Raw genomic sequence first — 70,742 nt, forward strand, 5'->3', positions numbered from 1 at the left:
AGAACTGGCATCATAATGAACTTCCGCTTCATGCACATCCAAGGAGGAAGGTTATACATACATAGAGTCACGGGCCAGGTGTTGTGATTGCTGCTCTGCTCCCCGAAAGGAGTAATGCCATCCGCGCTTAAACCAAACCATACGTTCCTTGGGTCACCTGCAAACTCAGCCCAGTACTTTCTCTCGATTTTTTTCCACTGCGACCCATCAGCGGGTGCTCTCAACTTCCCGTCTTTCTTATGGTCTTCACTGTGCCATCGCATCAACTTGGCATGCTCTTCGTTTCTGAACAGACGTTTCAACCGTGGTATTATAGGAGCATACCACATCACCTTCGCAGGAACCCTCTTCCTGGGGGGCTCGTCGTCAACATCACCAGGGTCATCTCGTCTGATCTTATACCGCAATGCACCGCATACCGGGCATGCGTTCAGATCCTTGTACGCACCGCGGTAGAGGATGCAGTCATTAGGGCATGCATGTATCTTCTGCACCTCCAATCCTAGAGGGCATATGACCTTCTTTGCTGCGTATGTACTGTCGGGCAATTTGTTATCCTTTGGAAGCTTCTTCTTCAATATTTTCAGTAGCTTCTCAAATCCTTTGTCAGGCACAGCATTCTCTGCCTTCCACTGCAGCAATTCCAGTACGGTACCGAGCTTTGTGTTGCCATCTTCGCAATTGAGGTACAACCCTTTTTTGTGATCCTCTAACATGCGATCGAACTTCAGCTTCTCCTTTTGACTTTCGCATTGCGTCCTTGCATCGACAATGACCCGGCGGAGATCATCATCATCGGGAACATCGTCTGGTTCCTCTTGATCTTCAGCAGCTTCCCCCGTTGCAGCATCACCGTATTCAGGGGGCACATAGTTGTCATCGTCCTCTTCTTCTTCGCCGTCTTCCATCATAACCCCTATTTCTCCGTGCCTCGTCCAAACATTATAGTGTGGCATGAAACCCTTGTGAAGCAGGTGGGTGTGAAGGATTTTTCCGGTCAGAGTAAGACTTCGTATTCCCACATTTAGGGCATGGACAACACATAAAACCATTCTGCTTGTTTGCCTCAGCCACTTCGAGAAAATCATGCACGGCCTTAATGTACTCGGAGGTGTGTCTGTCACCGTACATCCATTGCCGGTTCATCAGAGCTTCGAGAGGAAAAAGCTTAACTAGTGTGGCTCAGGCATTTCATCGAACACCTCATGTGCATAGGAGGTGAGCTAGAGCACCACAAAGCCCTCCCCTCGCCGGCCAGAGAAAAACAGAGCACTGGAGTGCTCTGCTCGCGGGCGAGGGGTATATATAGGCACCTCATTGGTCCCGGTTCGTGGCATGAACCGGGACTAAAGGGCAGCCTGTGGTCCCGGTTCAAGCCACCAACCGGGACCAATGGTGGTGGGCCAGGAGCGAGGCCCATTGGTCCCGGTTCGTCCCACCAACCGGGACCAAAGGGGTCAGACGAACCGGGACCAATGCCCCCACGAGGCCCGGCAGGCCCCTGGCCTCATGAACCGGGACCAGTGCCCCCATGGGTCCCGGTTCTGGACTGAACCGGGACTAATGGGCTGACCCGGCCTGAACCAAAGCCTTCTTTTCTACTAGTGCATTGCCATCCTCGCCTCCCCTACGATACACGATGGCGACTATCACCCTATGTGAGATTTGAAAGAGCAGGAACTCTGTGGTCTTTCACCATGATCACGCCTCCCCCCCCCCCCCCCCCCCCCCTACTGGTTGCTTGCGACATAGTCGATGATCGATCGAGGTGAGTCTACGTTATATATGTCCCTCGTAATAAAAAGAGTATGTGTTATATGTGCTCGGTGGCAACCATTGTGTGCTACACTTTCTTTATCGTGTCAACCACTACTCAATGAAAATGTTCAGATGGACTGGTTTTCAATAAAAGAAGTGTGATTACTTTTATTTGGTTTCTTCGTATGTATGGATGGATATGTGCAAGTCCCAAGCGCAATTATTTTTGTTCGTTTTCGCTAGTCCTAGTACAAAGAGAGTTCACGAGAAATGTTACTATTCCGTTCCGGAGACACGCGCACGTTGACACGTGTCCATTACACACTCTCCCTTATAAATACATGTCTTGATTGACGGGAATTGGCGAGCGAGCGGGAGCGGCCGGGTCTAAGGTCCAACCCAAGCGCTACATAAAAGTCCAACGCCGGCTGCGGCGAGGACCGGACTCGGCTAAACAAACCGGCCACGCAGCAGTCCGTACCTTTCTTCCCTGCCCCTGCTCGCGACACCGGGCGAGCACCGCTAGCTGCACCTGCGTGCACGGACGGCGTCGCAGATCGGCCATCGATCGACATCGACCACGACGCCGCTCTCCGGACGCTGCTGTCGGTCCTGCCCACCGAGCCGTGCTCACGCCTCGCTTTAATTTTCTTGTGCCGCTCCTCCGTCTCCGTTTCCATCTGGGCCCCTGACGCACACGCACGAGAGAGCAGCGAGGTTGGTGGCGTGCGTACGAATGTACGGTACAACCAGAAGTATACCGGTACGAACGAATATTCGTGCGGTGCGGTTGGTGAGCCGGTGTTGTGTTGCCGGTGATGGCCCGGCGGCTCTCAGTCTCGGGGAGGGAGGCGGTCGCGTGTCAAGGTGTCCTGCCAACGGGACAAGCCGCCGCACCGCACGCGATGGCGACAGTCGGTAGACGTGGAGAAACCAACTCGGAGTTTGCGTCGATCCGATCCTTTCACATGTGACGTGCGCGTGATTGGCGTGCAAATGCCGAGGAGAATACTCGACTGTACATCACGTGACGCACAGGATAGTACTACAGTCAGTCAGTCGCGGCGATCACACAATGCCAGTTTTAACTTGCGCGCGGTTTCCACGTGGAATGAGAAGCTGTGAAGAAAACACAAACTCAGCCCCTGTTTAGAGTTAGTTTTAGGGCATGTTCGGCAGCCCTCTGCTCCTCATTTCTCAACTCCCAGCTCCGTGTAGAAGCGGAGCGCGCGGAGCGTCACTTCGGCCGCTCCAAGAAAATGGCCTGCTGGCCGCTCCGCTTCAAGAAAAGCGTGAACCTAACGCGTTCGGTGCCACACTGGCTGCTCCAGGAGCTGAGCCGCGGAGCCGAAGGCTGCCGAACAGGGGCTTAGTTAGTTGGGACTCAAATAACCCAAAAGTATCCAAACATGATGCGTTAGTTTGGGTTAGTTGGATCTAACCCACCCCAAAAAACTAGCCCACACTAGAGGAGCTTATTTGGGTTAGTTCTGCTGAAAAATTAGTAAACAAAAGTTACCCCTCCCATCCAAACAGGGTCAAAAGTAGTCAAATGATTGAGAAAGAATATTTATTTTCAATCTAACCCTACCATCCAAACATCTCTTTGGTTAGAGTTAGTTTAGGATTAGTACAGGGTTAGAATCTAACTCTAACCTCTAACTGAGTTAGAGTATCCAAACAGGGCCTCAGTGCTTCTCCAACCAAACTTGTATCCACCGCCCCCCTCCGTTTGAACTAAAACCACACCACTTATTTATGAAAGGAGGTAATAACTTTTTAAATACTTCCTCATATCACATAACTCATCAAATATGTGGAGTTGAAAAAAGGGTCGGAGCTAACCGAACCCTCAAACTTCACCACTTCTCAGCGAAGGCGGCATGTGCGTGCGAGGAAGGCATCGAGACAGTTGGTGAAATTCATCCGGTTTTCTCCTCTTTGTTATCCTATGGCTTGATGGCGTGGCCAGAGGCGCAACGATCCGTCGAAATCGGCAACCAACCGCCATGGCTCAGAGCCTCGGAGTGATGGGGGTAGGGTAGCTCAGGGAGTGGCTGGGAAAACGAAGGAGAACTTCGTCATAATCTCGTAGCTGCTATGCACTGCACACTGAGCGGCGGGTTCGGCATCTACTACTCCCTCCGTCTCAAAATAAGTGTCTTGAGCTTAGTACAAATTTGTACTAGAGATAGTACAAAGTGGAGACACTTATTTTGGGATGAAGGAAGTACAAAAGAAATAACCCACTTCAGATAACCACGTCTCTGCTAGGAAGCATGTGGAATGGTTGAGAGCGGACCAAATGGATATATAATCAAGCCGGGAGTTGTGGAATGGTTGAGAGCGGACCAAATGGATATATAATCAAGCCGGGAGTTGAGGCGTGAACAACGATCCAAAATTCCTAGCAGATCCTTTCAACTCCTCAAATACAATGGGATTTCACAAGGGGTGGGAAGTGGGAACGACAAGAAAACCAAGAAAAACTTCAAAGGAATCTCACCCGGAGGTCAATGTGGTGCACAGGCATAACCGAGGGGCAAGCAGGCCATCCCGATGGCTAAGGCAGCGGCGGCCGGCTGGGGGACGCCAATGAATCTTTCAAGGAGAAGTGTAGCCGGCTGCTCAAATTTGAGCAAGAGAGGAAACAATTGAGGCTTCCTCCTCGGAAACGAAATCTTTTGAGGAGTTGAGCGTTTTTAGGGTTCGATTAGAGATGCACTTACAGTGGAAAGGATCAGATCTAGACTAGATATAGTTACATAACAGATACACACAAAATGCCTACTGGATCCCTTCTATACTAGACACACTAAAACTGAATCGAAATTGGCAGCAAACCACACAAGACCAAACCAAACAGCAATGAGTCAGTTCATTTCTTTCTTTCATCCCAGCACAGCCCAGCACAGCAGGGCTAATCTAGCCACCGAGTGACTCCGTCTTCTTCGCTCGCAGCTGCGAGTACCTCAATGGACACGTCCAATACAGCCTACAGAAATCCCAACCAACAGAAACAGGGCTGTTACAGACAACTAGACAAGTATTTTGAAATATAGCAGCATTGTTCTCAAAGCGACATCGAGAATCAGTCCATGGCAAGTGCACGTACCGAGGAATTTCGGCAGTTGATAAGCTTGCAACCCTCCAGCCAGGAGCCTTCCACTTCCAGCACCCAGCCCTCCCAGACATCGAAACTATGGCTTGCAAACACAAACTCCATCTTCCTATTGATCTGTTAACATGTTGAAAGACAGCTGCATGTCAAGCGTTGTCAACCGAGGGTATCACTATCAGGAAAGATCGGAAGAGAATTTCTATTTCCCAGCCATTTTGACTAGCTCCAACGGAATCAAGATTGGGAGAAGTATACTTTACGGAAAAAAAATGGAAATGCACTGGTAGGAATGTGTTGCACGTTAACTAAGGGCAATCAAGAATCTTTAGTATAAAATTTCAACAGGGTAATTGTGCAAGTAGAGTATTCCTACCCACAAAACTTGAGGTGAAACAAGTAATAGCGACAAAGTATCAAATCCAAAATTATGAGCATACAACACGTGAATGCTGCCTTTTGTTGTTAAGTTCAGATGAAGGCGCTTTTTAAAGTCAAACAGAACAGAACAGATTGTGTACATCACCTGCAACAATTTGCCACCAGCAACAAAGGATCGCAATCCCATCAGATCCTGAAATGTCAATATGTTTAACCGTTTTAGTACGGAATATGCATCACCCTTGAATAAACTATGAAATTAATAACACTGAACAACCAACAACCAAAAGGATAGGGGAACAACTAAAGTCATACCTTGTTTTTGAAAGTGACAAGGAACTGAGCAGCAGGGTCCCTGTTCGTAGCATTTGACACAACATCAAGGATCCAACCACCACCACCAGCAAGTCTTTGTCTTGCAACATGGAACCCTGAATTATCTTTTGCTCTCAAAGCTACAACATAACCATCTTTTAGTGTATCAGGGCATTTTCTACCAAGCATGACAGGTAACTTCTTCTCCGAAGTTATTTCCATTGGGGATTCAGCAGGAGATTTCTGCTTGTACTTTGAGTCCTCAGGGGAAGCAAACCGTGAACTTGAACTTACCACCTGGTCCCTACCACTCGTTGCATTATCATCATCTCTGCGGAAGGAATAATTACTGTCACTCTCTACAGCAGACAGGTCATCTGTTTTCTGAGATCTGCGGTGAGCGGGTCTTTTTTTCCCTTTCTTTCCAGAGCGACTGCGCCTTCCTTCTGTTCGTGAGACACTATTTTGTGATGATTGCCCTGGAGCTTGATAATCTTTATGCTGGGATGTGACTCTTTTCTTTTCATAGTTGAGAGTTAAATGGCTCTCATCTGTCTGATCTTCGCCGTCAAAAACTTGTGAATGGTTATCTTTTGTTCCTCTGTCTTGATCATCTTCATTTCCAGCTTCACTAATTTCCTCATCTTCATCAGAAATTGAACTGCTTGGAACAACACCATCAAAGAAAAAGGACTGTAGTATCGTGATTGCTTTCTCTCTTATTTCCATCCACACTTCTTCACTATAGTCTGCACTTCGAGGAAGAATTAGAACATTTGGCATCTCCCGCACCTGTAACAAATACAGACTAACCATCAATTTTCTGAGAAACAAGTAATACAGCGATAGCTGTGAAAAGAGGCACCAATTGCTTGTCCTTACTTCACACTCATGGTCTGTCTGTTTGGACAAGAAAGGTCTTTTACCTAGGTGGTAGTTTCACTGGTACACATCTTAATACTATACAAAATGGTCAACTTCTAAATGAAGGAATAAAGGACAGACCCACTGCATAGAAGCTCCCACACAAGGTGGGGTCAACTTCTAAATGAAGGAATTAAAATAAAATAAATATTTTCTCTTTCATTTTGTTTCAGAGATTCCTGTTCATTGGAGCCATATCAGGAATAATATGGCTTTCGAATGATGATGCAGTTCGATCTTAGATATACTTATTCCAACCCTAGTGGCCATTTATGGACAACATCCATATCATAAGTTTAAATTCCATACCCATGCTTCCATCCATTGTGGACCTTCAACACCATCCAACGCACAACCAGCTATGGTACCATCAAGCAAGAGCTGTTTGAGCGCACAGTCATCTATAAGCTGACAACTACCAGTGTTGACGATGAATGCACCTGCGGAATTTAAAAGAAAAGAGACTCACTACTTTAGCTTTCAGAGTACCGAAAGTGTTATAATGCAACAAGCAGAAAAAAAATAAGAAAGGAAGCAAGAAAAAACCGTACCAGGCTTAATGTGCTGCAGGCAGTCCCCATTAAGTATGTGCATTGTGTCATTTGTTAATGTACAATGCAGCGAAACAAGATCACTTGCTGCCAATAGATCATTGAGAGTATCCATTCTCCTAGCAGCAGCAGGAAATACAATGGAAGGCCGCCGCATTTTCCCTTCAGCCTTCAAAAGGCATGATACCCGAGTTAGAAAAAACAAAATACCTATGCATGTCTTCTTCAAAAAGGCAAATTCGACTCCACTTGCAGGAGTGTGATTTGAAAAAACACTACAGTTTGTACCGATTTTGCATACGTTACCACTGCTTTTCATTTGTACTTCCCAAGAAGGAAGAAATTGATAGGAACCTTGATAACTCAGCAACTTAGCCCAAAAAAAGTAGTACTAGTCAAAATCACAAACGAATGAGAGCATTAATCTCACAGCATTCCAGCCTCATATCATAACCTGAATAGTTAGTGAAAGCCTGACTGCGAATCATCAGAAAGAAATTCCAGAAGCGCAGGAAGCAGCAGATCGGGCGCTTACCAGATAGCGCGGGTCGAAGTAGAGGACGCTCATCCGGAATGCGAGGCTGCGGGTGGCGAGGCAGCGCGCGGCGGCGGAGCGGCCGACGATGCCGAGCACGAGGCCGCGGCAGCGGCGCATCCCGCGGCAGAGCGGCTGGACGGCGCCGAGGCAGCCGGCGGCGACGGCGGCGGGTGAGGAGGAGACGTGGCGCGAGAGCAGGTGGGTGCGGCGGAGCAGGCCGAGGAAGAGCGCCATGACGGTGTCGGCGACCTCCTCGGCGCGGTTGGCGTCGACGTGGACGAGGCGGAGGCCGAGGTCGGCGGCGGCGGCGGCGTCGGCGGCGCGGTCGGGGGAGCCGAGGCAGAGCAGGAGCTGCCAGGGCCGGAGGCGGCGCTGCGCGGCGCGCGGCAGGTATGCGAGGGACGGGAGCAGGACGGCGGCGGCGGACTCGACGCGGCCCGAGCCGACGGCGGAGAGGGAGACGTGCTCCACCCCCGCCACGCCCGCCAGTAGCTCCCGCTCCGGCGACGGGTCGTCGAGGCAGTTGAGCGACACCACCAGCGGCAGCCCGGCGGCGGCGCCGGCCGGCGAGTGGGCCATCGTGGGCCCGCGGGCGCCGGAGCGCCGGTCAGATCGGGGGTCGGGGAGGCGCTCCGGCGGGGGCTTTTGCTTTGGTTTGGGGGAACGGATTGCTGCGCGACGCGCGACCTGTCAGAGAGGGAGGGGGGGAGAGAGGTGGGCCCACCGGTTCACGAGGCGAGAGTGGCAACCGCCGGATTCAATTCAATTGTGTGCAGATCTCACTGCCGTTCCGTTGCATCCGTCGCTGTCTGTTTTGGTGTACCAAATCTGCGCCAGCACCTTTGCTGCCAGGTTATCACGAAAACCATACCAAAAACCTATAGGGAGCGCTACACGTGGGTCCACGGCCTCGCGAATCAATTTGTGGTTAGATGGTTAGAACAGGACAGCAGTATCCCCGGTCCATCAAAGTTCAAGGCATACACTTACATTGGTGCTGGCATTTTCCTGAATTTATTTCAGGCCTTCCGGCGATGTGCATTCAGTGGGAGAATGCGCTCCCGTTGACTAGGAAGGCGTATGTGGCAACTTCGCCGATCTCAAGATGATGTGCCGACTCCGTCTATCGAAGGTGCTTGTAGGGATACGGTGTGCGTGATTGCTTCATAAGGATGAGTGTGAAGGAAATATGCCCTAGAGGCAATAATAAAGTTATTATTTATTTCCTTATTTCATGATAAATGTTTATTATTCATGCTAGAATTGTATTAATCAGAAACTTGGTACATGTGTGAATACATAGACAAAACATAAGTGTCCCTAGTATGCCTCTACTTGACTAGCTCGTTTATCAAAGATGGTTATGTTTCCTAACCATAGACATGTGTTGTCATTTGATGATCGGGGTCACATCATTAGGAGAATGATGTGATGGACAAGACCCATCCCTTAGCTTAGCAGTATGATCGTTAAGTTTTATTGCTATTGCTTTCTTCATGACTTATACATGTTCCTCTGACTATGAGATTATGCAACTCCCGAATACCGGAGGAACACCTTGTGTGCTATCAAACGTCACAACATAACTGGGTGATTATAAAGATGCTCTACAGGTGTCTCCAAAGGTGTTTCTTGGGTTGGCATAGATCGAGATTAGGATTTGTCACTCCGTGTATCGGAGAGGTATCTCTGGGCCCTCTCGGTAATGCACATCACTATAAGCCTTGCAAGCAATGTGACTAATGAGTTAGTTGCGGGATGATGCATTACAGAACGAGTAAAGAGACTTGCCAGTAACGAGATTGAACTAGGTATTGAGATACCGACGATCGAATCTCGGGCAAGTAACATACTGATGACAAAGGGAATAACGTATGTTGTTATGCGGTTTGGCTGATAAAGATCTTCGTAGAATATGTGGGAGCCAATACGAGCATCCAGGTTCCGCTATTGGTTATTGACCGGAGATGAGTCTCGGTCATGTCTACATAGTTCTCGAACCCGTAGTGTCCGCACGCTTAACGTTCGATGACGATCGGTATTATGAGTTTATGTGTTTTGATGTACCGAAGGTTGTTCGAAGTCCCGGATGAGATCACGGACATGACGAGGAGTGTCGGAATGGCCGAGACATAAAGATTCATATATAGGACAATAGTATTTGGACACCGGAAGTGTTCTGGGGGTACCGGGTACGTATCGGGTCAACGGAAAGGGGTTCTGGGCACCCCCGGCCAAGATATGGGCCTTATTGGGCCTAGGGCGGGACAGACCAGCCCTTAGTGGGCTGATGCGCCCCATATATGGCTGAATAGGGTGGGGGAAAGGAAAGGGCGAGGAGAAAAAGGAAGGGGGGCAATTCGGCCTCCCCTTTCCTTCTCCCCCCCTCCTCTTTCCTTCTCCCTTCGGAAAACATGGCAAGGGGGGAGGCCGAATAGGATTAGGCCCCAAGTAGGATTGCTCCTACTTGGGGCGCGCCTCCTGCTGCTCCCTCCCCCTCCCACCTATATATATGTGGGGAGGGCACCGCTAGAACACACAAGTTGATGATTGGTCTCTTAGCCGTGTGCGGTGCCCCCTCCACCATAATCCACCTCGGTCATATTGTTGTAGTGCTTAGGCGAAGCCCAGTGCCGATAGCTTCATCATCACCGTCATCATGCTGTCCTGCTGACGAAGCTCTCCCTCGACACTCAGCTGGATCGAGAGTTCGTGGGACGTCACCGAGCCGAACGTGTGCAGATCGCGGAGGTGCCGTACTTTCGGTACTAGGATCGGTCGGATCGTGAAGACGTATGACTACATCAACCACGTTGCCATAACGCTTCCGCTAACGGTCTACGAGGGTACGTGGACTACACTCTCCCCTCTCGTTGCTATGCATCACCATGATCTTGCGTGTGCGTAGGAAATATTTTGAAATTACTGCGTTCCCCAACAGAGTGTATATGCGTATGTATGTATGATCGTCTGCGTGTACCGTGTTCAAAAGAAAGAAAGACCCGCCGCCTAGCGAGCCATTAGATTTAACGCGGGATGGTCGTCATATCAGCTTTGCAACAAGGATGATGTTGCACTCGGACATTTGCAATAGAGTTCATGTTACAAAACTTTTGCAACATAGGTATTGTTGCAGAATATTTTTGCAACAGAGCTGAATTTTTTGTCTTTTACCTTTTATGTGGCGCTACAGAAGAAAATTAGGCAACATCACTAGTGTTGCAGAAATCTGTCTTGCAATAGGGAGGATGTTGCAAGAAAAAATCCGCCGTTGTTCGCCTTGATCTCCCATCGTACAATGGTGAGGGATGAGCAACGCCGCCCGTCCTTGCCATCGTGCCGCTGCTGATGAGCGTCGGACCTCTGACCAGGTCACCTCGCCGCCATCCTCCTCTCCAGTGACGAGCATGTTGGAGCACCGCGATCACCGACCACCGACCTGTTGAAGAAACTCTGACGACCCACCCTGCAACACCCACCCATGGTGCAGCGGTGCCTCCCACGAAATCCAGTGGCGACCTACTGTTGGAAATATGCCCTAGAGGCAATAATAAATGGTTATTATTATATTTCTTTGTTCATGGTAATTGTCTATTGTTCATGCTATAATTGTATTGTCCGGAAATCGTAATACATGTGTGAATACATAGACCACAACGTGTCCCTAGTAAGCCTCTAGTTGACTAGCTCGTTGATCAACAGATAGTCATGGTTTCCTGACTATGGACATTGGATGTCGTTGATAACGGGATCACATCATTAGGAGAATGATGTGATGGACAAGACCCAATCCTAAGCATAGCATAAAAGATCGCGTAGTTTCGTTTGCTAGAGCTTTTCCAATGTCAAGTATCCTTTCCTTAGACCATGAGTTCATGCAACTCCCGGATACCGTAGGAGTGCTTTGGGTGTGCCAAACGCCACAACGTAACTGGGTGACTATAAAGGTGCACTACGGGTATCTCCGAAAGTGTCTGTTGGGTTGGCACGGATCGAGAATGGGATTTGTCACTCCGTGTGACGGAGAGGTATCTCTGGGCCCACTCGGTAATGCATCATCATAATGAGCTCAATGTGACTAAGGCGTTAGTCACGGGATCATGCATTGCGGTACGAGTAAAGAGACTTGCCGGTGACGAGATTGAACAAGGTATTGGGATACCGACGATCGAATCTCGGGCAAGTAACATACCGATTGACAAAGGGAATTGCATACGGGATTGATTGAATCCTCGACACCGTGGTTCATCCGATGAGATCATCGTGGAACATGTGGGAGCCAACATGGGTATCCAGATCCCGCTGTTGGTTATTGACCGGAGAGGCATCTCGGTCATGTCTGCATGTCTCCCGAACCCGTAGGGTCTACACACTTAAGGTTCGGTGACGCTAGGGTTGTAGAGATATGTGTATGCGGAAACCCGAAAGTTGTTCGGAGTCCCGGATGAGATCCCGGACGTCACGAGAGGTTCCGGAATGGCCCGGAGGTGAAGAATTATATATAGGAAGTCAAGTTTCGGCCACCGGGAAAGTTTCGGCGGTTACCGGTATTGTACCGGGACCACCGGAAGGGTCCCGGGGGTCCACCGGGTGGGGCCACCTATCCCGGAGGGCCCTGTGGGCTGAAGTGGGAAGGGAACCAGCCCCTAGTGGGCTGGGCGCCCCCCCATGGGCTTCCCCCCATGCGCCTAGGGTTGCAAACCCTAGGGTGGGGGGGCTTCCCACTTGCCTTGGGGGGCAAGGCACCCCCTTGGCCGCCGCCCCCCACCCTAGATGGGTTTGGCCGGCGCCCCCCCTCCCAGGGGGCCTATATAAAGGGGGGAGGGAGGGCAGCAACATCTCAGCCTTGGGCGCCTCCCTCCTTCCCTGCTACACCCCTCTCTCGTAGAAGCTCGGCGAAGCCCTGCCGGCATCCCGCTACATCCACCACCACACCGTCGTGCTGCTGGATCTCCATCAACCTCTCCTTTCCCCTTGCTGGATCAAGAAGGAGGAGACGTCGCTGCACCGTACGTGTGTTGAACGCGGAGGTGCCGTCCGTTCGGCACTCGGTCATCGGTGATTTGGATCACGGTGAGTACGACTCCGTCATCCACGTTCATTGGAACGCTTCCGCTCGCGATCTACAAGGGTATGTAGATGCACTCCTTTCCCCTCGTTGCTAGTATACTCCATAGATGCATCTTGGTGAGCGTAGGAAATTTTTAAAATTATGCTACGATTCCCAACAGTGGTATCAGAGCCAGGTTTGAATTATATATAGGAAGTCAAGTTTCGGCCACCGGGAAAGTTTCGGGGGTTACCAGTATTGTACCGGGACCACCGGAAGGGTCCCGGGGGTCCACCGGGTGGGGCCACCTATCCCGGAGGGCCCCGTGGGCTGAAGTGGGAAGGGAACCAGCCCCTAGTGGGCTGGGCGCCCCCCATGGGCTTCCCCCCATGCGCCTAGGGTTGCAAACCCTAGGGTGGGGGGGCTTCCCACTTGCCTTGGGGGGCAAGGCACCCCCTTGGCCGCCGCCCCCCACCCTAGATGGGTTTGGCCGGCGCCCCCCTCCCAGGGGGCCTATATAAAGGGGGGAGGGAGGGCAGCAACATCTCAGCCTTGGGAGCCTCCCTCCTCCCCTGCTACACCCCTCTCTCTCGTAGAAGCTCGGCGAAGCCCTGCCGGCATCCCGCTACATCCACCACCACGCCGTCGTGCTGCTGGATCTCCATCAACCTCTCCTTTCCCCTTGCTGGATCAAGAAGGAGGAGACGTCGCTGCACCGTACGTGTGTTGAACGCGGAGGTGCCGTCCGTTCGGCACTCGGTCATCGGTGATTTGGATCACCGCGAGTACGACTCCGTCATCCACGTTCATTGGAACGCTTCCGCTCGCGATCTACAAGGGTATGTAGATGCACTCCTTTCCCCTCGTTGCTAGTATACTCCATAGATGCATCTTGGTGAGTGAAGGAAAATTTTAAAATTATGCTACGATTCCCAACAGTGGCATCATGAGCCAGGCCTATGCGTAGTTACTATGCACGAGTAGAACACAAAGCAGTTGTGGGCGTTGATGTTGCCAATTCTTCTTGCCGCTACTAGTCGTATCTTGTTTCGGCGGTATTGTAGGATGAAGCGGCCTGGACCGACCTTACACGTACGCTTACGTGAGACAGGTTCCACCGACTGACATGCACTAGTTGCATAAGGTGGCTAGCGGGTGTCTATCTCTCCTACTTTAGTCGGAACGGATTCGATGAAAAGGGTCCTTATGAAGGGTAAATAGAAATTGGCAAATCACATTGTGGTCATACGTAGGTAAGAAACGTTCTTGCTAGAAACCTACAAACCACGTAAAAACTTGCAACAACAATTAGAGGACGTCTAACTTGTTTTTGCAGCAAGTGATATATGTGATATGATATGGCCAGAAGATGTGATGAATGATATATGTGATGTATGAGATTGATCATATTCTTGTAATAGGAATCACGACTTGCATGTCGATGAGTATGACAACCGGCAGGAGCCATAGGAGTTGTCTTTATTATTTTGTATGACCTGCGTGTCATTGAATAAAGGCCATGTAAATTACTTTACTTTATTGCTAAACGCGTTAGCCATGTAAGTAGAAGTAATCGTTGGCGTGACGACTCCATGAAGACACAATGATGGAGATCATGATGATGGAGATCATGGTGTCATGCCGGTGACGAAGATGATCATGGTGCCCCGAAGATGGAGATCAAAGGAGCATAATGATATTGGCCATATCATGTCACTATTTGATTGCATGTGATGTTTATCATGTTTTTGCATCTTATTTGCTTAGAACGACGGTAGTAAGTAAGATGATCCCTTATGATAATTTCAAGAAAAGTGTTCCCCCTAACTGTGCACCGTTGCGAAGGTTCGTTGTTTCGAAGCACCACGTGATGATCGGGTGTGATAGATTCTAACGTTCGAATACAACGGGTGTTGACGAGCCTAGCATGTACAGACATGGCCTCGGAACACACGCAATACACTTAGGTTGACTTGACGAGCCTAGCATGTACAGACATGGCCTCGGAACACGGAGGACCGAAAGGTCGAGCATGAGTCGTATAGAAGATACGATCAACATGGAGATGTTCACCGATCTTGACTAGTCCGTCTCATGTGATGATCGGACACGGCCTAGTTAACTCGGATCATGTTTCACTTAGATGACTAGAGGGATGTCTATCTGAGTGGGAGTTCATTAAATAATTTGATTAGATGAACTTAATTATCATGAACTTAGTCTAAAATCTTTACACCATGTCTTGTAGATCAAATGGCCAACGTTGTCCTTAATTTCAACGCGTTCCTAGAGAAAACCAAGCTGAAAGATGATGGCAGCAACTATACGGACTGGGTCCGGAACCTGAGGATCATCCTCATAGTAGCCAAGAAAGATTATGTCCTAGAAGCACCGCTAGGTGATGCACCAATCCCACAGAACCAAGACGTTATGAACGCTTGGCAGCAGCGTGCTGATGATTACTCCCTCGTTCAGTGCGGCATGCTTTACAGCCTAGAACCGGGTCTCCAAAAGCGTTTTGAGAAACATGGAGCATATGAGATGTTCGAGGAGCTGAAGTTGGTTTTCCAAGCTCATGCCCGGGTCGAGAGATATGAAGTCTCCGACAAGTTCTTCAGCTGTAAAATGGAGGAAAACAGTTCTGTAAGTGAGCACATACTCAGAATGTCTGGGTTGCACAACCGCTTGACTCAGTTGGGAGTTAATCTCCCAGATGACGCGGTCATTGACAGAATCCTTCAGTCGCTTCCACCAAGCTTCAAGAGCTTTGTGATGAACTACAATATGCAGGTGATGGAAAAGACCATTCCTGAGGTATATTCGATGCTGAAATCAGCGGAGGTGGAAATCAGAAAAGAACATCAAGTGTTGATGGTGAATAAAACCACTAAGTTCAAGAAGGGCAAGGGTAAGAAGAACTTCAAGAAGGACGGCAAGGGAGTTGCCGCGCCTGGTAAACCAGTTACTGGAAAGAAGTCAAAGAATGGACCCAAGCCTGAAACCGAGTGCTTTTATTGCAAGGGAAGTGGTCACTGGAAGCGGAACTGCCCCAAATACTTAGCGGACAAGAAGGCCGGCAACACCAAAGGTATATGTGATATACATGTAATTGATGTGTACCTTACCAGTACTCGTAGTAGCTCCTGGGTATTTGATACCGGTGCGGTTGCTCATATTTGTAACTCAAAACAGGAACTACGGAATAAACGGAGACTGGCGAAGGACGAGGTGACGATGCGCGTCGGGAATGGTTCCAAGGTCGATGTGATCGCCGTCGGCACGCTACCTCTGCATCTACCTACGGGATTAGTTTTAAACCTCAATAATTGTTATTTAGTGCCAGCTTTGAGCATGAACATTGTATCTGGATCTCGTTTAATTCGAGATGGCTACTCATTTAAATCCGAGAATAATGGTTGTTCTATTTATTTGAGAGATATGTTTTATGGTCATGCCCCGCTGGTCAATGGTTTATTCTTGATGAATCTCGAATGTGATGCTACACATATTCATAGTGTGAATACCAAAAGATGTAAAGTTGATAACGATAGTCCCACATACTTGTGGCACTGCCGCCTTGGTCACATTGGTGTCAAGCGCATGAAGAAGCTCCATGCAGATGGACTTTTGGAGTCTCTTGATTACGAATCATTTGACACATGCGAACCATGCCTCATGGGTAAGATGACCAAGACTCCGTTCTCCGGAACAATGGAGCGAGCAACCAACTTATTGGAAATCATACATACCGACGTGTGCGGTCCAATGAGTGTTGAGGCTCGCGGAGGATATCATTATGTTCTCACTCTCACTGATGATTTAAGTAGATATGGGTATGTCTACCTAATGAAACACAAGTCTGAAACCTTTGAAAAGTTCAAGGAATTTCAGAGTGAAGTTGAGAATCGACGTGACAGAAAAATAAAATTCTTACGATCAGATCGTGGTGGAGAATATTTAAGTCACGAATTTGGTACGCACTTAAGGAAATGTGGAATTGGTTCACAACTCACGCCGCCTGGAACACCTCAGAGAAACGGTGTGTCCGAACGTCGTAATCGCACTCTATTGGATATGGTGCGATCTATGATGTCTCTTACCGATTTACCGCTCTCATTTTGGGGCTATGCTTTAGAGACTGCCGCATTCACTTTAAATAGGGCTCCGTCGAAATCCGTTGAGACGACACCGTATGAATTATGGTTTGGAAGAAGCCTAAGCTGTCGTTTCTAAAAGTTTGGGGATGCGATGCTTATGTCAAGAAACTTCAACCTGAAAAGCTCGAACCCAAGTCGGAGAAATGCGTCTTCATAGGATACCCTAAGGAAACTATCGGGTATACCTTCTACCTCAGATCCGAAGGCAAGATCTTCGTTGCCAAGAACGGGTCCTTTCTGGAGAAGGAGTTTCTCTCGAAAGAATTGAGTGGGAGGAAAGTGGAACTTGATGAGGTGATAGTCACCCCTTCCGAACCGGAAAGTAGCGCAGCGCGGGAAGATGTTCCTGTGGTGCCTACACCGACTGGGGAGGAAGTTAATGATGATGATCATGAAGCTTGGGATCAAGTTACTACTGAACTTCGTAGGTCCACAAGGACACGTTCCGCACCAGAGTGGTACGGCAACCCTGTCCTAGAAATCATGTTGTTAGACAACGGTGAACCTTCGAACTATGAAGAAGCGATGGCGGGCCCGGATTCCGACAAATGGCTAGAAGCCATGAAATCCGAGATAGGATCCATGTATGAAAACGAAGTATGGACTTTGACTGACTTGCCCGATGATCGGCGAGCCATAGAAAATAAATGGATCTTTAAGAAGAAGACGGACGCGGATGGTAATGTGACCATCTACAAAGCTCGACTTGTCGCTAAGGGTTATCGACAAGTTCAAGGGGTTGACTATGATGAGACTTTCTCACCCGTAGCGAAGCTGAAGTCCGTCCGAATCATGTTAGCAATTGCCGCATACTATGATTATGAGATATGGCAGATGGACGTCAAAACGGCATTCCTTAACGGCTTCCTTAAGGAAGAGTTGTATATGATGCAGCCGGAAGGTTTTGTCGATCCTAAGAATGCTAACAAAGTATGCAAGCTCCAGCGCTCAATCTATGGGCTGGTGCAAGCATCTCGGAGTTGGAACATTCGATTTGATGAGATGATCAAAGCGTTTGGGTTTACACAGACTTATGGAGAAGCCTGTGTTTACAAGAAAGTGAGTGGGAGCTCTGTAGCATTTCTCTTATTATATGTGGATGACATACTATTGATGGGAAATGATATAGAATTCTTGGAAAGTATAAAGGCCTATTTGAATAAGTGTTTTTCAATGAAGGACCTTGGAGAAGCTGCTTATATATTAGGCATCAAGATCTATAGAGATAGATCGAGACGCCACATTGGTCTTTCACGGAGTACATACCTTGACAAGATATTGAAGAATTTCAATATGGATCAGTCCAAGAAGGGGTTCTTGCCTGTATTGCAAGGTGTGCAGTTGAGCACGGCTCAATGCCCGACCACGGCAGAAGATAGAGAAAAGATGAGTGTCATCCCCTATGCCTCGGCCATAGGGTCTATTATGTATGCCATGCTGTGTACCAGACCTGATGTAAACCTTGCCGTAAGTTTGGTAGGAAGGTACCAAAGTAATCCCGGCATGGAACACTGGACAGCGGTCAAGAATATCCTGAAGTACCTGAAGAGGACTAAGGATATGTTTCTCGTTTATGGAGGTGACGAAGAGCTCGTCGTAAAGGGTTACGTCGACGCTAGCTTCGACACAGATCTAGATGACTCGAAGTCACAAACCGGATACGTGTATATTTTGAATGGAGGAGCAGTAAGCTGGTGCCGTTGCAAGCAAAGCGTCGTGGCGGGATCTACATGTGAAGCGGAGTACATGGCAGCCTCGGAGGCAGCACAGGAAGCAGTCTGGATGAAGGAGTTCATTACCGACCTAGGGGTGATTCCCAATGCGTCGGGCCCGATGACTCTCTTCTGTGACAACACTGGAGCTATTGCCCTTGCGAAGGAGCCTAGGTTTCACAGGAAGACCAGGCATATCAAGCGTCGCTTCAACTCCATTCGTGAAAGTGTTCAAAATGGAGACATAGATATTTGTGAAGTACATACGGACCTGAATGTAGCAGATCCGTTGACTAAACCTCTCCCTAGAGCAAAACATGATCAACACCAGGATGCAATGGGTGTTCGATTCATCACAATGTAACTAGATTATTGACTCTAGTGCAAGTGGGAGACTGTTGGAAATATGCCCTAGACGCAATAATAAATGGTTATTATAATATTTCTTTGTTCATGGTAATTGTCTATTGTTCATGCTATAATTGTATTGTCCGGAAATCGTAATACATGTGTGAATACATAGACCACAACGTGTCCCTAGTAAGCCTCTAGTTGACTAGCTCGTTGATCAACAGATAGTCATGGTTTCCTGACTATGGACATTGGATGTCGTTGATAACGGGATCACATCATTAGGAGAATGATGTGATGGACAAGACCCAATCCTAAGCATAGCATAAAAGATCGCGTAGTTTCGTTTGCTAGAGCTTTTCCAATGTCAAGTATCTTTTCCTTAGACCATGAGTTCATGCAACTCCCGGATACCGTAGGAGTGCTTTGGGTGTGCCAAACGCCACAACGTAACTGGGTGACTATAAAGGTGCACTACGGGTATCTCCGAAAGTGTCTGTTGGGTTGGCACGGATCGAGAATGGGATTTGTCACTCCGTGTGACGGAGAGGTATCTCTGGGCCCACTCGGTAATGCATCATCATAATGAGCTCAATGTGACTAAGGCGTTAGTCACGGGATCATGCATTGCGGTACGAGTAAAGAGACTTGCCGGTGACGAGATTGAACAAGGTATTGGGATACCGACGATCGAATCTCGGGCAAGTAACATACCGATTGACAAAGGGAATTGCATACGGGATTGATTGAATCCTCGACACCGTGGTTCATCCGATGAGATCATCGTGGAACATGTGGGAGCCAACATGGGTATCCAGATCCCGCTGTTGGTTATTGACCGGAGAGGCATCTCGGTCATGTCTGCATGTCTCCCGAACCCGTAGGGTCTACACACTTAAGGTTCGGTGACGCTAGGGTTGTAGAGATATGTGTATGCGGAAACCTGAAAGTTGTTCGGAGTCCCGGATGAGATCCCGGACGTCACGAGAGGTTCCGGAATGGCCCGGAGGTGAAGAATTATATATAGGAAGTCAAGTTTCGGCCACCGGGAAAGTTTCGGCGGTTACCGGTATTGTACCGGGACCACCGGAAGGGTCCCGGGGGTCCACCGGGTGGGGCCACCTATCCCGGAGGGCCCTGTGGGCTGAAGTGGGAAGGGAACCAGCCCCTAGTGGGCTGGGCGCCCCCCCATGGGCTTCCCCCCATGCGCCTAGGGTTGCAAACCCTAGGGTGGGGGGGCTTCCCACTTGCCTTGGGGGGCAAGGCACCCCCTTGGCCGCCGCCCCCCACCCTAGATGGGTTTGGCCGGCGCCCCCCCTCCCAGGGGGCCTATATAAAGGGGGGGGAGGGAGGGCAGCAACATCTCAGCCTTGGGCGCCTCCCTCCTCCCCTGCTACACCCCTCTCTCTCGTAGAAGCTCGGCGAAGCCCTGCCGGCATCCCGCTACATCCACCACCACGCCGTCGTGCTGCTGGATCTCCATCAACCTCTCCTTTCCCCTTGCTGGATCAAGAAGGAGGAGACGTCGCTGCACCATACGTGTGTTGAACGCGGAGGTGCCGTCCGTTCGGCACTCGGTCATCGGTGATTTGGATCACAGCGAGTACGACTCCGTCATCCACGTTCATTGGAACGCTTCCGCTCGCGATCTACAAGGGTATGTAGATGCACTCCTTTCCCCTCATTGCTAGTATACTCCATAGATGCATCTTGGTGAGCGTAGGAAAATTTTAAAATTATGCTACGATTCCCAACACCTACACCACACGAGCAGCCTTGCAGCGTCTCCTTCAAAAAATCCAGGCGAAGACGCGGTTTGCAAACAAAGGCCGAGTGTAGAAACGCTTCTAAAACATGGGTCAAGTTGTAGGAAAGTGAAGTGGCGGAGGTTGTCTCCCGACCGTCTGACCAATGAAGATTTGACGGGCGCGGAGGAAGTTGACCCGAGCGGGTAGATCCACTGGGTGAACACAAGCGTTTCCCAAAACTATATTACGATTAATCAAAAATTTCTAAAATAAGGAGTAAATTTGGGGAGGTGATGTTCTACAAGCACGCAAAAAATCAAACTTCGCGAACAAAGTCATCAAAGATGTATGGAAGATCCCAATTCAAGGATGATTAGTGACAAACAGTACAACACTAGGTGTGGATTAACGAGCTGCTCGACACGTTAAGACTAGGCTCGTTAAACTTAACGAGCAGAAAAACTCTACGTGGCCCTGTTCGTTGGAAGCTCGTTAAGCTCGCAAGATCTCATGAGCACTTGTTAACAGATAAGATTATGTTATGGCGTACCAGATGACTGAGATGAGTGTGCGGGTGTGTTTTCTAAAGTAAGATGGTGACTACAGGAACTAGTTTGCTGCCTCATATGGGCTAGGTTGTGTCGATTTGATTGAATAGATGGTCCGAGGTGCTATAAAATGTCATCACATAAGGTAAAAATGCGGTGTGTGTTGTATTAACGAGATGCGCGTGAAACTCTTTAGTTCGTTTCGTTAAGCTTAACAAGCTGAAATCAGTGATTGACTCTGTTCGTTAAGAATCGCTGAAAGTGCAATCATGCCCTTACATCAAGTTTTGATGTTGATGACAATATACATGTAGGGGACTAGCTATGCTCGTCAAGTATATCTCAGGTGTTAGTCCCCGGATGACAAAGGTGTGTGGATCATGAACATATGGAGTTGATATTATCAAGGAAGAAATACTAGATCAAAAAGTTTGCATGTTTGCTTATTCTTGAGTATAGGGATCCCGCACTATTAAGAGGGGATCAGTAGTGGTAGTGAAGGACTTACTCATGTCACAGAAACCTAGCTTCTCCATCTTAGGCACATACACTAAAAACTGGAGTTAAAATATTGCCTCTGCTCCCACGCCGGATGTCCGTCACCCTGCTGACCAAAGAGCATTTGTGATGCTGATATTTCTGGATGTCCTGCCACACTGCCGGATGTCCGGGCTCTTCGTGTCCCCGGATGTCCTGGCTGGCCAGTCGGATATCCGGCCACAGCTATCCAGAGAGCGTCTGTGTTGTGTGAAATCGCCGGATGTCCGGCCACCACGCCGGATGTCCGGGCTTTGCCCCGGATGTCCGGCCTCTCTGTTTTATTCACTCCTCTTTGTTTTATTACACAGACGTTACACTATGCCAGATGTCCGGTCTACCCCTGTCACTTACACTACAACGGCCATATTTGCTCCAATAATATATATAGCCTTCTTCCTCCATGGGAGAGGGTTGACCATTCACTTTGAGCAACCCCTAGAACACATTTCACTCTCTCTCTCTCACACACACACACTCATACACCAAATTTTAGATCCCGAAGGGATTTGAGAACATTTGTGAGAAGTTGTCCAATCAAGTGATAGATCCACTCCTCCCCCTTCTTTGCACCAAAAGAATTCGTGATTTGAGCAAGTCTTGAGCTTTTCCCCATCGTTCTTGTTACTCTTGGAGGTTGGAGACTCCTAGGCGGTAGGAGTACTTCGGAGATGGATCGACCATTGTGATTACCCTCGGAAAAGTGTGTGAGGATTTGGAGACCACCCCAAGGTCTACCACTAGTGGTTGGGAATCGCCTTCGTGGTGATATATCAAAGAGAGAATATGGTGAGCCTTCATGGTAACACCCACCTCTCGAAACGGTGACGTAGCTTCCCTCCAAGGAAGTGAACATCGGCATACATCCTCGTCTCTCGGAGTTGTGGTTATTCCTAACTCTAACTCCCTACTTGTGGTTACTTGTCTCTTAGTCTTTACTCGTACCATATTGTGCTTGCTTACTCATATACTTGTGGTACTTGTTTACCTTGCTTAGCTCTTAGTATCATACTTGCAATTGTTAGGTTCACTTTCATATTCCGCATTAGTGCCTAAAATTGCTAAGTAAGAATTAAAATTTGTAATTGTACCTATTCACCCCCCTCTAGGTCCATCTCGATCCTTTCAATCGCGCTATGAGCTTAACAAGCCGAACTATCGAGCGCTCATTAATCTTGTGAGCTGTCAGCTTTTGGTCCAGCTTTATATAACGCCACTATTCATGCACAATTTGTATTTTTTTTCTCTTCGCTCCCAAATGCACACGAATTTGAACTTCTAACTTCACATGTTTATCAGACAACTTCTTTCTAAAACATCTTTTTAAATACTTTTTGAATACATCGAAACATGGTTCCCATTAAGTTTTTAGTGTAACTTGATTTGCATCGGAGATTTTCTCGTTTTCCACGTGACAAACGCCTTGTGTTGTGTTCCCTTTGCTCATGTAACCAGTAACTGACAAGGACGATTCTTACCAATTGGTGTTTAGATGAGCTCTCGAGGTGTAGAAACACTACTAGGGAAAACCCTAACAGTAGCGCGGGTCTTTTGCCTACCAGTAGCGCGGGACGACGCGCTACTAATAAGGCGCTACAGCTAACGTGTAGCAGTAGCGCCTGTCGTCCCACGCTACTGCTATACATGGATAGCAGTAGAACGCTTTAGTGAAGAGCGCTGCTGCTAATATCTGCAGCGCTTTTTAGAAGGAAGCGCTACTGGTAAGGCAGCGCTACTGCTAACTTTGTTCCCCTCGCTACTGCTAGTTTTATTAAAAAAAATCTGCATATTTATTTTGTATTTGAATAGGCTTTATACAATAATCTTTAGCATATCATACACATACAAATGTAATCATAGCATATACATACAACTAGTCTCATCAAATCATGTCATCATCATAATCATCATCCAACACAAAGTGGTCTCTCGTCATCATCTCGAAAATAGCGATACAAGTCTCGATTACTTGCAACTACATCGTCATCCATCTAAACAATGACATACGCGAGAAGAGCTATCACTTTGAGTGAGAGCGGAACTATGCAGTACATGAGTTCGTATCCCTCTCTCGCATTAGCGTGAACCTAAACTAACTACTGCCTGTCGCTCGGAAACCGGAAACCGGTACACCTGGGCCTGATACTCCGGCCACTCGTCATATATATACTCCTGGCGTAGCACTTCTTCACCATCGACGATCTATGCACCTGCATCGTCACATGAGTCGATGATATGCAACATATATAGTTGAGCAACAGAAAGAGACAGACTTGGCAAAAATAGAAGCAACATATCATAAGCATAAATAACAAAGTTGATCGTACCCAAAATTCCCTAACTAGAGTGATTGTCGCTAGTCGAGGAGGACGGTTTAATTACATCACAAATAAAGTTTCGTCGTGCATAACTCAAAGTTTCGTCATACAGAAAGTATGGACTAAACGGACACATTGTCATATATCGACAATCACTCCAACATGTTGTGCCATCCATCCAAGTTAGGGAGATAGTCCCCGAGCCTAGTGAAAGGCTTCAGGTCGAGACGCTGAGAGGCTACCCGTGTTCGGACGTCCTCCCGCGACATTTGTCCTTCTTCGTAGAACATCCCTGTTTTTCCGACGACCTCCTTCATGATGATTTGGGCAAGTTCGCGCTGGATGTGATAGAACTCAGCTCGAAGTCGATGATCCTCGATATCTCCTACGTTCTTTGCCCATTGCAGAATATGGGCATCGCCGGATGCTACCTCTTGAGCACTGCGTTGGTTTTCCCTTGAAGAGGAAAGGGTGATGCAGCAAAGTAGCGTAAGTATTTCCCTCAGTTTTTGAGAACCAAGGTATCAATCCAGTAGGAGGCTACGCGCGAGTCCCTCGCACCTACACAAACAAATAAATCCTCACAACCAACGCGATAAGGGGTTGTCAATCCCTACACGGTCACTTACGAGTGAGATCTGATAGATATGATAGGATAATATTTTTGGTATTTTTATAATAAAGATGCAAAGTAAAATAAAAGCAACGGAAATAACTAAGTGTTGGAAGATTAATATGATGGAAAATAGACCCGGGGCCCATAGGTTTCACTAGTGGCTTCTCTCAAGAGCATAAGTATTTTATGGTGGGTGAACAAATTACTGTTGAGCAATTGACAGAATTGAGCATAGTTATGAGAATATCTAGGTATGATCATGTATATAGGCATCACGTCCGAGACAAGTAGACCGACTCCTGCCTGCATCTACTACTATTACTCCACACATCGACCGCTATCCCAGCATGCATCTAGAGTATTAAGTTCATAAGAACAGAGTAACGCCTTAAGCAAGATGACATGATGTAGAGGGATAAATTCATGCAATATGATAAAAACCCCATCTTGTTATCCTCGATGGCAACAATACAATACGTGCCTTGCTGCCCCTACTGTCACTGGGAAAGGACACCGCAAGATTGAACCCAAAGCTAAGCACTTCTCCCATTGCAAGAAAGATCAATCTAGTAGGCCAAACCAAACTGATAATTCGAAGAGACTTGCAAAGATAACCAATTATATATAAAAGAATTCAGAAGATTCAAATATTGTTCATAGATAAACTTGATCATAAACCCACAATTCATCGGTCTCAACAAACACACCGCAAAAGAAGATTACATCGAATAGATCTCCACGAGAGAGGGGGAGAACATTGTATTGAGATCCAAAAAGAGAGAAGAAGCCATCTAGCTAATAACTATGGACCCGAAGGTCTGAGGTAAACTACTCACACTTCATCGGAGAGGCTATGGGGTTGATGTAGAAGCCCTCCGTGATTGATGCCCCTCCGGCGGATCTCCGGAACAGGCCCCAAGATGGGATCTCGTGGGTACAGAAGGTTGCGGCGGTGGAATTAGGTTTTTGGCTCCGTATCTGGTAGTTTGGGGGTACGTAGGTATATATAGGAGGAAGGAGTACGTCGGTGGAGCAACAGGGGGCCCACGAGGGTGGAGGGCGCGCCTAGGGGGGTAGGCGCACCCCCTACCTCGTGGCTTCCTGCTTGATTTCTTGACGTAGGGTCCAAGTCCTCTGGATCATGTTCGTTCCGAAAATCACGTTCCCGAAGGTTTCATTCCGTTTGGACTCCGTTTGATATTCTTTTTCTGTGAAACTCTGAAATAGGCAAAAAAATAGCAATTCTGGGCTGGGCCTCCGGTTAATAGGTTAGTCCCAAAAATAATATAAAAGTGAATAATAAAGCCCAATAATGTCCAAAACAGAAGATAATATAGCATGGAGCAGTCAAAAATTATAGATACGTTGGAGACGTATCACCGGATGTAGGTGACATGCGAAGGTTCTGGTGATCCCGTCTGTACTCCAGCATGTGGTGTAGGACATAGAATCCATCATTAAGAGAATCACTCGGTTGCTGGATGCAGCAGAAGTCGGTCTTATGGCCGAAGGCGGGCCTGCCGTTCCTTCTCTTCTTGTCCTTGACCTCTCCACCCCGTGCGTCGTAGTAAAACATAGCACTGTCGAGAACATCCTTGATGTGGGTGTAATCCTTTTTGTTAATGTTCTTTGATGAGTCCAAGTAAAGAGCGTGGGAGTATCGGGGGGTAGAGGATGATGAGGACGGCGCGCCCGCCGCTGCGCAAAATAAGTACACCTCAAATTAATTAGCCTCCACCGTGCAAATGAATGATTGAAATCGAAGGAAGGATATCCGTGCGGATGACTTACAGGGGATGATAAGGCACGAGAATCGCCTCCTTGTCCTTATTGGCGAGCATGAAATTGACGATGTATTCTCTCACGTATTCACGGTGCTTTGCGCAGACTCCCAAGAAGCCCCCGTGCATGAAGTACGGGTCAGTGACACAGGTATGAGGTATCTACTCAACACCGATGATGTAGTTCATGTGCAAGGCATAAAGGCAGACAAACGTAAAATCCAGCTTCTTCCCGTGAAACATGTCGAATATGTAATCGAATCGAAGGAAGAACTTCTCCGCGGGGAATGTGTCGACGTACGACAATTGCCGTGGAACGTTAACCACGTAGAGTGGGTATCCTGGATATTTTGAGGCGATGAGGCCTTTCTCTATCCGCAGCACATCGCCATGAAGTCTCCTTAGATCGCCGAATCTGGCCCCTAGCGCTGCTGCAGGTAGGATTGGTTGACCGGGATATGCCATTTATCCGCACCGGGGATATCTATACGGTCTTGAACCCGAGGCTGCTGAGGCGGCTGGATCATAGAATCAGCTTTTTTGCCTTTCCTCGGTCACTTCCTAGACTTCTTTACTACCGGAAGGTCGTCCATAATACGTTCAGCCTCCGGAGACGGCAATTCAGGCACCGACTCATGACGCTCAAACCCTAAGTAGGCGCCAGTATAGACATACTGTTGAGTGCCATCGTCATCCTCATCCTCATCTATGGCGACGTCACCAGCGACTAATGGAGCCTTTTCCTCACCCCCTCCGCTATCACCCAGCACGACAGCCGACGCTAACTGGGTAGGTGAGGTGTTGATGTTCATACCTAACCGCATGCTCGTGGGTGTGCTCCCGACCGCCTCCAGACGAAGCAGACTCTTTGGCCACAACAGGACCCACCCAAGGTAGTCAGAATCCCGATTCGACTGCTAGAATCCTACGACTTCACGACCCTACGGAAGCATGTCGATCCAAATCCCACAATGAATCCGGATCAGGTAGAATCCATGTTGAGTCGCGATCCAAATCATAGAATCATGTACAAAATTGTACAATCCCGACTATGGTATGGACTACATCCGATTCTACTAACCTATCTAAGTTGTTTGTTTAGTTGTAGCAAAATAGTATGCCATCATCCAAACCCCTTTTCATATGCCTCATGGACCTTTATTCCCATCCCAAGTCCAAACGCTCACTCGCAAACACCTTTGATCTAGCTCTAAGAAACCCTAGACCGAAATTGAGCATCAGGCTTGTCGACATATGGAATTGGTGTGAAAAGGAGGATGCTTCAAGATTGATCAGAGAAGGAGAGAAAGACCCTTCAAGGTTTAGCACTGTAGGTCAGATAGACAAGTGATCGACTATTCACGCACTCTAAAAAGAACTTAAGTAAATTTCATGCATTGAAGGTATAAATGTTCTATATATTTCCCTCTCATATATGTTCCATACATGCGAGCTAGATGGTAGGTTAGCTATAAAAAGAAGTGGAATACAACTAGCATTGATGTGTGCATTCTCTACTCCATATTTAGTGTCAAAACGCTAGAGAACCCATATAAATTTCTTGTGTGCATACAAAATATCTTATTTGAGTAAATCTAGTAGAATCCTCGATTCCACGACTCGATCTTACGACTCGATTCTGTCTGAGGAAAACCGATCCGACTCTGAATCCCGACTCTAACTACCTTGGACCCACCCATTGCAACAATCACCAAGCCGCCGTGGGGTCTCGTCGTCATCCCCCACTAGTACCAGAGGAGGCAAATTCTCGTGGCCCGGTTTGACACTGGCCACGGAAACCTTGAAGACGTTTGGGGGGATCGGCCGGCTGTGGAACAATGGTTCCTTCGGCTTCATTATCGTCGCCTTCCCCACCTCCACCTTCTAGTCGCCGAAGGTGTACAATATGGTGCACGGGGTTTCGTCGGCCTGCAAAGAAAAGTCTGCAACGTGAGACATCCGAAAGGCAACGAAAACGGGAGATTATACATTTATTGAAGGGGGCCGGTGTGACAGATACCGTGAGGGCGTCGAGCTCAGCCAAAGACGAAGCACCACTGAGCACATCCGGTGCGGGAGCTGGTGCGGGAGCAGGTGCAGCTGTAGGTGCTGGTGCAACGCTAGTCGAGCTGCTCCCCAAGAAGTCAGCAAGGGGAAAGTCCGCTGCATTTTTTTTCTGGATTTTGCCTGGTCCAATTGAAAACGGCCGGAACCAAGGAAGTAGACATATCTACAACCACCTGTTTTGCGGCAGCTACCGCTGTTGCGACTGTCTGAGATGATTTCTTCTCAACCGCAATCTCAACCTTCTTGTCGATGTTTTCTTCAGTTAACCTCCGTCTTTCCTTTCTCTCCTCCGTGGTCTCACGGTAGTACTTCTTCCACGTGGCGCCGTCTCCGACACCGTGCACGCGTCCATACGACAGTCGAGTCTCCATCGGGAGTCGTTTCAATATGTTCAACGCCCGGTTGAATGGAGTGTCCCACTTGGGCCTCGCCAACGCCTCAGACGGCGAGTCGCTTTCGGCCGCAATCCTGTGCTGCTCTCTCTGCAAAAGGCACAAGGATCGTTTACAAATATGACTAACGTGTAGTCGAATTGATCAGAAACTAAAATTACCAGCAGTCTCATGAACTCCGTCGTGACCGTGTTCGTCTCGAAAACCTTCTTCACTGGGTCCCAACGGTGTCGGGCCCTGAGGACGTCACGCTCCTGCGGGACGGTGAACTCCGCCAAGGGGTCTGGGATGCCCAGACTCGTGGCTTCCGCGTCCTCCTTGGCCCATATGGACCTCTTCCCACCGTAACCACGGCTTCCGAGGTGGTGGCACCCAATGTTCCTCTGTTGAAGCCCCTTCATGTACTTCGACTTTTTTTGGCAGCTTCGGCCTCGCAAGCCACCTTGAATATTTCAAAGTGCTCTGCCGTGATTGTCGGATTATCCTTTACAATCTCGGAGTAGGGTTACTTTTTGTCGATGATCCTTGCTTTCACCCTTGTTTTCCAGGCGGCCAACGCGCCGCTAAACTTGGTCATGGCGTGTTTGTTTATCTTCTTCATTGCCGGGTCCTTATCTGGATCTTTATAATCCTTTTCGTTCCGGCCCGGGAACAAGAATATCTGGTGCAGCTTCTTTAGGAGGGAGGGCCTCATATTGTCTATCTTCTGTAGTTTCTCATCGTTGATGGTGGCGGTTGTCCGTACGATGCAGCCTATTTGATTGCCGTAGCACGCGCGCGCTTCCTCGGGCGTGTTTGGCTCAAAATTGCCGTCGTCCACCTCCGTGGCCACCAGTCTAGTAGTCCTGAGCTTGTTAGGAAGCCGTTGCCTCTTTGCTTTCGGTTCTACACCGGCTCCGCTAGTCTCGGCGTCGGTCTCAGTCTCAGCGCCTGTCTCAGTCTCAGCACCGGTCTGCGTGTCGGTCTCAGTCCCCGATGACACCGGTGGGCCCAGCAACAACATCGGTTGATCGTCGGCAAGGCTCAAAAATTCGTTTGCCGCCAGGTAGACGTCGTCGCAATCACTAGAAACCTGTCCTTCATCGTTGCTATCCATGTTTCCTACGATTAAATCTAGTCAATTAATTCTAGACCTAATAAAATGAATAATGACATGAAAAAGGCCTATGTTTTGCAGGAACGTTGACTCCTTCCCGGTGCGGCAAATCCCGGGCACTCGATATGTCCTAGTTTGTAGCACAAATCATGCCGAAATTCATGAAAAATTTCGGCATGACCTTTGCTAAAAAGTGGACAAATCGAGAACCTGAAATTTGCCGGAACGGAAATGAATCAACATTCCGTCAAAACATAGGCCACTCAGCTTCATTCCCTGGAAACAACAAAAGGCCACTTGGGCACAATTGAACCACTTCAATGAAAAGATATAACATGACCACTTCAATGAAAAGATATAATCAACAATAAAAGTCTAGGAAGGGATCATCTTTAAAATAAAACTTGCCTAAATTCTTTTCCTAGAAAAATAGTGGTCGAAAATAAATTTTTCCTCTAACCTAGCGAGCCTAGTTAACCTAGCTTGTTAACCTAACGAACCAAATTAACCTAGCAGGTTAGTTAACCTAGCTTGTTAACCTAGTTTACCTAGATAATTAACCTAATTAAACTAGTTAACCTAGCTAGTTCTCTGTCAAAGCCCTAAATAATTTTTTTCTTAACCTAGATAATTAACCTAATTAAACTAGTTAACCTAACTAGTTCTCTGTGAAAGCCCTACCTACATTTTTGCACTAACCTAGAAAATTAACCTAATTAAGCTAGTTAACCTAGCTAGTTAGTATGTCCAATGTTTGTGCTATGCATCAGAGAGAGAGAGAGAGAGAGGAGGGGTGCTTACAGACGATGGCTCCGGTGGTGGCGAGGGAGGCAGTGGTGGCGAGGGAGGCAGGGGCGTCTCCGGTGACGGCGAGGGAGGCAGTTGTGGCGAGGGAGACAGGGGCATCAAGGGTGGCTCTGGTGGCGCCGAGGGAGGCTCCGGTGGCGTTGGGGGCGGCTCAGGTGGCGTCGACGGCGCGCGGCTCTGGTGGCTCCGGGGGCGTCGACGTCGGCAGGAGACGGCGGCGAAGTGGGGCGACGGTGAATTGGGGACACGGCGGCGAAGTGGGGGCGAGCGATTTAGGGGAGAAGTGGTGGCCGGGTGGAGGGAAAACCGCTGATTAAGTGAAACATAGCGGTAACGCGTTAGCTATAGCGCGTTTCACAAAACGCGCTACTGCTAAGCCTGTTTCTTTTTTTCCTTTCTCATCTATTTTTCTTTAATTTTATTTTTTCCTTTTTCCTTTTTCTATTTATTTCATTTTCATTTACTTTTCTATTTGTTGTTCGATTTGTTTTCTTTTCGTTAGCAGTAGCGCCTTTCTATGTAAACGCGCTGCTACAATAGACATAGCAGTAGCGCGGTTTAAATAAGAACGCTACTACTATGTGTAGCTTATCGGCTTAGTCGTGAGAATTTTAGTTGTAGCGCGTTTATAGTTAGGCGCGCTACTGCTACGTTTGTATCTGTAGCGCCCTTATCACGCACGCGCTACTGGTACTTAGCACTAGCGCCCTTTTTTAACAAGCGCTACTGCTAAAGTTCTGTGTATAAGGTTTTCCCTAGTAGTGAAACAATGTCCAGAAAATATATAAAACCTCCGTGTAATATGAAATACTAGTACAATACACTGATTTCGTATAAATCTGCACATCTCTTGCTATTTAAAAAGACGTAAGGTTGCGAGTCAGTCCACTCCTCCTTCATCAAACCCTTATTTTATCACTACTCGGTTTTCCTGCCGTTTTCCTTGAAAACCGCCACAACTGCCCAATCACTTATTGACTTTCCAAATAAAATATATTTTCTTTGGTAAGCCAATAAGCACTTACCAAATAAGTATTTATCAATATGTTTACACAATCATATTAATACTGATAGGTAAATTACATACTAACATATTAGAATATTTATACATTTCTGTAATACACAAAAAATTATCTACTTTTAAAGATAAAATTACCTAAGGCTCGGCTATGAGAAATCTTCCAACTGAAAACAAAGGCCAAGAAGGCTATATGTTTATAAACCAAATAGCTATTTAAAAATAATAACATCCAGTCTCAGATATAACATCAAATCTTTTAGGAAAATGTTTCAATCAATAAAAGGATTAGAGCATCTAGCATAACTCCCCGATGGGAAGGGATCAAAAGGGGAAACGTGTCAAATTGACATTGAGACACGGTGACGGCTATGATGGATAAGTTATTGATTTTTGGATTGATTTATTCATGAATAAATTATGAACATGTCATTGACATTGTTAAACTCATATTAATATTTTATCATGTAAGCATGTGTTGCGTATATAACAGATACATCTACGTAAATAGCTAGTACGTCCAACACAGAAATAAACATGAGGGAGATGAACATATCATACCCTCCTAACGGCCAAGTCATAGACGCGACGGTGACAGTATCCTCGGCACCCTTCTTCTCTTACTCGGTCAGCCTTATGATGATGTCAAGGAGGACAATGACGTAATCGAAGTAACGGCCAAAGACGAACAATGGCGAGCAGCCGCGTATGAGACGCTCCCCAAAAACCTAATCCCTTCTCCTAGTGCAGGATCGCAAAGGACACGGGTCTGGAGGCCTGCTCTCCCGTATAGCCGTGCACGTGATGGGTGGGGATGGGATCACCGGAAGCAGCAACAAGGAGTGGAACGCCGGTGGGTTGTGTGCGAGGAGGCAAATGCGATCTGATCTGGGTGACTGCTAGGGTTGCTGATGCCTTCAATATATTAGGGTCATGGTAGGGAGACGTGGGCTCGACCATGCTCAGAGTCGACAACAATTCATGATCCGGCGTCTCATAATGTAATTAATTACCCCCGTCGTCCCATAATGTAAGACATTTTTTATTCTAGTGTAGTGTCAAAAAATGTCTTACATTATAGCACGAATGGAGTACTAAATAAATTTCCGTTCCTAACCGGCAAAAAATAACACACGCATGACATAGGTTTGAGCTCGACTCATTCATGAAACACGACACGAGCGAGGTGAGACGGGTGGCGGAGGAGGGGCACGCATGAACCACTTTTATTCTCATGCTCCAATAGCATATAGAAGAGAATCTCTTGTAGGCGTTGTTCAGTTAAACCTTCTCTCAAGGGGATTGAAGAGGATTGAAGGGGAATTAGAGAGATTTAGACCTCTTGGGATTTAATTCCTCTCAATTCCCTTCAAATCCACCTCAACTGAGCAAGATCTTAAGAAGGTCTAAAGCTTCATCCACCCCTCGGGGAGTATTAAACTTTTCACCACCTAGTCATGACACCTACATGGGCCTTTAGAGTTTTTTCTGAAATTGTTTTATGGGCCTAAAGCCCATCTATATAACAAGCTAAGGCCGGCGGTGTTATGCGGTTGGTGGGGGGTGAGAGGGCAAGGGCGTTTCAGTCTTTGTATACGAACCCCCAAGAAAGCTAGGGCAAAGGGCATTTTGGTCCTTGCATCTGAATCCGACGAAGAAGAAAGGCTAGGACAAAAAGGGGACAGGGGCATTTTGGTCTTTACATATGGAATCAACGAGAAAACCTAGGGCAAGGGTATTTTCGTCTTTTCACGCTAAATCGAGAGGAACAATTGACAAGAAAAGCTAGGGCAAGATATATATATGTTGCAAAGTAAACGAAGGCAAATCGTCGAAATCCAGTCAAAATCAAATCTCAAAAAACAAAACACTGTTCCCCGTCCCCATTTTTTTCCGGGCATAAACACGGGGCTCGTCCCGTGCTTGCTCGCCGCCGCCGGCGGGTCGTGCCGAGGCCGCCGCCTCTCCGTCCTCTGCTTCCCCGCCGCTGCCACCCATATATCCCCTTCGCTTCTCCCCCCGCGTCGGGTATCTGTCGCGGGCGCCTCCTCATCGCGCTTCTCCGCCGCCGGCGCGGCCGTCTACCCTTTCCGTGCTTCCCCGCCGCTACCGCCGCCGCCATATCCATTCAGAGCGACGGACCTCTTCAGCGTCTGCAGATTTCTTCCTCTCTCGGTGTGATTAGGTGCAGATTCGGTGCTCCACAGTGCTAGTTTGATTTCCCGTTCATGAACTGTTTATACAATTGTTGGAATATCCTGGAAAATTGTCGGACTTGATGCTTTCTTTTGAACTAAATTACAACTGCCTGCTGAAATACCAGTGTAAACTGAATACAAGCGAATAAGTTGGCTGTTTTCATCCAGCGATTCTCCTAGTTAAATCCCACCGGGGGGGGGGGGGTGGGGGGGGGGGCACCATCTAGATCCACCGCTGTCACCCATTGGGCACTAGGGCAATTTTTGAGTTGGATGTAGTTATAATTCCAGTTATGCACCAAAATTATGTATCTTCAGTTGATCCTTCATATCCTCTTTGTCGTTCATGCACTCTAGGGAGGTGTTTGGTTTTGTGTAGTTATAATTCCTGTCAAGCTGGAGAGGACTGTATTTGTCAACAAATCTTTATGCTGCAATTAGTTGTATACTATGATTTTTGGTAACATTTGATCCCTTTTGGGCAGGGCTTGGAAGGTACTTGTTTGGTCACACTCTCAGCGCTGATTGGTGGAGGTGTTGTGGCGCTCTGTTGTCTCTCTCGAATCCATAGCGAGAGCGTGGCTGCTGTTTGTACTTTTCTGAACTGTGACGGAATGGAGTGCAACAAGGATGAGGCCCTTAGGGCGAAGGAAATTGCAGAGAGGAAGTTCCAATCCAGGGACCTGCAGGGGGCCAAGAAATTCGCCCTCAAGGCCAAGGCTCTCTTTCCGGATCTTGAAGGTATTGTGCAGCTGATCACCACCTTGGATGTTTACCTTACTTCGGAGGTGAAGATTGCTGGTGGGAAGGACTGGTACTCTATCCTTTCCGTGGACATGTCGGCAGATGATGAAACTCTGAAGAAGCAGTACAGGAAGTTGGTGCTCCAGCTCCATCCCGACAAGAACAAGTCAGTTGGTGCTGAGGGTGCTTTCCAGATGGTTCAAGAGGCATGGACGGTGCTGTCCGACAAAACCAAGAGAGCGCTGTTTGACCAAAAAAGGAAATTGATTGCAATGCAACAGAAGACATCTCAATCAAATAAGACAAGTGCAGCCAATGGCTTTGAACATTTCGCAGCCAAAGCACCCGCTTCCAAGGCAAGTGCAAACAAGGAAAAGACAGGATCAGCAACATCTGCAGTGCGTCAGCGCCCGCCCCCGCCCCCACCCCCACAGCGCCCGCCTCCACCCCCACCCCCACAGCGCCCGCTTCCTCGCCATCAGGCTGCTGCTCCAGCTCCACCTCCAGCAGCACAACCTACATTTTGGACCTCATGCAACAAATGCAAGATGAATTTTGAATACCTCAGAGAGTATTTAAATCGCAATCTGCTTTGCCCTAGCTGCCGCGAGCCATTCATAGCAAAAGAGGTGCCGATGCCACCACCTGAGGTTGTTCAGGCAGTACGTGATTCAAACATCCGCGGTGCAACTGAAGATGCAAGCACTGGCAGAAAGTTTCAGTGGGGTCTGTTCTCAAGGACAGCTGGTCCAGCTAGTGCTACTGCATCATCTGCTGCTGGTGCTCAAGCTGCTAATATGGTTCATCAGACGTATGAGAAAGTCAAGAGAGAGAGGGAGGAGGCACAAGCTGCAGCAAGAAGGGAAGAAGCTCTTCAGAGGAAGCACAATCCTCTAAAAAGGAAAGCAAATGTGTCCGAGAATGTTAACCATGGAATGGGTGATGTTGCATCTGGGAAGAAGATGAAAACTGTGGGTAAAGATGCTGGAGTTGGTTCTTCCTCCATTCTCTCAGGTGCATGGGCCAATTATGTTGGAACGCCAGGTGGAACTATACCATTTTCAACCAACAGTGGAGCCTTTGAGTTTCAAGGTGCTAATGGCGTGATACCCAATTGGAGACCCAGGCCTTCTACTCGGATCAGCGTAACTAGGACTTTCTCTAAGAAGGATATTAGGAGCATTTTGATTGACAAGATGAAGAGCGATTTGAGAGAGAAGGTGAAGGAGATAAGAAGTAAACCAGTCCAAGTTACAGTTAATGGAAAAGCTAGCGAGAAACATGTGGTTAACAAACATGTTGAGGGTAATGAAAGTCTTGCATCAGATGATTCTACTGCAAACAAAGATGCCTGTGCTGATCCAGAGGAGAATGGTTCTGCTAATAGCGCAGATGCTGAAAATGAAGATGACAACACTTTCTCCTATACTGTCCCTGATCCTGATTTCCATGATTTTGACAAGGATCGTACCGAGGAATCTTTTCAGAGTGATCAAATTTGGGCTTCATATGATGATGAAGATGGTATGCCTCGTTATTATGCATATATTCAGAAAGTTATCTCCTTGACTCCATTTAAGGTCAAAATAAGTTATCTCGCATCGAGGACAAATAGTGAGTTTGGACCACTGAATTGGGCTTCTTCCGGCTTCATAAAGACATGCGGTGATTTCAGGATTGGTAAATATGAAACCATTGATATAATCAACATGTTCTCTCACCAGATTAAATGGGAGAAAGGTCCACGTGGGGTGGTCAAAATTTATCCGCGGAAAGGCGATATCTGGGCTTTGTACCGAAATTGGTCCCCTGATTGGAGCGGAGATACTCCTGATAGTGTGCTTCATGTTTATGATCTGGTTGAGGTACTGGATGATTATGATGAAGATATTGGAATTTCTGTCATTCCCTTGATTAAGGTTACTGGATTTCGAACAGTTTTCCAGCATCATCAGGACCAGGATGTCATCAAGAGGATTCCAAAAGAAGAGATGTTTCGGTTTTCACACCAGGTTCCCTTTTACAGGATGTCAGGGGAAGAAGCTCCAAATGTCTCCAAAGATAGCTATGAGGTAGATCCAGCTGCTATCTCTAAAGAACTTCTTCAGGGAATCACAGAAACTGTGAAGGAGGCAGAGGGAACTTCTAAATGCTGATTAAAACAGTGATGCTGACTCGGTTATGCCTTTGTTGACCTGCCATTTTGAATCAAATATTTGTTGACATCTGCTAGTTTCTATAGTTTCCTAGCCTGTACTACTTTTGACTATCACCTTTGTATACAGTTGTTGGTCTGGGGCTAGCCATTCCTAAATTATCTTGTATGGCATCTGGGCATCTGTCTTGTCATCTCAAAACTTAAACAGTGATGCTCATAATGTGAGTTAGAGACATAGTCATTTTGTATGTCACAAAAACTTGGAAGTGCTGATACTTCTACAATATGTTGTTTTATCTCTAGCTGTATGAGGATGAAGGTTTTGCTATTTTATCTGGTTGCTCAACATACCACTTACTTGGTTACCATTATGGATGGTTTGGATCGGTACTCCACCAACATCCTATTCCAGGTTGTTACCAGCAGTACTGATATTTGTGGCTGAACAGTGTATTACAGTATTGTTTTGTCCTTATTGTCAGCGAAGCTTTTCCCTTTTCCGGAGTTTTTTTTAAATTCTTTTACTCCCTCTGATCCATATTGATTGTCGCAGCTTTAGTACAACTTTGTACTAAAGCCGTGATAATTAATATGGATCAGAGGGAGTACTGTTAACCAAATCCTGAATGGCATTAATATTTGGACATATGAAGAAGAAAGTTCTTTGCAGAATATCAGCTGTTTGTTTTCAGGTATGCGGACTGTCCAGGTAATGCTTACCTACAACCTTTTTTCTGGGCAAAAACATGTACATTAGATTCACAGCTTATTATGTACAGATTGCCTTTTCTGGATCTCACAGCCGCGGTCTACAATGCCCCACAGCTGCGGTGTACAACCCTCCTGTTTCCAAAAGAAAAGAGTCTGGCAGCAATCGAAGGCAGAACCAGTTACTTGGTGAGCCTCATGGATGATGCACACTTGTGGAGAGTGAGCAATCAAGCATGGTTCAATCCTGAGGTGTCATTGTGGTTGTGGAAACTGAGGAACTAAGCAAGGTTCTTCAACCTCAGTTGACCTTTGTTGACAGTGAGTGGCCAGGCCTGGCATGGCTAAGTGAAGCAAAATCGGTTCTTATCATAACTGAGCCCAGGGAAAAATCAAGGTACCAACTGTCATTTTTCTCCTGTCTTCCTGCATTCGCACAGTATCGTTTGCTTTTCTTCTGTTTTCCTTGTCTTAAAATATACTTTAGCTATTGTATATGTCTGCATAAGATAGTATTACTGTCGATGTGAAACTTTTCCGCTGGAACTACTGTTACTATTAGACTTAGCAAAAACTTGTGCCTTGCTTGGCTTGGTGTACTTGCATTTATTTCATTATTAGTAAAACAGCGCGTCTGCTGAACTAGCCTATATAATTTTTTATTGTAAAGATATTGGAATATGTCCTTTTTGGCAAATTCCCCTTAACTTTACTCGAAGAACATTTAAGAGCTGCTGGTGAAATAGCCCTTTTAGGTCCATATCACCAGGAACAAGAATCTCTATCGTAAAGGAAAGAATGTAAGCAAAGCCAGATTCATCACATTTCCTTTACCCAAAGTCGAGATGGACATGTGAGCTTGTGCTTGATCTAGCTCCAGATATACTGCTTTGCATATATGTAGGGGGAGCTTGCACAACTCAGGTGGAGCTATGTCGACTAAAGGGACTTTAGATATTTCCTAGGTACAGTAGTATGTTGCGCCAACGGTCTCTCGTCTTTTTGTTATCCGATTTAAGCTTAGCAAGCTATATGTAAGGTCATGTCTTACTGTGTGTCTTATGAAGGCTAGTTTTCCATTATCACGTACTCACCATAAAGGCGCAAAAGTTAATAAGCAATTGAACGGGAAAATGGGTGGAAAACCTTGTGTGCTTACAAAGTGTTTGTACCGTGTTAGTTGCCTCTTATATTTCCGACGACCTACATCGATAATTTTACTGTCAGTTAGAGGTTGAGGCAGGTCTAACTAGACCATCATCTATTTTGACGGCAACAGAGCAAGACTAAGTTAACCTGGCAAGGCTGATGTTGAGCTCACAGTACGGATGGCGCATCTCCGGCCTGAGCACGACATGATCGAGGCGTTATCCAGGTACGGTTGGTTATCGATTCTCTGTAATAACATTTATGTTCCCGGGATGTGAGTATGAAATCTGCTTTTTTCTTTATATCATGTGAATATGAAATCTTGTAGGATGCTGGAATGGACTGCCCTGACTGCGAGAGTCGGTCGAATGCGGTCTCGGTTGCCCACGGACACGGTTCGTCTGTTGCTACTGATTTTATCTTTTTTATTTTCCTTTCTGATTGCCGTAAACCATGAAAGGAGTACCCATCCATTCATCTTAATGGAGGTTCGGGATCTGCATTGGATTGCGTGGCTGTGGTTTGTTAGTGAATGAATTGCTGTGGTCCATCTTATACGCTGGTACCAAACTGTTGCATACGGCTAGGCTCAACTTTGAGCCCAACAAATTGAAAAATGTGCAGACACAGCACATGCACATTGGCACATATCTAGTGGCCGTTCATTTTGAAATGGCAGCAATCCAGCCAGGGCTGGAGCACGGCACTCTCCTTGTTGAATGGTTTCATTTCATTCAAGTGGATTGATGTCAAATCTGGATTGCATCTAGCGCCATTGTTATCTCGTTGATTAGCATCGTCAACTCGTTGGAGATCGACCGGGTGGCTAGCTAACTAGCATTGCTGATACAACCATGGCGGCCACTCTAGGCGCATCCCCTTGCCCGCTCGTCGGCCCGGTCCCCTTCAAGGGCGTCGGCGACGGTGATGACCATGCCGTCTCCCCGCCGGAAGAGTACGCGGACGTCATCTCCGCCATGCCTACCATCACCGTGCGCGGAGGCCTGGTGATGCGCCAGAACCAGGGCGCCTGGCAGGTCCACCAGTGGGTGGCGGGGTCCTCTCTTTCCAGCGGCGCTCCGCCTCAACCCGCACGACTGCGTCCCTCTGGTCGACAGCCTCTTCAGCGCCGGCCAGGAGACCAAGCTGGACGCGCTGCCGTCGCCCAGGCTGATCAACACGCACGTCCACCACTCCCTCCTGTCGCCCACAGCCCAGACTGCAAGATCGTCCACGCCTGCAGGAAGCCCAAGGATATGCTGATTTCGCTGTGGCACTTGTACGAAAGCTTGGTGACGGCAGAGGGCGGCACCTACGCGTTCTCCGACCTGTTCGAGAACGCGTGCCAGGGCAAGCACCCCAACGGCCCCATCTGGGACCACGTCCTCGGCTACTGGCAGGCGAGCAGAGCCAGCCCGGAGAGGATCCTCTTCCTGCGGTACGAGGAGATGCTGCGCGACCCGGTCGGCAACGTCAGGGAGCTGGCGCGGATTCTCGGAGTGCCGTTCACGGCGATCGAGGAGGCGGCGGGGCTGCCGGCGGACATCGTGACGCTGTGCAGCATCGAGACGCCGAGGGGCCTCGGCGCCAAGAAGACCGTCTTTGTCAAGTTCCCGCACGCGTTCTTCTTCAGGAAAGGGGTTATCGTTATTTGGTTCAAGAAGTAAGAAACCGTAGTAGTAACAATTTAGATGAATGAATGCATCTCCATGACTAGTGTGGATGGTGCATCTTGCAAAGCAGCCTGCCTTGTGCGACGCAGAAAAAACGGATCGCACGCATTTCACTCACTCTTGCGCCTAACAAACACGACAGCTGCGTAAGAAGAACCTGAAGACGCAACCACAACAATACATCCAGCTCAACCGCGGCGCGATGATCAATCGTGTAGAAGTAACGTGTAGCCGTCAGCAAATGGTACTAACGAACAGCGACCTCCAGCGAAAGCCTTTGCACAACGGCAATGAACTTGTCACTTTGCGACACGCTGCCTAAGACATGGAATGGGGTGATGAATGGTATATGTACTGCCTCGGGTATCAAAATGCAAGACATCTCTACGGTTTAAATTGAGCTGCAAAAACATCTTATATTTTGATACGGAGATAGTACTAATCAGCGGGACATAACAAAAATTAATTGTAGCGTGGTGCGTTCCGGAGTTCCCCTCGCCCGATTTCAGGAGTAGACACATGAGTTCCATTCAACATGCAGGCAGGTCTTCGCTCTGCTCTTCTTCAAACTAGGAACATAAATTTGGGCCGGACAGATCCATATCATCTTCGTTCCTTCCCCACTGCCATTCCTTCCTCGGACATGTGAGCGCTGATATGATATGTCACTTCTTCAAATGCAGATCGATGGCCTTAACTACACCTTAAACAAGCAACAAGTCAACCATTAACAATATACATAGTTCAACGAGTTAGATGGGCTCATGATGAACTAGTGCATCGAATAATCAAGCGTGCTCCAGGGTGCGGCACCTGCCGACTGACTGAAGCTTCTACTCACCAGAAAAGGACCGTGGAGGAAGGAGACATGCAAAGTTGTGGAAGCAAGCAAGGCGCAGCCAGAGGAAAACTTACATGGATCGATCCTCACGCGAGCTTGCAAGGCACCCATTGTTTCACTCTCAGGCTCAACTCGCTCGGAACCGAGGCTGACCACTCCTCCAGGTCCGGAAGGGGACCCGTCAACGCGACGTAGTTTACGCTCTCCTTCTCCGAAAGCCTCTTCCAGTTTAGCTGCGACATAGTAGGGTCGTATCATCAGCATGACATCATTTAGCACCAGCAGTCGAAAATACACAGGTTCAGTAGTCTGGTAAAAAAAAAATATATTCTTACTTGCCCTGGAAATGCAGAGCATAGAGCCTTGATTGTGGGATTCTGAACCCAGGAGGAAACATCCGCGTCGGCAGCAAGAGATACGGCGGCATCTCCCGCACCGCAGTTGACCATGATTCGACCATCGGGCATCAGCTTCTTCGCAATCTCTAACCAAGTGTCAACCTGCAACAATGTTGACATCACGTTAGAGCCAGCGGAAGTTCGTCGAAATGAAGTAAATACTCTGTAAAAGTACCATTCATCAATTTACAAATCTCGGGTGTGCCGTTTGTAGAAATATGCAAAATCTTTATGTACTACAGTTCCTCTAATTCTGTTATAGAGATCATTTCATTTTTAATTTTTTATGCATTTGCATTTATGCTGGAAAGTTTTTCAATGCCAATTACATACCAGACCGAACAGAGTATGAGCATTCATTTATACAACATGCTAACAGTTCAAATTTGTAACCACCATGAAGATATTTGTGGTGGAGCTATGGTGACTCACACATGCAGACCATACCACCATATGGTTCTGTCGTGTTATGCAAGGAGCACCAGACAATGATAATAGTGAAAAGTACAAACTCTAAATGCTAGCCATGGTAGAAATACATGCAGAATAATAACAAATGAACTAAAAAGGAATGGCAAGGGAGATATTTACTTCCTGTAGCTGAGGTAAGACTTCTCCATCAGCAAATAAATCAACAACAATACCTGCAGACATGAGCTAGGTACCGTCAGGCATGAGCAAGCCAGTTCCCGAAACTAAAAACTTTAAAGCCTCTGAAAAGCCAATTATATGTATTCTATCACCAATTTTTATCACACAGAGTCTAAATTTACTACAGATAATCATTGAAAACTGATCACTAGAGAGCTTGCCATAATTAAATTCCAAGAAGGCAGTAAAACATGCATTATGTTTGCATCAGATAAAATGTTCACCAGCAAATCCTCCTTCGACTGTAGCCGATGGGGAAAGTGCATCGCCAATATGCACTGAAAGTGAACCACCTAGTTCCGTGGTCTTCTCTAAAGTGGACATACCAAAATAATCCCTTGACAATTCAATTACCTGTCATGAAACGATATAGTTTTTCAGGGTTTTCAGTTATGAAAATGTAAATAGATGGCTGTATGATCAGGAAAAGCATAAAACAAAAAAATAAGGCTGAAAAACATGAATAGTTGTAATTGCATAACCAATCACAGAATAATGATAATGGATGTTTTCTTGAAATAGCATAACCAACATTACCCAAAAAAGCCCCAAAAACATTACAAAAAAGTAACGCTCTTCTGAGCAGTTTCCAAGACTACCGTATAACTGAAATTGGTAAAATTCTCCAGACATTCAGTCATGTATTCAGTAAACACATGAAAGGACAGTGATAACAGTTTTCACCGTCGGATCAATCTCCCATCCGATAAGTTGTATCCAAGGCCAAACTTCCAGCATCATATGTGCTGCTGTCCCAGCACCCTGAAAGAAGCATGTAGAGAAGAAACGAATCACATCTGCAAGAGGTGTGAATAGCTAATTATTTAAGTAAGGACCGCTACGACGGTTCCTTGTCTAAGTAGATCACCTAATGCTCTTTCTAGGAATTGTAATGTACAATACCTTACACAAACTCGTTGCAACTGGTTGAATACTGAAGTAGTGCGTAAAACAAGGACGCAGAGTTTAAAATCGATTTTTTTTTTCAAAAAAATCCTTTTTTTGTGACAAACATTGCCAAAAGTTTCACGTGCTGCCAAAAATTCATCGTGGAATCATATTCCTAGAAGCCGTGGCCCAAAAAAAAAAATCTATACTCTGAAAATGCTACTTTCAAAAGCATTTTGGAGCACTGAATTTTTTTTTTGCCACGCCTTACAGGAATGTGATTCCATGATGAATTTTTGCAAGCACTTGAAACTTTTGTCAATGTTTGTCACAAAAAAACCATATATTTTTATTTTACTGTTAACCAAGCTCATTTGAGCTCGGGAGCAGAACGACACTTTCGGTAAAACAACAGTTTTTTAAAACTATTTTCTGGATTTTACTGTTCACCCGAGATCATGTAAGCCCGATCTCACAAAATCACTTTCACTTCGCAGAAATAATGACATGTATAGAACAGGAGCATGGCTAAGAAATGTCAGAGAATGGATTTACCAAACCTAGAAGTGCAACAGGGCCGCGTGGAACAACGGTAGGTAGGCTGACACACTCATCCTGAATGATAAAAAACAAAACGGGTTATAAGAATTTACATTCAGTGGCCGCTTTGAGGGAAAGAAAAATTGTACTATGTAAATACAAGAGGTGAAAGAATAATACTCCCTCCGTTCCGAATTACTTGTCGCAGGTGTGGATGTATCTAGATGTATTTTAGTTCTAGATACATCCATTTGTGCGACGAGTAATTTGAAACGGAGGGAGTATATATGATGCCTTCATTAAGAAATTAAACCCTTACATTGCACGGCCAACTGGCGATGAATGATGATGCCAGCAATGAGCAGTGTTGGAAGCTGATTAAAACTTTTTCTGTGCAATAAAACATATTTTTCGTGCGATGGTTCTTAAAACAACTTTTCTGTTGTCATACCGAAAACGTAGGGGTACATTTATAATGCTAACAGAGTAACAGACCTACTGGAAGCATCGAGCATAAATTCCTAAGGCCTACAGCCTACTAGGTGCTCGGTAATATGCTTATAACAATTATGTATTCATACCGGTTAGCACGCTTTGTCCATAGACCCTCTTATCTGGCGACCGTTCGCTGGGAGGGGGTAACATTTGTGAACGTTTTGATGGCAGTTTTAATTGGTTGGGTGTGGTAGTTTCTTTAAAACAACATGGCATTTTCTGGAATGAAGACTCAAAACCACCATCCTCCAAAAAAATGCCATGCTGTTCCGAAGAAACTGTCACCCCCTATACAATTAGAATTGCCAGGAAAAACATTGGAAATGTCACGCTCTCCTAGTATTGAGCCTTTGGTTAGGTTGTGAGTTCAAAACTTTGTATTGTGTTTTTGCTATTTTCCTATTTTACAATTTTTCACTATTTTTATCTGATGTGATTGCAGGTAATTTCTTTTGAAAATTAAAATTTCAATCAAGATTAATCTAGATTTACGGTGTGGATGCAAAATGCGCAACGCTGGTCAAACGATTTGGGATGGTCCGAGGATGGTATTTCATCTGTTTTGAGACTGATAAAATGCAACGATGTGTTGTTTTAAAATGTCTTAAAAATGCCCTAACTTTTTTAAATACAAACATTGACTCTAATTTTCAACTTGTATTTAGCTCCATATATTTGATAATTCATGATGATTAGTATAAATAGATAAAAATAATTGAAATTAATATGAACTAGAAAGATGTTGGTAAAGAAACAACAAGAAGGTGTGGACTAGAACTTAACGCCAAGGCACAACACTCTAGGAGAGCAGTGACTACATGATCCACCGACCTCCTCTATGGTGCCAACATGACCGTCACCAACAAGGTGTATCAAGGTGGACCACCACAATGCCGTTATTAGGGAACAAAACTCTTAACCCTAAGAGACCTAACTTTAATGCCGCAACACATATATGAGTCACTCCGCACCGGAGGAGGAGGGGACTCGTGGCTTTGTCGGCGGGGAGCAGGTGGAGCGGTGGCGGCTATTGTGGGTTTACGGAGAGGGGTATGGCTACACAACCTATATCGTTCAACATGCCGTGACCGGCGAAATAACGCCATGAGAACCAGGATGACCTCGTCAATCTCAAAATTTCCCCTTCCGAGTAGGACTGGACACTTTGAAATTTTGAAACAAAAAACAAAAGCAACCTAAAGTTTAAACATAAATGTCTCTCAAATTGACTTTCGTTGGTTTAATTCAGTTAGGAAACATCAATGTACTTGATATATATTATAGAAACCGGACCGTACCATACATCAAAGGAGAAAAGCTAAAACTAGCCTTAGTGGTTTTTAAGCATATCGACTATCCCATCATCAAACTAGTAAAAACCGGTAGAACCGTTCGATTTATAGTGAACAAGGCAGTTGAATCTCCATCCACAAATATCGCTCAATATTTTAATTTCGTGTGGAAGATATATGGGTAATTACTTCTACAAAAATGGTAAAGAAAACACGTTAGTAGGTTTCCTTATTTGGCCTGGACCATGCGATTAGGGGGCGTTTCCGTTTTCCTTTTTGGAAATGGGGGTGTTTCCTTAGGGCCTGAGGAGATGACTGGCTAAGACAAATATATTTACACATGTTAGGGGGTGTTTGGTTTCAGGGACTTTTTTGTGTTGGGACTAGAAAAAGTCCCTAGCAAACCAAGCAAGGGGGGACTTTTTGCTAAAAGTCCTTAAAAGCACCTTCTTAAGAGTCTTTTTCAAAAAGTCCTAGGGACTAGAAAAAGTCCTAAGACTAGAGAACCAAACACCACCTTAATTATCTCAACTGTTCAGATATTCTATGCCCTCTATTAAGGAGGCCATGTTAAAAAACAGCTCTACCGTCATACGTTTTGTCCAAAAAAGAAAAAAGAAAAAAGCTCTACGAGGTACTCAAATGATGGATGTAGAGCAGTAATCTAAATGTCGGCTCATCTAAATTCTGGTTAGATTAGTACCCAGTAGGAATTGGTCCAGGCGCCCTTCTTGGGGAGAATGCTGTGGACGTTGCCTGCACGAGACAGCCAAACATGGAGCTCGAACTCACTGGATTCAAGAAACCAACACGATCCAAATCCGCGAGCAACCGGTGATACGTACGGGTGGGGTCGAGGACGAGGTAGCGGTTGGAGGGCGAGTCGATGACCATGATGACCTCGTTGAAGGCGGTGCGGTAGGAGGCGAGGAGCACCAACTCCTCCTCCTCCCCCTCCCCCTGCCGCTGCTCGGCGGTCGTGGCCGCGACCTCGTCGGGGGCGCAACGGAGCCGCGCGAGGGAGCGCGGCTGCTGGACCTTGGCGTGGCGGCGGCGGTGGAGGAGGAGGAGGCGGGGCAGCGACAAGGTTAGCGGCATGGTGGCCGGCATTGCTGGTGCGGGATAGATAGAGCTGGGGCTCGACTCCTTGTTAGTGTTAGCTAAATGTAGTTAGCTGTCCCGAGATCAAACCAAGAGGACCGGAGCAGCTGCACGAGGAGGACTCCAATCCTTATATAGGATCGAGAATACAAGGTGGCATTGAGCTGCACGTGAACAGCCAGCACACATATTGCTAGAAGCTAATACTATAAGTGGTAAGTACGCAGCCTTGCCGACTTCCTATATCAGGATATTTCTTCTCTTCAGATATTTGTGCCCTGCCGACATGCATGTTAGATATTCCCAGCAATCAGTTCACTGCTAGATGCACCTGCCAGCCAACATGATTATTTGCAACATTTCACGCCCTAATCGTGTTGCCTATCTTTGATATATTTTGTATGCCGATTCGCTCTCTTATTTTCAGGAACTTGAGTCTGCCGAGGGGTTTAGTGAGAATATCCGCTAACCGATCATCTTTAGTTGTGACGTACTCCACCTCGATTTTACCATCTTCCACACACGCACTCATGTATGAAGTGGTACCTTGTGTCGATGTGGTCCGCTTCTGTCGCGATAAACCGAATTCTTGCATAATGCAGTTGCTGATTTGTTGTCCACCCTGAGGGTAACCTTGTCATCTGATTGCATTTTCAATTCATTAAGCAGGCATGCAAGCCTAATGCCTTGACAAGCTGCCGTAGTAGCAGAAATGTATTCCGCTTCAGTCTTCAGATGATGGTAATGCTATCGTCCTTTGCTTCTGAGATCCCCAAGTTACCGACTAAGAAAAATATAGTGCCAGTAGTGCTCTTCCCGTCATCAACTTCTGCAGCCATGTCACTATTGCTATAGCCCACAAGCCTATAATTTTCCAAGCCCTTTCTCACATAAAGTTGCGCACACGTTTTCATTTAAAAAAAATACAGAGTCCTCACCTCCGTCTAAAAAATCATCTTAGAAAAAATCCTCACCTTCATCTAAAAAAAAGTAAAAAGGAAAAATTACCTCCGAAGCCTACCAGCGAGTGCCACTTTGCATAACCCTTCATTTAAAAAATACCAGAGGTCCTCACCTCCATCTTAAAAAAAATACATTTAAAAAACAATCCACACCTTCATCTAAAAAAGTCCAAAAGATTTCTCACCGCGGCCAATCAGCTTGCGCCACGTGGCATAGCTGGTTGGTCGCCCTTCATACGTAGCTTAATGGGTTTAATGATATCCAAAATTAATTGTACCATGGACACACCTCAAGATTTGCTTCACTGCAACCATATGTTTCTCAGTTGGTGTTTCCATGTAGCGACTCACAATTGCTACCACATAAGCTATGTATGGTCTTGTATTCACCAAATATCGAAGGCTTCCAACTACACTGTAGTAGTCTGTCTTATCAACCAGAGGACTCTTGCTTGATTTACTCAACTCGAACCTCGCTTCCATCGGTGTCTCTGACGCAATAATCCTACACCTACGAATAGCTACGTAAAGTTTTACATCACTTTTCTTCACTAATTCCCCCCTGAATTTCAGAGGGGGGGGGGGGGGGGGGGGCTCCTCCCCCTACTTCCAACCACAGATTGCCAAGTGGGTAATTACGTAAAATTAAACACAACTCTTCGTATGTGTAGCATTGCTCGTCTGTGACGGGTTGCAAGTTGCAAGCCCACATTTCTCTATTATTTTTGCTACATAAGATGATTGACACAAGAAAATTTCTTCATCTTTCTGTTTTACCTCAATCCTCAACGGTACATGCTGAATAATTGCTTCATATGCATCTTGAATTTTGCAATTTTAGCAGTGCTCGTTCCTGTGATAATCAAGTCATCCACATATAAACCACCCAGGAGACTTGTATCACCAATAATTCTCTTGTAGACAGCATGCTCAAGTGGGCTTCTCTCAAACCTGAGTGACACTAGGCTTTTGTCAAGTTTTGCGTACCATGCTCTTGGTCCTTGACGAAGCGGATAATCAATTTGAGTTTCGGATCCAGATGGTCATGGAATCTAGACCGCTCCGATGCTTGAAGATTCACACTAAGTAATAATCACTCTCCCACCTTATCCATGAACGTTGCTACACGCATGATATTTCACGCACTATACACGCAAGACACTTCACACACGATACATGCACATCGCTGCATATCTTGGCATCCATGTGAAAGACCAAACTGCAGAAAGCTGTTGGATTAGCCATCGTGTAAGGATCGTCCCAGCATCTTTCGTGTGTGAAGTAATTTCGCATATCCATTCCATTTGCGTCCTCTTAATCTTGATCTGGTGCAAGCGCAACCCAGGAACCAGACATCAGAGCTCCTTCCCCTCGCCCCTTGGCCTTATTGAGGTAGTAGAAAGTTGCTAATTTCCTTCGCTAAGAAGGGGAGCATCAAGTCAGGGATTATGTTTTACTGGTGTTGTCTTTTCAGCGAAAGCACTTCGCCCCTCAGACCGTCTCCATTTATCAACATCTGTTTGTATTTCAAGTTTAAATCGTGCAGTTGTTCCATCAATTCTTCGTATCATCGTGTTAAACGTTATCTCATCGACTGGTCCTTTTGGCTAGTCAAAACTCTCAATAGTGACGCCTTTACTAACAACGCATGATCGACACGCGGCTGCCGTAACCTACCACTTAGAGCATCTCTAGCAGATCCATTAAAAACCCCAAACCGTAAAACCAGTTTGCGGTACCCCCGAAACTGGTTTTACGGGCTGCAAAAGCTTCAGCCGAAACATATCCCCTCAACGGTACTCGATAATTCAAAAAATTATTTCGCGCGAGAATTTGTTCGAGATCACGTGGCAGTTCATCACAAACAATGCACACAAACTGAGACGAGTTTATCAAACACAACTGAAAGGACTACCGAAAGATTACATGCTAAGAAACCGAACCGTAACCCTAGCTCACACGTCGTTGCCGAGGTAATGCTTCATGGCCGACTTACGCAGCGCCACCGCGAGTATAACAATTATGTAGAGTAATATTGCTCGTGAAGATGGGGGCGACAGGGCGGGCGACAGGGCGGACGACGGTGCACGCGACCGCGCCGGCGCCGTCCATTGCCGCCGGCGATCGCCGGCGCTTCGGCGGCCGGTTTTGGGCTCTTGCCGAATCCGACGAGGACGACGCGGACGACGATGGGGATGCGACCCCGGCGGATTCTCCGCCGTCACCGACGCCTTCAGATATCATTTGTGAGTTTTTTAATTCAGGTTATAACGAAGACGAAGTGGCAACGACGATCGACCGTGTTCTGCCATCGGACGATCCGGCATGAATCGGACTTCACGCGGGCGAGAAGAAAGAGATGATCCGACGCGTAGTTCATCGGAGAACGGCGGCGACGGCGCTCAGACCTTGGAAGGGTCTCCTCCCTAAGGTGAGTCTTCCAAATCTTACGCTTTTTGATATGATTAGGCCGGAGTCGTGGATTACTGTTAAGAAAAGGAAGAATGCGAAGCGGAGGGACGTTCGTCCGGTGTCGGCGGCGACCGTGATGGCCGTTCCGGCGATCGGGATCTCCGAGATGCGATCGCAGCGTTTGAATCGCTTGCTGGGCAGCGTTGGGCCGGCTCGGAGGGAGCCGGGTCCGCGAGGGGATGGGCCAGGGTCAGATGGGTATGTGGCCCAGGCTGTACCGGACCTTATTCCTACTCGTAGCATTTTCCCATGCACGTACGCGATCGATCGTTCTTCCCCTCGTGCGCCTTCTTCTGCTGGTGCTAGGGTTCCTAGGTGCGGGATTCGCGGCTTCCCGGCGTGTGGTTCGGGTCGGGCAAGGAGGATCCGACCTCTATAGGCCATGGCCGGCCGCGGGGCTGTGGCGCCGCCAGCCAAGAAGCACGCCGCCTCTGCTCCAGCAGGTCGGGGCGGGGCTGCTCCGCCGCCGGCGGCGGGTGCCGAGCGTGGTGCCCTGGTGCCGCTTGGCCAGAGGCCGCCGGCGGGTGGTGGTGTGACTCATGGCACCCAGGGTCGTGGCAATGGCCACTTGGGCGCTCGGCTGCCGGGGCAAGTGCCCTTGCAAGCTGTGGCCGGAAGGGGCGGGCTGAGGCCTCCGGCGCCAGGTGCGGCTTCCGTGGCGCAGCCGGCCGCGGGTCGGGGAGGGCCTCGCCCTCAGGCGCCGGGCGTGGCTGTTGTGGCTGCTGCAGGCCGGGGTGGTGCGGCCCTTGGGGTTGTGCCAACGCCTACTGGCGGTCAGCCTCATGCCGCGCCTCCGCCTCACTTCGTCGCGAGGCCTGCTCAGAACCGTTCGGGACCGTCGCAGACGAGGCAGAATTCGAACACTAGAGAGTCCTATGATCCGCTCCGAGGCCAGTGGGGGGACGATGGTTATGATGCGTATGGAGATGGACAACATCGTGGTTCCTCATCCATGGGAGGAGGTCGTGGTTATGCCTGGCAGAGTGATGGGTCTGCTGAGAGACCGTTTCTCGGCCCTCCAGGTGGATTTGTCGAGGGAGCCTCCGGTCCGGATCACCGCCAGAGAGGTGGCTACTGTGGACATCGTGGTGGTCGGGGTGGTGGCCGTGGGAGGTATTGCAGACAGCCTCCGCCTCCGGCAGTTGGTGACCATGCGGCATTAGCCGTGGAGACTGATCACGCACAGTCCACTGATCTAGGCGATGGACGTGGTGACGGCCTTGGCCAATGTGGAGGTTCCTGCGACTGGGGCTGTGACTGAGGCTAGCGACAGGTCTGATGCAGAGAGGGCGTCCAAGTGGGCGCGTTAGAAGGAAAGGATGTTATGCTATCGTTGTGGTGAGAAGGGCCACTTCATTGCTGAGTGTGTGGCGGAGCTGTGTGATTCGTGTGGCAAGCCAGCACATGCCTCGGGGGATTGCCCGTTCTTGCGTGACCAGGCTCCGGCTCTTACAATGTATGGAGTATATTGTGCTGAGCTGATGTTCTTTGAGTCCCCGGCCGTGAGAGAGATTCCGGAGGAGACACCGAGTTTGACCACCGGGATTATCAAAGTTACCCAGGGTGAGGTGACTAAGGCTCAGATTGTGCGGAGGCTTCAGGAGCTGGCACCGGGTGACTTCCAATGGGAGCTGGTCAGTCTCGAGGCCAATGTTTTTAAGGTTGACTTCCCCACTGTGGATGATTTGCAGAGGCTGCTGAGCTTTGGTTTGTGTAGAGTTCCTGGCACTAAGTGCATTCTGGAGTTTCACGAGTGGGAGAAGGTGGAGCCTCAGGGCAAGCCCCTTACGCAGGTCTGGTTGAGGTTTTCGGGGGCTCCCTCTAAGCCTTTGCAGGATGTCCGAGTTGTGGCCAGTATGGGCATTATGGTTGGGAAAACGGAGAAAGTGGATATGGCTTTTACCCGTGCTCATGGAGTGGCCCGGATTCTAGTGAGCGTTCTGGATATTGAGTTTGTACCTGATGTGGTCAACTGGACTTATAGGGGAGAGGTTTTCCCTCTCGAGATCGAGTTTGAGGACACTGATCTGTTTGCTGAGGCGATTAATGGGATTGATGTAGATATGCACGAGGGTGACGACAGTGCGGGGGCTAAGGGGGCACCGACTGATGAGGCTACGCGCTGCCCCTCCCAGACTTTGGAGTGACCGGGTAGATTCTGATGATGTGTTTGAACACACGCTCCCTATGTTGGAGTTCGAGGGTGCTGGCGGATCCATGGTTGGAGGCTTGGTGAGGACACCGTCGGCGAGGACTTTGGTTGGAGTTGGGGAGGTGGAGCCTGTGGTTGCTTCTATTTCCCTCGCTTTACCTGTGGCCGAGGATCCGGAGATGATGACTGCGTCCGAGGTGGTGCTTGGGGGAGGGGGTTCGGGGCAGGTGGCCTCAACTTCTCTCTTCCCTATCCAGACGCCGGCGACGCCGGACATGATGACGTCGGCTGGTTCTGGGAGAGGTGGTCCGAGGCAGGTGGCCTCGGCTACTTCTTCTCCGGTTGTGGCGACGGTGCCCACGCATCCAGTGGAGCTGGGGGGGGGGTCTGGGGCAGGTGGCCCTGGCTACTCCTTCTTCTTTGGCGGTCAGGAGGACCGCGTCTCCTACGACCCCGGCGCTTCCCTCTGGGCCAAGGGGTGGGGCGGGAGGAGGGCTCGGGCAGGAGGCCCCCGCACTCCTCTCTCTCGACTTGCCCGTGGCCCAGGGCCTCGGTGTGGGTCACTTGTCCGAGGGGCATGGGAGCCTTCTGCCGCCTCCTCCGGTAACCTTGGTTGACCCTTTGCGGGATTCAGCGCGAGGCTTTACTAGGGAGGAGGTCGTTGCTTTCAGCGGGATCCCTGACCCGGTCTCGACGGGGAGACGGATGAGTGCTCGCATTCAGGAGCTTCCGGAGGTTGATGACATGCAGCAGAGGTGCGCTATGAGGGCGGCCAAGCTTCGTGATGCTGCGATCTCTACTGGTATGTCCGTCAACATATCTAATTCTTTATTGCATTTTTCTAATGAGGAGATTATAAATAATGCAAACCAATTAGGAGTTTCACTAGGGGCTAATGATAGTGAAATTTCCAATTCGGTGAATGATCTTTTAGATTTGGAGGCGGAGCGTGCCTTAGAGACTATTCGTAATCTCGCAGCGGTAAAACCCATGAATGATGATGAGATTGATGCGTTAGGGGTCAGAGTGCTCGATAATCTGTGTGCGGATCTAGCACCATCCAACCATGAGTCTGAGGATGACGATGTACCTCTAGATAATGCAGCTGTTAGTACTGCTGAGCCCGGTTATGAGGACCGGGGGGAAGAACCTAGTAAACCAAAATGCAAGTGGAAACGGAAGATTTATCCCGATTCTGCAGTTCGTAGGAGTGCTAGGATTCAGACTACCAAAAAATTTCATGATGAATTATGAAAGGAATCTTTTGGAATAGCAGAGGTCTGAAAGACTTGGCTAAAAGAAGGTTTCTTGCTGAGGCATCTCTGGAGCATCGTTTAGATTTTATTGCTCTATCGGAAACTGGACGAGAAAACTTTGCGCCCCAGTTTCTTACCTCTCTTGCGGGCGGTGCTGATTTCGATTGGCATTGTCTTCCTCCGCGAGGAAGATCGGGTGGGATCTTGCTTGGTGTGAGATGCGATTCGCTAGAAGTCTGAAGTGTAGTGATGGGCGACTTCACGGTTAAGTTTCGAGTCAGGTCTAAAGCTGATGGTTTCAACTGGGCTTTGGTGGCGGTATATGGTGCCGCACAGCCCGAGCTTAAACCGGAGTTTCTGGCGGACCTTGTTCGAATCTGTGGGTCCGAGCAGCTTCCAATTTTAGTTGGGGGTGATTTCAATATCATTAGGAGGAGAGAGGAGAAGAATAATGATAATTTTGACGGCAGGTGGTTGTTTATGTTCAATACCATTATTGAAAGCTTGGATCTGAGGGAGATAGATTTTTCTGGTAGAAAGTTTTGTTGGAGATCGTTGCAGAAATTAAAAATTTTCTACGCATCACCAAGAACAATCTATGGAGTCTTCTAGCAACGAGAGGGAAAAGAGTGCATCTACATACCCTTGTAGATCGCGAGCGGAAGCGTTCAAGTGAACGGGGTTGATGGAGTCGTACTCGTCGTGATCCAAATCACCGATGACCGAGCGCCGAACGGACGGCACCTCCGCGTTCAACACACGTACGGTTGGGGAAGACGTCTCCTCCTTCTTGATCCAGCAAGGGGGAGGGAGAGGTTGATGGAGATCCAGCAGCACGACGGCGTGGTGGTGGAAGCAGCGGGGATCTCGGCAGGGCTTCGCCAAGCTCAGCGAGAGGGAGAGGTGTCACGGGAGGGAGAGGGAGGCGCCAGGGGCTTGGGTGCGGCTTCCCTCCCTCCCCCCCACTTCATATAGGGGTCCAGGGGGGGGGCGCCGGCCCTAGAGATCCCATCTCAAGGGGGGGGGGCAAGGGGGGGACTTGCCCCCCAAGTCAAGTGGGGCGCCCCCCCATCCCTAGGGTTTCCAACCCTAGGCGCAGGGGAGGCCCAAGGGGGGCGCACCAGCCCACCAGGGGTTGGTTCCCTTCCCCACTTCAGCCCATGGGGCCCTCCGGGATAGGTGGCCCCACCCGGTGGACCCCAGGACCCTTCCGGTGGTCCCGGTACAATACCGGTGACCCCCGAAACTTTCCCGGTGGCCGAAACTGGACTTCCTATATATAATTCTTCACCTCCGGACCATTCCGGAACTCCTCGTGACGTCCGGGATCTCATCCGGGACTCCGAACAACTTTCGGGTTACCGCATACTAGTATCTGTACAACCCTAGCATCACCGAACCTTAAGTGTGTAGACCCTACGGGTTCGGGAGACATGCAGACATGACCGAGACGACTCTCCGGTCAATAACCAACAGCGGGATCTGGATACCCATGTTGGCTCCCACATGTTCCACGATGATCTCATCGGATGAACCACGATGTCGAGGATTCAATCAATCCCGTATACAATTCCCTTTGTCAATCGGTACGTTACTTGCCCGAGATTCGATCGTCGGTATCCCAATACCTTGTTCAATCTCGTTACCGGCAAGTCACTTTACTCGTACCGTAATGCATGATCCCGTGACCAAACACTTGGTCACATTGAGCTCATTATGATGATGCATTACCGAGTGGGCCCAGAGATACCTCTCCGTCATACGGAGTGACAAATCCCAGTCTCGATTCGTGCCAACCCAACAGACACTTTCGGAGATACCCGTAGTGCACCTTTATAGCCACCCAGTTACGTTGTGACGTTTGGCACACCCAAAGCACTCCTATGGTATCCGGGAGTTGCACAATCTCATGGTCTAAGGAAATGATACTTGACATTTGGAAAAGCTCTAGCAAACGAACTACACGATCTTGTGCTATGCTTAGGATTGGGTCTTGTCCATCACATCATTCTCCTAATGATGTGATCCCGTTATCAATGACATCCAATGTCCATAGTCAGGAAACCATGACTATCTGTTGATCAACGAGCTAGTCAACTAGAGGCTCACTAGGGACATGTTGTGGTCTATGTATTCACACATGTATTACGATTTCCGGATAACACAATTATAGCATGAACAATAGACAATTATCATGAACAAGGAAATATAATAATAACCATTTTATTATTGCCTCTAGGGCATATTTCCAACAGTCTCCCACTTGCACTAGAGTCAATAATCTAGTTACATTGTGATGAATCGAACACCCATAGAGTTCTGGTGTTGATCATGTTTTGCTCTAGGGAGAGGTTTAGTCAACGGATCTGCTACATTCAGGTCCGTATGTACTTTACAAATATCTATGTCTCCATTTTGAACATTTTCACGAATGGAGTTGAAGCGACGCTTGATATGCCTGGTCTTCCTGTGAAACCTGGGCTCCTTGGCAAGGGCAATAGCTCCAGTGTTGTCACAGAAGAGAGTCATCGGGCCCGACGCATTGGGAATAACTCCTAGGTCGGTAATGAACTCCTTCACCCAGATTGCTTCTTGTGCTGCCTCTGAGGCCGCCATGTATTCCGCTTCACATGTAGATCCCGCCACAACGCTTTGCTTGCAACTGCACCAGCTTACTGCCCCACCATTCAAAATATACACGTATCCGGTTTGTGACTTAGAGTCATCCAGATCTGTGTCGAAGCTAGCATCGACGTAACCCTTTACGACGAGCTCTTCGTCACCTCCATAAACGAGAAACATATCCTTAGTCCTCTTCAGGTACTTCAGGATATTCTTGACCGCTGTCCAGTGTTCCATGCCGGGATTACTTTGGTACCTTCCTACCAAACTTACGGCAAGGTTTACATCAGGTCTGGTACACAGCATGGCATACATAATAGACCCTATGGCCGAGGCATAGGGGACGACACTCATCTTTTCTCTATCTTCTGCCGTGGTCGGGCATTGAGCCGTGCTCAATTGCACACCTTGCAATACAGGCAAGAACCCCTTCTTGGACTGATCCATATTGAACTTCTTCAATATCTTGTCAAGGTACGTACTTTGTGAAAGACCAATGAGGCGTCTTGATCTATCTCTATAGATCTTGATGCCTAATATATAAGCAGCTTCTCCAAGGTCCTTCATTGAAAAACACTTGTTCAAGTAGGCCTTTATGCTTCCCAAGAATTCTATATCATTTCCCATCAATAGTATGTCATCCACATATAATATGAGAAATGCTACAGAGCTCCCACTCACTTTCTTGTAAACACAGGCTTCTCCATAAGTCTGTGTAAACCCAAACGCTTTGATCATCTCATCAAATCGAATGTTCCAACTCCGAGATGCTTGCACCAGCCCATAGATGGAGCGCTGGAGCTTGCATACCTTGTTAGCATTCTTAGGATCGACAAAACCTTCCGGCTGCATCATATACAATTCTTCCTTAAGAAAGCCGTTAAGGAATGCCGTTTTGACGTCCATTTGCCATATCTCATAATCATAGTATGCGGCAATTGCTAACATGATTCGGACGGACTTCAGCTTCGCTACGGGTGAGAAAGTCTCATCGTAGTCAACCCCTTGAACTTGTCGATAACCCTTAGCGACAAGTCGAGCTTTATAGATGGTAACATTACCATCCGCGTCCGTCTTCTTCTTAAAGATCCATTTGTTTTCTATCGCTCGCCGATCATCGGGCAAGTCTGTCAAAGTCCACACTTTGTTTTCATACATGGATCCTATCTCGGATTGCATGGCTTCAAGCCATTTGTTGGAATCTGGCCCGCCATTGCTTCTTCATAGTTCGAAGGTTCACCGTTGTCTAACAACATGATTTCCAGGACAGGGTTGCCATACCACTCTGGTGTGGAACGTGTCCTCGTGGACCTACGAAGTTCAGTAGTAACTTGATCCGAAGTACCTTGATCATCATCATTAGCTTCCTCTCTAGTCAGTGCAGGCACCACAGGAACATCTTCCTGAGCTGCGCTACTTTCCGGTTCAAGAGGTAGTACTTCATCAAGTTCCACTTTCCTCCCACTTACTTCTTTCGAGAGAAACTCTTTCTCCAGAAAGGACCCGTTCTTGGCAACAAAGATCTTGCCTTCGGATCTGAGGTAGAAGGTATACCCAATGGTTTCCTTAGGGTATCCTATGAAGACGCATTTTTCCGACTTGGGTTCGAGCTTTTCAGGTTGAAGTTTCTTGACATAAGCATCGCATCCCCAAACTTTTAGAAACGACAGCTTAGGTTTCTTCCCAAACCATAATTCATACGGTGTCGTCTCAACGGATTTCGACGGAGCCCTATTTAAAGTGAATGCGGCAGTCTCTAAAGCATAGCCCCAAAATGAGAGCGGTAGATCGGTAAGAGACATCATAGATCGCACCATATCCAATAGAGTGCGATTACGACGTTCGGACACACCATTTCGCTGAGGTGTTCCAGGCGGCGTGAGTTGTGAAACTATTCCACATTTCCTTAAGTGTGTGCCAAATTCGTGACTCAAATATTCCCCTCCACGATCTGATCGTAAGAACTTTATTTTCCTGTCACGTTGATTCTCAACCTCACTCTGAAATTCCTTGAACTTTTCAAAGGTCTCAGACTTGTGTTTCATTAGGTAGACATACCCATATCTACTCAAGTCATCAGTGAGAGTGAGAACATAACGATAGCCACCGCGAGCCTCAACACTCATTGGACCGCACACATCAGTATGTATGATTTCCAATAAGTTGGTTGCTCGCTCCATTGTTCCGGAGAACGGAGTCTTGGTCATCTTACCCATGAGGCATGGTTCGCACGTGTCAAATGATTCGTAATCAAGAGACTCCAAAAGTCCATCTGCATGGAGCTTCTTCATGCGTTTGACACCAATGTGACCAAGACGGCAGTGCCACAAGTATGTGGGACTATCATTATCAACCTTACATCTTTTGGTATTCACACTATGAATATGTGTAACACTACGTTCGAGATTCATTAAGAATAAACCATTAACCAGCGGGGCATGACCATAAAACATATCTCTCATATAAATAGAACAACCATTATTCTCGGATTTAAATGAGTAGCCATCTCGAATTAAACGAGATCCTGATACAATGTTCATGCTCAAAGCTGGCACTAAATAACAATTATTGAGGTTTAAAACTAATCCCGTAGGTAAATGTAGAGGTAGCGTGCCGACGGCGATCACATCGACCTTGGAACCATTCCCGACGCGCATCGTCACCTCGTCCTTTGCCAGTCTCCGTTTATTCCGCAGCTCCTGCTTTGAGTTACAAATATGAGCAACCGCACCGGTATCAAATACCCAGGAGCTACTACGAGTGCTGGTAAGGTACACATCAATAACATGTATATCACATATACCTTTGGTGTTGCCGGCCTTCTTGTCCGCTAAGTACTTGGGGCAGTTCCGCTTCCAGTGACCACTTCCCTTGCAATAAAAGCACTCAGTCTCAGGCTTGGGTCCATTCTTTGGCTTCTTCCCGGCAACTGGCTTACCGGGCGCGGCAACTCCCTTGCCGTCCTTCTTGAAGTTCTTCTTACCCTTGCCTTTCTTGAACTTAGTGGTTTTATTCACCATCAACACTTGATGTTCCTTTTTGATCTCCACCTCCGCTGATTTCAGCATTGAATATACCTCAGGAATGGTCTTTTCCATCCCCTGCATATTGAAGTTCATCACAAAGCTCTTGTAGCTCGGTGGAAGCGACTGAAGGATTCTGTCAATGACCGCGTCATCCGGGAGATTAACTCCCAGCTGAGTCAAGCGGTTGTGTAACCCAGACATTTTGAGTATGTGCTCACTGACAGAACTATTTTCCTCCATCTTACAACTGAAGAACTTGTCGGAGACTTCATATCTCTCGACCCGGGCATGAGCTTGGAAAACCATTTTCAGCTCTTCGAACATCTCATATGCTCCGTGTTGCTCAAAACGCTTTTGGAGCCCCGGTTCTAAGCTGTAAAGCATGCCGCACTGAACGAGGGAGTAATCATCAGCACGCTGCTGCCAAGCGTTCATAACGTCTTGGTTCTCTGGGATGGGTGCGTCACCTAGCGGTGCTTCTAGGACATAATCTTTCTTGGCAGCTATGAGGATGATCCTCAGGTTCCGGACCCAGTCCGTATAGTTGCTGCCATCATCTTTCAGCTTGGTTTTCTCTAGGAACGCGTTGAAGTTGAGGGCAACATTAGCGTGGGCCATTTGATCTACAAGACATATTGTAAAGATTTTAGACTAAGTTCATGATAATTAAGTTCATCTAATCAAATTATTCAATGAACTCCCACTCAGATAGACATCCCTCTAGTCATCTAAGTGAAACATGATCCGAGTCAACTAGGCCGTGTCCGATCATCACGTGAGACGGACTAGTCAACATCGGTGAACATCTTCATGTTGATCGTATCTTCTATACGACTCATGCTCGACCTTTCGGTCTTCCGTGTTCCGAGGCCATGTCTGTACATGCTAGGCTCGTCAAGTCAACCTAAGTGTATTGCGTGTGTAAATCTGGCTTACACCCGTTGTATTCGAACGTTAGAATCTATCACACCCGATCATCACGTGGTGCTTCGAAACAACGAACCTTCGCAACGGTGCACAGTTAGGGGGAACACTTTCTTGAAATTATTGCGAGGGATCATCTTATTTAAGCTACCGTCGTTCTAAGCAAATAAGATGTAAAACATGATAAACATCACATGCAATCAAATAGTGACATGATATGCTCATCGTCGTCACCGGCATGACACCATGATCTCCATCATCGTGTCTTCATGAAGTTGTCTCGTCATTTATTACTTCTACTACTATGGCTAACGGTTTAGCAATAAAGTAAAGTAATTTACACGACGTTATAGTTGACACGCAGGTCATAAATAAATTAAAGACAACTCCTATGGCTCCTGCCGGTTGTCATACTCATCGACATGCAAGTCGTGATTCCTATTACAAGAACATGATCAATCTCATACATCACATATATTTCATTCATCACATCCTTTTGGCCATATCACATCACAAGGCATATGCTGCAAAAACAAGTTAGACGTCCTCTAATTGTTGTTGCATGTTTTTACGTGGCTTCTATAGGTTTCTAGCAAGAACGTTTCTTACCTACGTAAAACCACAACGTGATATGCCAACTTCTATTTACCCTTCATAAGGACCCTTTTCATCGAATCCGATTCTACTAAAGTGGGAGAGACAGACACCCGCTAGCCACCTTATGCAACTAGTGCATGTCAGTCGGTGGAACCTGTCTCACGTAAGCGTACGTGTAAGGTCGGTCCGGGCCGCTTCATCCCACGATGCCGCCGAAACAAGATAAGACTAGTAGTGGCAAGAAAATTGACAACATCTACGCCCACAACAAGTTTGTGTTCTACTCGTGCATAGAAACTACGCATAGACCTAGCTCATGATGCCACTGTTGGAGATCGTTGCAGAAATTAAAATTTTCTACGCATCACCAAGAACAATCTATGGAGTCTTCTAGCAACGAGAGGGAAAAGAGTGCATCTACATACCCTTGTAGATCGCGAGCGGAAGCATTCAAGTGAACGGGGTTGATGGAGTCGTACTCGTCGTGATCCAAATCACCGATGACCGAGCGCCGAACGGACGGCACCTCCGCGTTCAACACACGTACGGTTGGGGAAGACGTCTCCTCCTTCTTGATCCAGCAAGGGGGAGGGAGAGGTTGATGGAGATCCAGCAGCACGACGGCGTGGTGGTGGAAGCAGCGGGGATCTCGGCAGGGCTTCGCCAAGCTCAGCGAGAGGGAGAGGTGTCACGGGAGGGAGAGGGAGGCGCCAGGGGCTTGGGTGCGGCTGCCCTCCCTCCCCCTCTTTATATAGGGGTCCAGGGGGGGCGCCGGCCCCAGAGATCCCATCTCAAGGGGGGGGGGGGGCAGCGGCCAAGGGGGGGACTTGCCCCCCAAGTCAAGTGGGGCGCCCCCCACCCCTAGGGTTTCCAACCCTAGGCGCAGGGGAGGCCCAAGGGGGGCGCACCAGCCCACCAGGGGCTGGTTCCCTTCCCCACTTCAGCCCATGGGGCCCTCCGGGATAGGTGGCCCCACCCGGTGGACCCCCGGGACCCTTCCGGTGGTCCCGGTACAATACCGGTGACCCCCGAAACTTTCCCGGTGGCCGAAACTGGACTTCCTATATATAATTCTTCACCTCCGAACCATTCTGGAACTCCTCGTGACGTCCGGGATCTCATCCGGGACTCCGAACAACTTTCGGGTTACCGCATACTAGTATCTGTACAACCCTAGCATCACCGAACCTTAAGTGTGTAGACCCTACGGGTTCGGGAGACATGCAGACATGACCGAGACGACTCTCCGGTCAATAACCAACAGCGGGATCTGGATACCCATGTTGGCTCCCACATGTTCCAGGATGATCTCATCGGATGAACCACGATGTCGAGGATTCAATCAATCCCGTATACAATTCCCTTTGTCAATCGGTACGTTACTTGCCCGAGATTCGATCGTCAGTATCCCAATACCTTGTTCAATCTCGTTACCGGCAAGTCACTTTACTCGTACCGTAATGCATGATCCCGTGACCAAACACTTGGTCACATTGAGCTCATTATGATGATGCATTACCGAGTGGGCCCAGAGATACCTCTCCGTCATACGGAGTGACAAATCCCAGTCTCGATTCGTGCCAACCCAACAGACACTTTCGGAGATACCCGTAGTGCACCTTTATAGCCACCCAGTTACGTTGTGACGTTTGGCACACCCAAAGCACTCCTATGGTATCCGGGAGTTGCACAATCTCATGGTCTAAGGAAATGATACTTGACATTTGGAAAAGCTCTAGCAAACGAACTACACGATCTTGTGCTATGCTTAGGATTGAGTCTTGTCCATCACATCATTCTCCTAATGATGTGATCCCATTATCAATGACATCCAATGTCCATAGTCAGGAAACCATGACTATCTGTTGATCAACGAGCTAGTCAACTAGAGGCTCACTAGGGACATGTTGTGGTCTATGTATTCACACATGTATTACGATTTCCGGATAACACAATTATAGCATGAACAATAGACAATTATCATGAACAAGGAAATATAATAATAACCATTTTATTATTGCCTCTAGGGCATATTTCCAACAAGTTTACCTGGGCTAATGCTATGCCAAACCCGACATATGAAAAGCTTGATCGAGTTCTCGCGAGCGTGGAGTGGGAACAGAAGTTCCCTCTCATAATGGTTCAAGCCCTCTCGCGTGGAATATCCGATCACACACCCTTGTTCGTGGACTCAGGGGAGCCGAACCATGTGGGAAACAAAAACACCTTTTCCTTCGAGATGGCCTGGTTCGAACGCGAAGGTTTCTTGGACCTGATTGCCAGGGAATGGGCTAAGGGTGCAGGAGGTAGGACTTCGGTCGAGCGTTGGCAGAATAAGATTAGGTATTTGAGAAGTTTCTTACGGGGGTGGGCTAAGCACCTTAGTGGGGTGTATAAGATTGAAAAGGACATGCTCCTTTCTCTTATTCAGACCCTAGACATAAAGGCTGAATCCACGATTTTGCAGCCAGCAGAGCTTCAGGTTAAAACTGAGGCGGAGAAGAGGTTGAAAGGACTTCTCCGTGAAGAAGAATTGAAGTGGGCATTGCGGGCTAAGGTCCGCAAAGTGGTCCAAGGGGACGCGAATACTCAATTCTTTCACTTGATTGCTAATGGTAAGCACAGAAAGAAGAGGATCTTTCAGCTTGAACAAGATGAAGGAACTATTTTAGGACAGGACAACCTAAAAACTTATATAACCGAGTATTACAAGCAGTTATTTGGACCTCCGGAGGATAGTTGTGTGTCCCTAGATGAGTCCAGGACTGAGGATGTGCCTCAACTATCGGCTGCTGATAATGATATTCTGGTTGCCCCGTTCTCAGAGAAGGAGGTGTTTGATGCTATTGCACAGATGAAAAAAATAAGGCTCTCGGACCGGATGGATTCCCGGCCGAGTTCTACAAAAAGTGCTGGCACATTATTAAGGGGGATTTGTTACCTATGTTTCACGATCTGTTCTCTGGACAGCTTCACTTATTTCACTTGAATTTTGGAACAATCACACTGCTTCCTAAGAAAACGGATGCTGTGAGAATAGAGCAGTTCAGGCCGATCTGTCTTCTCAATGTTAGTTTCAAAATCTTCACCAAGGTCGGGACTAATAGGCTCACACAGATTGCGCATTCTGTGGTGCAACATTCCCAAACCGCTTTCATGCCGGACAGAAACATCCTTGAAGGGGTGGTCGTCCTTCATGAAACGCTCCATGAAATCCATTCAAAAAAATTAGATGGAGTAGTTTTTAAGGTGGATTTCGAGAAAGCGTACGATAAAGTCAAATGGCCATTCCTCCAACAGGCATTGCGTATGAAAGGTTTTGATGAAGCCTGGCGCCGCCAGGTTGAATCGTTTACGCAAAAAGGGAGTGTTGGAATTAAAGTGAATGACGATATTGGTCATTACTTCCAGACACATAAAGGCCTAAGGCAAGGAGATCCGATGTCCCCTATCCTGTTTAACATTGTGGTTGATATGTTAGCAATTTTGATAGGAAGGGCTAAGGAGAATGGTCAAGTAGGTGGCTTGGTACCTCATCTTGTTGATGGAGGTGTATCCATCCTTCAGTACGCTGATGATACAATCATCTTTATGGAGCATGACTTGGCCAAGGCGAGAAATATGAAGCTGGTGTTATGCCTTTTCGAACAATTGACCGGGTTAAAGATTAACTTTCACAAGAGCGAGTTGTTCTGCTTTGGTAGAGCCAACGATGAACAAGAGGCTTATAGGCAATTGTTCGGGTGCGATTTGGGGGCTTTACCTTTCTCTTACCTAGGTATACCAATCCACCACCGTAAGCTGACAAACAGAGAATGGAAGTGCATCGAAGACCGATTTGAAAAGAAACTGAGTTGCTGGAAGGGCAAGCTCATGTCATACGGCGGCCGATTAATTCTGATAAATTCGGTGCTCACGAGTATGCCTATGTTTCTCTTATCGTTCTTTGAAGTCCTAGTTGGAGTCAGGAAAAGACTGGACTTCTATCGATCGCGTTTCTTTTGGCAGGGTGATGAACTAAAAAGAAAATACCGGCTAGCTAAATGGGATATCATCTGTAGACCGAAAGACCAAGGGGGTCTTGGTATTGAGAATCTTGAAGTTAAGAACAGATGCCTTCTCAGTAAGTGGCTGTGGAAGCTGTCCAGTGAGACCGATGCCACGTGGGCGCAAATCCTTCATAGCAAGTACCTTCAGACCAAAACTTTGTCCCAGGTGACAGTCAGGCCGACCGACTCGCCTTTCTGGAAAGGACTGATGAAAGTCAAACAATCCTTGTTTAATAGGACAAAGTTTAGTATTGGCAACGGTGCTAGTACACGTTTCTGGGAGGATACTTGGCTCGGAGAGACACCCTTGGCCATTCAATACCCGTCTTTATATCGTATTGTTCAACGACGTGAGGTGTTCGTTGCAACGGTATTTCAATCTATCCCCCTTAATATTCAATTCAGACGGTCGCTAGCGGGCAATCGTTGGGAAGAATGGCTCCGTCTAGTTAGGAGACTGATGGAGGTTCAGCTTTCCCAACAACCCGATGAATTACGCTGGAAGCTTACTAGGTCTGAAGTATTCACAGTTAAATCAATGTATATTGATGTTATCAATTCGAGCTTCATTCCTACCTCCAAGCATGTTTGGGCTGTCAAAGTTCCATTGAAAATAAAAGTGTTTATGTGGTTTGTCCATAAACAAGTTATTTTAACCAAGGACAACTTGATAAAGCGTAATTGGGCAGGATCTACTAGGTGTAGTTTCTGTGATCGGGATGAGACGATCAAGCATCTTTTTCTTGACTGCCCGCTAGCCAAAGTTCTTTGGCGGACGGTCCACATTGCTTTTAATATTACTCCACCGAATTCTGTCAACACGTTATTTGGGACATGGCTTAATGGGATTGAGCCTGACTTAGCGAGACATATTCGTGTTGGAGTATGCGCTTTGCTGTGGACTATCTGGAATTGCAGAAATGATTTAGTTTTTAACAGAACATCACGTATTCATTTTTTGCAGGTTATTTTCGGAGCCACGGCATTGATCCGTTCGTGGTCGCTACTCACCCCGATGGAGGCCAGGGAGCATTTGGTTACTGGATCTATCCGCTGGGAGATGGTAGCTCGGGATATCTTCAACCGGTTTGGATGGCGGTCATGTAATAGGATATGCAATTAGTTTACCTATCTCTCTTTAGCCAGCCGGTTGTGGCGTCCTTTATTTGGCTAGTTTGTGTTTCTAGCCCATTTTGGCTCTGTGTGAGCTTTTTTTTCACCTTTTCCAGTTGGAGACTTTGAGACCTTGTTGGAACCTTTTTATTCGGTTAATAAGATGGCCGTATGCATCACTCTGATGCAGAGGCCGGGGAGATCCCCTTTTCGAAAAAAAAAGCTGAGTAAGAACTAAGAACCTGATGCTGAACAACAACATTACACTGACATAAGACTGCAAACCGTGGCTGGCTTTGATTCAGCTCAGCCGCGGCACGAATCGGTCGTGTATACAACAGAAAAATAAGAGGTTGTTACCTAAAAAAACAAAGGGATGTAATGTAACGCGCGCTTACTAATCACCGTCTGAACTTGACACTGTGACACCATGAAGGCATGGAATGATGAATGATAATCAACAGCAGGGCAGCAGGACATGCCAAAAACTGTAGCGCGATGCGTTCTTCCCTCGGCTCGGTTTCAGGATTACACGCATCAACTCCATTAAACGGACAGGTCTTCGCTCTGCTGTTCTTCAAGCTTTGGGAGCCAGATAGACTACCTTCCACATTGCAATTCCTTCCTTGGACATGTGAGTGCTGATATGATATGGTACTTCTTCAGATGCAGACAGATGGCCTTATGTACACCTTGAGCAAGTAACAATTCAACAATTAACATAATTCAAAATAATCAAGTGTACGGTATGTACTGGCTGCAGCAACTACTTACCTTAAAAGGACCGTGGAGGGGGGAGACAGACAAAGTTGTAGAAGCAAGCAAAGGTGCAACCAGAAGAAAACGCACATTCTCACGCGAGCTCGCAAGGCACCCATTGTTTCACTCTTGGGCTTAGCTCGCTAGGAACCGAGGTTGACCACTCCTCCAGGTCTGGAAGGGGACCCGTCAACGCGACGTAGTTTACACTCTCCTTCTCCGAAAGTCTCTTCCAGTTTAGCTGCGATATAGGGTCGTATGATCAGGAGGACATCATTTCGCACCAACGGTCGAAAATATAGAGTTTCAGTGGTCTGGTGACTATTACTCTTACCTGCCCAGGGAACGCAGAGCACAGAGCCTTGATTGTAGGATTCTGGACCCAAGACGAAACACCCGTGTCGGCAGCAAGAGATACGGGGGTATCTGCTCCACCGCAGTTGACCATGATTCGACCATCTGGCATGAGCTTTTTCGCAATCTCTAACCAAGTTTCAGCCTGTGACAATGTTGACATTACATTAAACCCAGCACAAATCAGAGTGTACTATGTAGTTTGTTGAAATGAAGTAAATACTCCATAAAAATATACTCCCTCCATCCCAAAATAAGTGTCTCAACTTTGTACTAACTCTAGTATAAAGTTGTACTAAAGTTGAGACACTTATTTTGGGACGGAGGGGGTAGCATTCAAGAACTTATAAATCTCAGAAGTACGCTTTGTCATAAGAATACAAAAGCTTTATATAAATTTAATCTTGGTATAAGCATCATACCAGAGTATTCTTGAACACACTAATGTTTTCTCGAACACGAGAGTCCCTAGAGCAGAGTATCCTCGAGGTCCTAAATCAATTTTTGCATTTGCATGTACTCTATTTACTTTTGGATGTGTAAAGCATTTTTATGTCAGATTTTCTACGTCGGTAAATTAAATATCAGACCGAACTGAGTTTGTGCACTCATTAATACAACATGATAACAGTTCAAATTCGTAAGCACAAAGAGATTTGTTGTGGAGCTATGGTGGTTCCTGCATGCTAGACCATACAACAATATGACTCTGATGTGTTCTGGAAGGAGCACGAGGCAAATATATATAGTGAAAAGTACAAACTAGCCATGGTAGAAATAGAGAATAATAACAAAGGAATTAAAAGGCATGGGATATTTACTTCTTGTAGCTGAGGTAAGACTTTTCCATCAGCAAATAAATCAACAACAATGCCTGCAGGCATGAGCAAGGTACCATCAGGCTAAAACCCTTGCAAGTCAGCTTCCAAAACTGAAAACTTAAAATGCTTTGAAAAGCTAATTAAAGGCATACGAAACACTAACCAAATAACACAGAGTCTACAATTTATTACAGATAATTATCGAAAAACTGATTACTAGAAAGCATGTCATAATTCAATTCCAATAAGGCAGTAAAACATGCATTATGTTTGCATCAGATCAGATGTTCACCAGCAAATCCTCCTTCAACTGTAGCTGACGGGGAAAGTGCATCGCCTATACGCACCGAAAGTGAACCACCTAATTCCGTGGCCTTCTCTAAACTGGACATACCAAAATAATCCCTTGACAATTCAATTATCTGTCATGAAACGGTACAGTTTTGCAGGGGTTTCAGTTACAAAAATATAAACAGATGGCTGTATGATTAGGAAAAACATACATCACAAGAAACGAGGCTCAAAAACATGAATAGTTGTGACTGCATAATCAGTCACAGAATACTTGTAATAGATGTGTGCTTGAAATAGCATAACCAACATTACAAAAAATTAATGCTCTTCTGACAAGTTTCCAAGACTGATGTATGACGAAATTGGAAAATTTCTGCAAACTTAAGTCATGTTATCAGTAAACAAATGAAAGGAAAGTGATAACAGTTTTCACCGTCGGATCAATCTCCCATCCGATAAGTTGTATCCAGGGCCAAACTTCTAGCATCATATGCGCTGCTGTCCCAGCACCCTGAAAGAAGCATGAAGAGAAGAAATGAATCACGTCTGCAAGAGTGCGAAGAGCTAATTATTTAAATAAGGAGCGCTATGACTTTATGTTGCTTGTCTAAATAGATCACCTACTGTGCTTACTAGGAATTGTGATGTACAATACTCTACACAGACCCATTGTAACTGGTGGAATGCTAAAGTAGTGCTTAAACATCTCCTCCTCAAGTTCCCCCAACCCCAAGCATACTAGGATGTTTGCTTATCATGCACTGAAGCAGCTTCACATAGCAATGACTTATAAAGAATAGGAGCATAGCTAAGAAATGTCAGAGAAGGGGTTTACCAAACCTAGAAGTGCAACAGGACCACGTGGAACAACGGGAGGTAGGCTGACGAACTCATCCTGAACGATAGCAAATGCAAAACGGGTTATAAGAATTCACATTCAGTTGCTGCTTTGAGGGGAAACAATGGTATGTAAAAGAGGTGAAAGAACAATATGATGCCTTCATTAAGAAATTAAGCACCTACACTCCATGGTCAACTGGTGATGAATGGTGATACCATCAATGAGCAATTGAGCAGCATCGAGCATAAAAGTTCTAATGCCTACCAGGTGCTCGATAATATGCTTATGACAATTATGTACTCATACATACTCATGTCACGGATGGTAGAGCATTAACCAAAATGTGGGCTCATCTAAATTCTGTTCAGATACCTACCCAGTAGGAGTTGGTCCATGCGCTCTTCTTGGGGAGAATGCTGTGGACATTCCCTGCACGACACAGAGGTCGAACGCACTGTATTCAGATTCAGAAACCAAATCAACCCAAGGCCGCGGAGCAACCGGTGATACGTACGGCTGGGGTCGAGGACGAGGTAGCGGTTGGAGGGCGAGTCGATGACCATGATGACCTCGTTGAAGTCGCTGCGGTTGGAGGCGAGGAGCACGAACTCCTCCTCCTCCTCCCCCTGCTGCTCGGGCTCGGCGGCTGTGGCCGCGACCTCGTCGGGGGCGCAGCGGAGCCGAGCGGCGCGGCGCGGGAGGAGCGCGAGGCGGGCGGTGGAGCGCTGCTGCCGGAGCTTGGCTTGGCCGTGGTGGTGGTGGAGGAGGAGGCGGGGCGGGGAGAAGGTTAGCAGCATGGTGGCGGGCATTGCTAGCTGCTGCGGGATAGAGCTGGGCTCTGCTCGTTGTTAGCCGTTGATGCAGATGACGGGTTTACCCACACATCAGTGGTGCACGGTTCTCGAAACGCCAGCCGGCTCTGTCAGCGATCAGCGTTAACTCTAGCCATAAAGGTGTTTGGATGACGAGGTTAGATTGACAATAAATACACTAAAGAACTAGCTCCAATCAACACATCTTAGGTGGGATATTTTTTTAAATGAGTTAAATGCAACTAGCTCAAACTAGCCATCATGTTTAGATACTTTAATACTTTACGGTTATTCGAGCCAAAACTAGCTCAAACTAACTTTAACTCATGAATCCAAACATGACCATTAAGCGAGACGGTAGGATATCTCGCCTTAAGTATCTACGGTTCCGGGCCAGACAAATAGCGTCTCCAGAATGACAGGCAGCGCTGCAGGGCACGGAGCTACCATCGGGTTCGTGAAAATAGTATGGCGTGATCTACTTAACAGGAAAAGAGCCTGTTTTTCATTGGGTATTTATGTATTTTGTTGTTCTTTGTTTTTTATTGGCTTCTTCGTTTGTTTCTACATTTTTACCTTTTTATTTCTTTTAACTATTCTCATTGGGTTTTTTCTTTCCATTGTTTTTCTTGTTTCTTTCCCATTTTCAATTACATTTTTCTTTCTTCCTTATTTCTTTATTTTTCTTCATTTTTGTTTTGTTCTTTCTTGTTCGTCTGTTTCTTCCTTTTGTTTTCTCCCAGTTTTTCATTATTTTTATACATATTTTTGATATATATCTAATAAATTTTTATAGTACATGTTCAACCTTTTCTAAATAAACAAGTTAAACATTTTCTAAATAGATGGTTAATGTTTTTTAAAGAATTTAAATCCTTTATTCACATTTTTTCAATACACATTCAAACATTTTCCTATACATTTTATTTAAATGCTTGATTAAAAACTTTCTACTAAAATATTAATATATATTTTTAATACTTGGTCAACATTTCTTATACACATTTAATATTTTTTAATGTTTGACTAATATTTTTATATAATTGTTTTATATTTTCAAATACTTTAT

General features: G+C 47.1%; 5 protein-coding genes across 7 annotated transcripts; 2 read left to right on the forward strand and 3 right to left on the reverse strand.

Moving 5' to 3' along the window:
- Positions 1-4,412: 4,412 nt before the first annotated feature.
- On the reverse strand, positions 4,413-8,290 carry LOC123098816 (C-terminal binding protein AN). The gene is made up of 7 exons (XM_044520892.1): positions 7,583-8,290; positions 7,048-7,216; positions 6,806-6,936; positions 5,573-6,364; positions 5,403-5,450; positions 4,874-4,996; positions 4,413-4,753 (listed from the first exon to the last, which is right to left on the reverse strand). The coding sequence occupies exons 1-7, from the start codon at positions 8,162-8,164 to the stop codon at positions 4,679-4,681; spliced, it is 1,920 nt and encodes a 639-aa protein (XP_044376827.1). The 5' UTR covers positions 8,165-8,290; the 3' UTR covers positions 4,413-4,678.
- Positions 8,291-33,611: 25,321 nt separating this feature from the next.
- On the forward strand, positions 33,612-37,179 carry LOC123098817 (uncharacterized). The gene is made up of 2 exons (XM_044520893.1): positions 33,612-33,968; positions 34,467-37,179. The coding sequence occupies exon 2, from the start codon at positions 34,596-34,598 to the stop codon at positions 36,879-36,881; it is 2,286 nt and encodes a 761-aa protein (XP_044376828.1). The 5' UTR covers positions 33,612-33,968; positions 34,467-34,595; the 3' UTR covers positions 36,882-37,179.
- A 219-nt stretch (positions 37,180-37,398) lies between these two features.
- Positions 37,399-42,196, forward strand: LOC123098819 (flavonol 3-sulfotransferase-like). Its single transcript, XM_044520896.1, has 3 exons — positions 37,399-37,988; positions 38,871-38,966; positions 39,069-42,196. The coding sequence occupies exon 3, from the start codon at positions 39,595-39,597 to the stop codon at positions 40,405-40,407; it is 813 nt and encodes a 270-aa protein (XP_044376831.1). The 5' UTR covers positions 37,399-37,988; positions 38,871-38,966; positions 39,069-39,594; the 3' UTR covers positions 40,408-42,196.
- LOC123098818 (uncharacterized) lies at positions 40,778-46,769 on the reverse strand. Of its 3 annotated transcripts, none has more exons than XR_006447986.1 (9): positions 46,364-46,769; positions 46,222-46,274; positions 43,747-43,806; positions 42,988-43,065; positions 42,528-42,657; positions 42,244-42,296; positions 41,590-41,754; positions 41,255-41,487; positions 40,778-41,116 (listed from the first exon to the last, which is right to left on the reverse strand). XR_006447986.1 is itself a non-coding variant. In XM_044520894.1 (9 exons), the coding sequence occupies exons 1-8, from the start codon at positions 46,626-46,628 to the stop codon at positions 41,341-41,343; spliced, it is 951 nt and encodes a 316-aa protein (XP_044376829.1). In that variant the 5' UTR covers positions 46,629-46,766; the 3' UTR covers positions 40,790-41,116; positions 41,329-41,340. The 3 variants fall into 3 exon arrangements, 2 of the variants coding, with proteins under 2 accessions (XP_044376829.1, XP_044376830.1); XM_044520894.1 differs by having other exon boundaries at positions 40,790-41,116; positions 41,329-41,487; positions 46,364-46,766; XM_044520895.1 differs by lacking the exon at positions 42,988-43,065 and having other exon boundaries at positions 40,824-41,116; positions 41,329-41,487.
- Positions 46,770-66,041: 19,272 nt separating this feature from the next.
- On the reverse strand, positions 66,042-69,753 carry LOC123098821 (uncharacterized). The gene is made up of 9 exons (XM_044520897.1): positions 69,376-69,753; positions 69,238-69,290; positions 68,856-68,915; positions 68,454-68,531; positions 68,019-68,148; positions 67,727-67,779; positions 66,886-67,050; positions 66,567-66,792; positions 66,042-66,484 (listed from the first exon to the last, which is right to left on the reverse strand). Exons 1-8 carry the CDS (start codon positions 69,668-69,670, stop codon positions 66,646-66,648), a joined length of 981 nt encoding a protein of 326 aa, XP_044376832.1. The 5' UTR covers positions 69,671-69,753; the 3' UTR covers positions 66,042-66,484; positions 66,567-66,645.
- Positions 69,754-70,742: the final 989 nt, after the last annotated feature.

Source organism: Triticum aestivum, chromosome 4D (assembly GCF_018294505.1).
Source record: "Triticum aestivum cultivar Chinese Spring chromosome 4D, IWGSC CS RefSeq v2.1, whole genome shotgun sequence".
In the NCBI taxonomy this organism is placed as follows: Eukaryota; Viridiplantae; Streptophyta; class Magnoliopsida; order Poales; family Poaceae; genus Triticum; species Triticum aestivum.

Coding starts and splice junctions, on each gene's coding strand:
- LOC123098816 (XM_044520892.1), bottom strand. CDS start 8,164: ATGGCCCACTCGCCGGCCGGCGCCGCCGCCGGGCTGCCGCTGGTGGTG. Junction 6,937..7,047: donor CCTGCAGCACATTAAGCCTG/GTACGGTTTTTT, acceptor TAAATTCCGCAG/GTGCATTCATCGTCAACACT. Junction 4,754..4,873: donor TCAACTGCCGAAATTCCTCG/GTACGTGCACTT, acceptor GGATTTCTGTAG/GCTGTATTGGACGTGTCCAT.
- LOC123098817 (XM_044520893.1), top strand. CDS start 34,596: ATGGAGTGCAACAAGGATGAGGCCCTTAGGGCGAAGGAAATTGCAGAG.
- LOC123098819 (XM_044520896.1), top strand. CDS start 39,595: ATGGCGGCCACTCTAGGCGCATCCCCTTGCCCGCTCGTCGGCCCGGTC.
- LOC123098818 (XM_044520894.1), bottom strand. CDS start 46,628: ATGCCGGCCACCATGCCGCTAACCTTGTCGCTGCCCCGCCTCCTCCTC. Junction 46,275..46,363: donor CCTCGTCCTCGACCCCACCC/GTACGTATCACC, acceptor TGTCTCGTGCAG/GCAACGTCCACAGCATTCTC. Junction 43,066..43,746: donor CTGTTGCACTTCTAGGTTTG/GTAAATCCATTC, acceptor TGCTTCTTTCAG/GGTGCTGGGACAGCAGCACA.
- LOC123098821 (XM_044520897.1), bottom strand. CDS start 69,670: ATGCCCGCCACCATGCTGCTAACCTTCTCCCCGCCCCGCCTCCTCCTC. Junction 68,532..68,855: donor CTGTTGCACTTCTAGGTTTG/GTAAACCCCTTC, acceptor TGCTTCTTTCAG/GGTGCTGGGACAGCAGCGCA. Junction 67,051..67,726: donor TCTTACCTCAGCTACAAGAA/GTAAATATCCCA, acceptor ACATTGTCACAG/GCTGAAACTTGGTTAGAGAT.